The following is a 72,089-nucleotide window of genomic DNA, read 5'->3' as shown; positions in this document are numbered from 1 at the left end:
ACTGACAAAATTCAGTAGTAGATGCTGTTTTGGTTCAGAATTAAAAATCCATTCGATTTGGGCAGGCCGAGTGAGGCGCTCCAGGAGAGCCATACCACAGAGGCCTATAGTGTTTTAGTTGCAACTGAGTTCCAACCACGTTCGTGGTTCTGGGCTCTGCCTCTTCATTTTGGGAGGGAGCCCATCCAGGCCATCTTGTGTGCCACTAGATGGTCCCCACCAGGCAGGTCCCTCAAACCAAGAGCATGGGAGACTGAGTGCACAGGCCGAGGGCTGCAGCCGGAAAGAGGGCACCCACACAGCTCTGGGCATACTGTGCTGCTTCGTTTGCTCATGTTCCCAAGACTGGTCCCAGCAAGGTGGGTATGGGGAGGAGGAGAATGCCTGTGGCATCGGTGGCCCCTGGCGAAATCATTGTGCTCTAGTCTAGATGAGCTCTTGCCAGGAGAGAACTTTCTGCTTGACCTCTCTGTGCCCTGTCTGGGCATCACCCCATATCTGTTTACCTCAGAGCGACGGGGTTGTGAGCAATGGCTAATAAAAAGCGCTATTTGACAACTAGCAGTTTACATAATCACAACCATAACAAGAACAATAATAATAATATGTCCAGGAAAAACAACAGTGCACTGAAAATTTGAGAGTAGATTCCTGAGGCGGGAATAAGGTGCCCCCATAATCATCTTACTCAAGATGCCTTTTAATAGAAGGTAATAACCAGAAATGAAACCATCAACATAATGCATGCCGTGTCATAAAAAATAATTGTCGGGTCAGCCAGGCTCCCTGGAGCAAGCCTTCTTCTGCCCTGCTTCTTGGTTGCCAGCTCCCTTAGGAGTGACCGGCCCTCGGCGCGCAGGCGTTCAGATTCAGAGCAGAGGGAGCCCATTAAGCTGATACGTATTGTCCCAGCTTCCGAGCAGTCTGGTAGCTTTGAACTCCAGGAGTGGGCCGTTTCCTCTGTGGGAGAGGAACGAGGGGCAGAGCCAGGATGAACACATTTCCCTCCTGTTTGTTTACCATATGTGTGGCTTCCGAGAAATCTGGCCTGGAATGGATGCATCGCTAACACGGCCCGGGTGGGCCTCCGTGTGAGACCCCCAGCACTGCGAGATGGGAGAGTCTCCTTTGGGCTCTCAGGAAGTCGGTCACGTGGACATTTGCCAACCCCCAGGGCCCAGAAATGTGACATTTCTTCAGAAAATGACCTGAAAACAGCTACCTAAATGTCCCTCCCGTCCGAAAGTACCGGTGCCCCCGCTGGCACTGGGGGAGCCAAATGAGTCACGTCCTCCCTGCCAGGCCCGCACCGTGTGTCCGCTCCCCAGTTTATGGGCTCACATGTGACCTGGAGTCTCTCTGTCCCCATGGTCAAAGCTTTGTGACCCTGGAACTCTACTTTCATTTTAACAGGCACACTTCTAAAGCACTGCTCCACATTTGTGGCCTTTGACAGGGAAGTTCCACCCAAGCAGCAGAAGGCAAATCTTGTGGTTGCAGGGCACGGTGTGGCTCTCTTACCTGTGCGGAGGTCCCCGGGGTGAGCCCGTGAAATTTGGGAAGGATCCCTGTTCACTGAGGGAAACGGCGGCCCACGTGTGGGGGCCCTGCCCTGCGTTACTCAGAGTCTCAGAGCTGATTCACTCCGGTGACACAGAGAACGGGAGAATCAGGCAGCCACTCTCTGTTACACACCTCTTTGTCACATTTAATCACTTACAATCATCTGACATAATTTGGATTGTTTTACAATGCGTTATTTTCAAATATTATTTATGAAAGCCGCAGGGGAGACCAGACCTGACGCCACGGCCTCGACCTGACAGACAGGGCACTGGGAGCTTTGGCCACCGGTCAGCTGGCTTCGCCTGCTCCCCCGAGTCAGCCCTTTCCCTCGGGTTGTTCAGTGGCATTCTGGCATTCTTCTCAGCCCTCAGATGAGTGTCTCTCCGGTGCAGTTGGTGGCTTCTTCCTTCCTTGTCATGCTTTGTGAGCCCCAGGGGGCAGGCTCATCTCTAAGGACGCCCTGAAGTCAGTAATGCCTCCCTACCGCTTTCGGGCGGGCGTAGCAAATCCCCTGTCGCCTGCCTCATTTCCTCTTCCTCTCTTGGTTCTGCCTGGGCCTGTCATCCTCCTCCCTGACTGCCCAGAGTCCTAACAGCATGACTTAGATTTGCAAAATCTCAGGATCTCTGAACCCGTAAAGGGCGCTCACTCCTTTTCTGTCCTCTCTCTGCCCCAACACTTCGTCCATTGGTGACCCTTCTGTACCGGAAGAGCATTCATTCTGCTCATCTGGCACCAGCACGGACAAGCACTGGACCTTTTTTCCCTACTTTGCTTCCCAGTACTAAGCTCCTGTGGTTGGTGCCGGAAAGGGGCCTCCTCAAGTAGCTGGTCCGCGATGTTCCCGGCTGAGTGACACAGCAGCATCTTCCCGGAGGGGCTCGGACGGCACCGTCCACTCCAGCAGCTGTAGCCACACTTGCAAAGCGGCCGGTTCAAGGAGAAAGGTGCTATAAGTATAAAATATGTAGCAGATTTCCATGACTTAGAACCACCACAGCCGACGAATCCCAAATGTCTCATCGATCAATTTTATGTTGGTTATATGTTGAGATGATATTTTGGACATACCAGGTTAAATAAAATATTAGGATCACTTCACCTGTTTCTTTTTACTTATTTAAATGTGGCTACTAGAAAATTGACAATTACATGTGTGGTTTGTATTATATTTCTTTTGGACAGTACTGATCTAGGGTGAGACTTCGCAGGGCTCCTGGGACCACAATGCCACACCTTAGTCCTTTTGAAATAGTTCCAGAACAGGGCCTTAAGGTTAAGTCTCCAAGTGGTGATTTCCACCCACACAGTGAAGATTGGATTAAGGGGGAAAGTTTTTAAAAAAAAAATCCTTCTTAACTGCCTGATTAGCTTATGTTATGGGTCCCTGGGGACTATGTTTTCTTAAGCTTTAATTGCTATCAGTGTGGTGGCCCCCAAGAAACATGTTAATTACCGTGGATATTATTAGACCCAATATTAATAATAGTAATAATAATCATCTGTTGATCCAGAGTGAGTAAAATATTCCATGAGAGTGAGATGTGCACCCATTAACTCAGGGCACTCGAGTGTGTGTGTGGAACAGTAGGGCTTCTAGGAACCAAATGATACCTTGAAGTTGGAAAGAGTCCATGTGGAAGGAGTGTACCGTCAACAATGTTATCCTTAACTCCAGGTGGATGTGCATAGGCACACATGCGTGGATGGTTAAAATTGCTATAAATGTGTCTACACAACCCATTTATTTGTTGTATCAAAAGTAGCTCCAGTACGGGAACCTGGGTGGCTCAGTCGGTTGAGCATCCGACTTCGGCTTAGGTCATGATCTCGCGGTTCGTGAGTTCGAGCCCCGCGTCGGGCTCTGTGCTGACAGCTCAGAGCCTGGAGCCTGCTTCAGATTCTGTGTCTCCTTCTCTCTCTACCCCTCCGATTCTCATGCTCTGCCTCCCTCTGTCTCTCAATAATAAATAAACGTAGCTCTAGTAGTGGGGTGCCTGGGTGGCTCAGTCGGTTAAGCGTCCGACTTCAGCTCAGGTCATGATCTCATGGTTCGTGAGTTCGAGCCCCATGTGGGGCTCTACCCTGACAGCTCAGAGCCTGGAGCCTGCTTTGGATTCTGTCTCGCTCTCTCTCTGCCCTTCCTTGACTTGTACTATCTCTCTCTCTCTCAAAAAATAAACATTAAAAAAAATTTTTTTTTTCTTAAGTAGCTCCAGTAGTAACATCCCTTCTAATGCAGAAGTGGCTGAAAACCTGCCTCTGTGGCTCACAACTCTACCACAGGTCCTGGGGAGGTTGGGCAGGAGTTCCTCTTGAGGCTTTCCTCCTGGAGTAGCGCCCCCCCCCCCCCACACACACCCACTGTTGCAGTCTGCAGACCCTCCTTTCTTCCATCTCTCAGCCTCATTGCATGTTCACCTTCCTGAACAGCAGAAGGCCCCGCGTGGCTCCCTTGCTAAGAAACTTTCAATGAGTTTTTGCTGTCCAAAGGATAAATCCCAAACTCCATAGGACTCAAGGACCTCATGACTCTGATCCCCAGATCCTTCTCTCACTTTTTTTTTTTTTTCTCCAACCGCTCCACACACAGTCAAATCCAGGTGGAGGGGTCATTCATTCAATCCCACAGACATGGCTTGAAGGCTGAGGAGGTGTCTTGCACCTTACCAGACTTTGGAGACACAAACAGATCCCATTCTTTTCCACTGGAGTCTACTGTCTAGTGAGGACATAATTATACAAATAATTGTTTTCTAGGAAACTGCTGTGAGGAAGAAGAACAGGGGCTAGAGAAGCATAACTTTGCTCTCCTTCAACCCTTGTCCTCCACCTCGGGTGGACACTCCTTGATGAGAGTCACGTCTTTACCTCCCCAAGAGGACCTATCACGTTGCTCAGCATGTGGTAGGTGCTCAGTGAATTGTAGGCAGAGATTATTGGTGGTGACTAAACATCGGAAGCGGGTGGGCTCTTCCAGGTCACCTAGTCACTGGTTTTGCATGTCTATACTCAGTAGTTCAGGACCCAGAAGTGACCCGCAGAGCAGCAGCACAGAGTCAGGGTGCGGGATGTGGCACACCCAGGCAGGCTTTGTGCAAGGCACTCCGTGGCAGTAGCTTTCCTAAGAATTCCACCCAGTACTGGAGAGACGAGTATACTCAGTAGAGTTCTTTGAGGAGCAACATATTTAAAAACATGTTTTAATTTTTTGGGGGGTTTATTTATTATTTGAGAGAGAGAGAGAGAGAGAACACGTGGGGGGGGGGGAGGGGCAGAGAGAGACAGAGACATAGAATCCCAAGCAGGCTCCAGGCTCCCTTCTGTCAGTGCAGAGCCTGATGCGGGTCTCGAACTGGCAAACTGTGAGATCGTGACCTGAGCTGAAGTCGGATGCTTAGCCCACTGGGTCACCGAAGCGCCCCTACAAACCTGTGTTAGATCTTCTAGCAAGACCCTCCTTCCAGAGGGAGGGCCCTGAAAGGGAAATGATGGCTCCTCTCCTTTGAGGGACTCAGACACCACCCAGAAGGTGTCCTGACGGTGAGCATATCACCAGGGGAGTATGGCGGGTGATACCCGTCAAAGTCACGGTGTCCCGCCCTGGGTTGTCAACCCCGGAGCATGTGGAGCGGGAACCAACGTGACACCATCGCCCGTCGAGACACAGCATTACGTCATGCAAATCCACGAGGAGTTTCTGTGTAACCAGAAGAAGGGGTGAGTTTCCTGCTAGCTGCTGTGAGGCGTTTCATGGGTTAAAGTGAACACGAGCTTATGAAATCATAACTTGCGTTTTCTTCTTCCTACTGTACTCACCGGGCTGTGCAGCAGGTTTTAAAGAGAGGCCCTCAGGCTACTTTCAGGCCAGAATCATCTGGGGATTCCTGTGCCTCACCCCAAATCTTCCAAACTAGGTCTGGGGTGAAACCCAAAACCTGCACGCTGCCTATGCGCCCCAGGGCACTCACGCAAACTCAGCCAGGGTTCAGAGCCGCTGCTGAGCATGCGCAGCCCCGACTTGCCTGGGATTCCTCCCTCTCCTTCCGGTGCTGTCAGCCCTGCCTTCTGATCTGCCCTGGAGATGGGGTTTTGCTTTGCTTGTTAGCCAGAGCTTATGGTCGGCTAACAAAACTGCCCACCCTGTTGTCACCCGGAACTTTCAAGAGTCGTTAGAGTTGCTTGTTGGTGGGGAGTGCCCACTCTAGTGGGGGCTGGGCTCTGCTATGGCCTTGGAGAGGGAGGGTACAGGTGCCATGATGGGAGAAGTGGGTTCCACTGTAATAGAATGCTTCGGTTAAAAACACAAAAATCCTGTTGTCCTTGTATTTCCTGAATAGAAAACAATACATTTGTATTGTAGAAAAGGTGAATTTAAAAGGCCCAAAAAAGAATGAGGAAGAGAACAAAAACCTCCCACAAACTCACGCTATAGATGTAATAATTAACATATGGAGAAACACCCAGAATCTCTTTCTTCTTTTTCATGTATTTGTGACCGTTATGTTCTGTCTCACCAGTTCAAACTACAAAATAATCACAGCTCTTTTAACATTAAAATTAACCAGATTTGGGCCCCCATCCTGCCTACACGTCTGTTGCTTCCTATGATCATTTTAAGAACCAAGACGCTTACTCAGTGCTATTGTTCTGGTCTTTTTCCTTGATGCCGAGCTGTTGGGAGGTATTGTTGCTGCCTGCAGTCCCCTTGGTTTAAAAAAAATTTTTTTAATGTTTATTCATTTTTGAGAGAGAGACAGAGCATGAGCAGGGGAGGAGCAGAGAGAGAAGGAGACACAGAATCTGAAGCAGGCTCCAGGCTCTGAGCTGTCAGCACAGAGCCCGACGCGGGGCTCGAACTCGCAAACCATGAGATCATGACCTGAGCCGAAGCCAGACGCTCGACCGACTGAGCCACCCAGGCACCCCGTGTCCCCTCAGTTTTAAAAGGTGGCCTCTAGGGGCGCCTGGGTGGCGCAGTCGGTTAAGCGTCCGACTTCAGCCAGGTCACGATCTCCCGGTCCGTGAGTTCGAGCCCCGCGTCGGGCTCTGGGCTGATGGCTCAGAGCCTGGAGCCTGTTTCCGATTCTGTGTCTCCCTCTCTCTCTGCCCCTCTCCCGTTCATGCTCTGTCTCTCTCTGTCCCAAAAATAAATAAACGTTGAAAAACAAAAAAAATTAAAAGGTGGCCTCTATTTCCCTGCTGGAACTGGAGCTGAGACCTGCACTCTGAGGCTGGAGGATCCTGTAACACCCCTAGAAAGCCAGTCAGACCTACATCAGTCCATCAGAGATGTTCTTACAATATTGGACCTGAAAGAATAACATCCAATAACTGAATCTCTTTCCTCTTTGGCAGTTCTGATGATGCTTCCACTCCCTGCTACAGGAATGTCCTAAAACGTATGGAGAGGGGCCCCCTCCGTTCAAATGCCCTACTTATGGAACATAAGTGGAAAGGACCCTTGAAATGATTCTTCCTAAGGTGACCGACCCATTGACAGCTGGTCAAGATAGAGGGCTGGACACGTTTGAATGTCATCTTACCTTGGAATGTATTTAAAATGATGTGGATTTAAACATTTTTTTTTAGTGACAAAAGGACTTTCAACTTTATCCTTTTCACCATTCCCAAATACTGATTGTTGATAATAAAAAAGTTTGCATTACAATTTTTCTTTTTCCAAGGCAGCCTCTTCAAGGAAATACTACCAGGGCTAATCTGTAAATCGGGTTGTCTTACCTGACATTATTTTATTTCCCTTCTCTGTTTTAGGGCCTGTCTATCCCTAGACTATAGGGATGGTAGACTGTCTCTGCCAAGTCTTCTGTTCTAGAAAATACAATTTCATAAAAACCAGCTTACTCTAACAAAACCAACCACTAAAAGATTTTGGGACTTTCCCGGCAGAAGAGCATTTTTAAAGAGAATGAGAGGGAGAGACAGAGACAGAGACAGAGGGTTGGAGAGAGACAGAGAGACAGAGAGAGTATAATGGTTAGCATCAAGAATGAATCACTCATGATGGCATTCATCATCTGTGGGGTAAAGAGCCTTTGACATCCTTTCAATCACACTTTGTGGTTGTTTGGACGCCTGGTTGCTCTGCTTTGTTGGAGGCTAAGCCCCGGATATTTCTGCCTAGTGGAAAGTTGAAACAGAGGGAGTTGTATGTAGGCACGCTGATGCAGACTGTTCAAGACTGACAAAGTATTGATAACGGTCGAAGCTGGATGATGAGTACCTGGAGGTTCATTACACTGTTGTCTCTACTTTTGTGGGTGCTTGAAAATTTCCATAATAGAAAGTTTTAAAAATGTTCTTTAACCCAAAGCTAGCTTGGTGGTTCTGTTGGGCTTTTGACTGTGTGCAGACTGGAAGAGTGAACAGAAAGATTTGAAAAAAAAGTGAAATATATCATTTCATTTAGTTAGTTCATAACTGACAAACTCACTTTGAACCTGAGGAATTAAGTTAAATCATTGCACACAGCTATGCCACCAATCCAGTTCCTGTCTCTTTAGTAAAATAATATGTATACAGTCCAGGAAGTAAAGTACCATTATGCAAAGAGGGAGGGAGCTATACACGCAGTACAGGCCCTCCAAAAAGATTACCAGACTTTTCACGTATGAGAAATCACCACAGTTCCAGGCTGACTCCAACTCTTGTCACAGTCATTTATGAAACCTGGACTAGCAGAAATGCAGGATCTTCTGAAATAATCATTTATCCTTTAGAGACTCATGAAGTTAAGGCTAATTATTGTTTCATAATCTGAGAACTTGTCACTGGATGATATACAATTATGGTCATCAGAAACTAGTTTAATAGTGACAGTGCGGCTTATCTCTGGGAGAACTTGCATTATAGATATACAAAGTAAAACTTGATTATCCTGAAATCTTGGGGAATGAGTCATTTTTGCTATTTTGGTGAGGCTGATATCCTTCCGGTAAAGAGAAAAGTTTAACCATTATGTATAGGAATTCCTTGGGAAAGTTGTGAACCTCTTCATCATGTTATGGTTGATCATGGTCTGTACTTGTGCCGGTAACTTAGGGATGTGGTGATGAACACCGTTACTGCATTTCTCAATGTCAAGGAGGCTGTGGATGGGCTATCGTGCCCTACCTACACTAAATGATCTTACATTTATGCCTTTGTAGAGCTCTTCTGTCTGTTCAGGTATCAGCTCCCTCTTCTACCCATTCTAGGATCTTTCTCTCTGGGCTCTGCATTTTCATTTGTTGTTTCTGGCCTTCTATGGACCAGAAAGAAGATCCCCAGCCCTTTCAGAATTGTGGAAAAACTAGGAGTAAATAATATCTCAATGACCCTGAGCGAGGGGCTTGACTAATAAGCCAAGTACTCGGTTTTAGCAGTGAACTTCTATGAAACACTTTGTGGTGGATCAGAGGCTAGTTTACTGAATGAATAGGGTCCTACCATCAAAATCACTTATATGGTTTTAGTAAGCATAACATTTCTGTGTCAAATTTTAGGCTCTATGTTGCCTTTTCTCATTTATCAACAATGTAGTGTTATCCACACCAGACTTCACCACAGTAGACCATGCCCAGACTCAAAGATGTCAACTTACTGAAGGGAATTAATAACCATGGATCCAAATCACATCAAATAAATTATTTTTAAATTTAAGGGTGTATGTGTGTGTGTGTGTGTGTGTGTGTGTGTGTGTTTTAATTGCCCAAGAGGTGATGAGGCAGCACCTAGGTAGTTGGGTGCCATGTGAGTTGGTATTTGCAAAGCATTTGGTGAACATTAACTCTTCTTTTCAGGCAGGGAACAGAATGAGCCAAGACTGAAGACTGATTCTAGATCAGAACAAGAGTAAATTTGCCCCCTTCATCCTGCTACAGGGAAGGAGAAAAGAGAGAAAAGAGAAAAAAAGAGGATAGTGAAAATGGAGACGAAGGTAAGAAACCATGGAGGCACTTTGTGACTCTTCGTGTCTGTGAGGTGACCATTGCCTGAACAGAAATATAATGGAAATGCTGACTCACTGGTCCACCAATATCTGGCAAATAACCTGTAGAAATGACAACGGTAGAGTGAGAAGACCGTGAAAATAGTCAGAGGAACAGAAGCAAGGAGGCAAATGCCCCACAGGGCCCGTGTAGCAGTGAAAGCTCCCGACTTCTTCTGGGATCCTTTCCTAGTGTCTGGAGGGAAGTCAGAGAGAAATGGAGTCAGACATGAAAGTAATCAGGGTCAGGCCAGGGACAGGGGCTGGGGAGCCGTGAGCCTGGCAGACTTTTTCTTTAATTTTATGATCTCATGAAATGCAAACTCATCTGCAAGGAAGTGCAGTCTTGGGTTGTTAATTAAACACCGATTCAGTTTCCTTTAGAAAAGCACAAAGCCTAAAGATGTGGCATAATTAATTTAGTGGTGCACTTTTCCCCCCATCTGGTAGTTGAGTCATTTCCAAAGATAGACAGCAAAACCCTTGAGCTGTGGCTGGAAATGAAGAATGATTAGCTTAGGTACGGATGCTTTTTTATTCAGCAAAACCTGGGACACTAGACATAGGGTAGAACTTTCAAAGCTTTCAATGAAATAAAATAATAATAGTCAAGGAAAGTCAAGAAATAAGAAGACCACTGCCTTCTAGACACAAATGGAGGCCCTCTCCCTGCTTCTCAGTTTCCAGGCTGTCATAACATGCAAAAACAAGATGGTTGGTGTTTTTCATTGTAAACATTCAGTTCCAAACAAACACCTCAGTTCGTTAAGCAGTCAGATGAGGAGGATGATCCATTTTGACTCATGCTGCCTCGGTGGCAGAAGTCCCACTGCAAACAGCAGAGGAATTAGACGAGACTAAACTAACTCAGGTGTCTGTGGAAATGGGTGGGAAGAGGCAGTGACTCATGGCCAGGATGAAGATAAGCTGCTTCTTTTCCTTATAAACTCCAAGTCCAGAGTCCATTTTCTGAAGTCATTATAAAAGAGGGTATTTATTTTAGCCAATAGAAAGTAAAAGGCGTCAGAGCCCCATGGGTGAGACTGTCAGTAGGGTTTGAGGTGATGAGCCCCGGCGTGATATGCATTCACACCCCACCCAGTGAACTCTGATGCCCGGATTCCCGATCCCACAGATTATGGGCACAGGAATAGCAAACAGAGAAATGGTATCAAACTGAGGAGGGCATTTGGCCCTTATTACATTGTTTAAAGTTAGTTCAGTTATTGAGGTTTTATTTCTTTCTGTATTTTTCTGCAGAAAAAGGGAACACAAGTTGTCTGTTTTCCTTAGAGCTTTGGTCCTGAAGTATATGATTTCCAGGTCTGAGACTGTAGGAGATTTTATATAACCCATCACTGATAAAAATCAAAATAGTATCCATTTTGGGGTGGAGATTTTTGATGCTGGAAACTTCTAGGTTGGACTTGATTCACTGTGGGAGGATTTGGGTATCCCGAAGTGTACATGTCCTGGCTGTGTGCTGGGAGGTCTGTGTGATTACTCGCCTTCTCTCTGGCAAGAAGGGGGAACCTCCTGGTCTCCCCACTCCTACCCCCAAAAGTTGTCTCAGCAGCCTGGACTTAGGGAATCCCTGAGCCTGACTTATTGAGTTTGCCTTCAGTTTTTGATCAGTTTGGGCGGAATAGCTGTCATGGCCTTAGCATTGCCCCAGCTGAAAACCCAAGAGGACTGAGACCATATGAAGGCTCATAAAAAGAGCACTGGACTCAGAGTGAGAAGACCGAGGGTATCATTCCAGCTTTGCACCCGATGCCTGATGTGTGCATGGGTGGGTCACTCTTCTTCGTGGACTGACTGTAAGATGAGGGAGTTGGGGATAATTTTCACAGTCCTTCCCCTCTCTCAGGTTCTCCTAGTCTATGCGGTGCCATTATCGATGGTGGCAAGGGTCTGACAAGCTGCCGTACCCTCTGGGAATGTGCTAGGAAGAGCTTAGAACCAAAAAGAAATGACCCCCGCCCCCCACACAACAGGAGCTAGGGCTGCCAGTCCCTTTTGTGAGCACATGTGTCCAGGTGACTGAGGACACCCACGAGTGTGACAGAGCCAGCAGAAGTTTTCAGGGAAGGAACTGCTCACAGCACTTGCAGCTTGCTCTCCTGTGTTCCCCAAATCTCCTCCCTCCCACGTCTTTCTGAATAATCATGTTGAAACGATGACCTATAACTCCAAGTTTCATGTACTGTTAGGATGTACAAACCCTATTCTTCTGTTCTATTCCATGTGTCAGAAACAACAGATTGGAACTGATTTGAAAGGGATGGCGCTGTAGAACTTCCAGTAGAACTCTCAATACTCCTTGCAGAAAATTTACTTCATTTTCAGACCTCTATGAAAAAAGATCTCTATTTGTCCCTCATTTAATGTTTACCAGCCCTCACTGTAGAGATAAAGGCACATTTAAAAAAATTTTTTTTAATGTTTATTCCTTTTTGAGAGAGACATAGAGACAGAGTATGAGTGGGGGATGGGCAGAGAGAGAGGGAGACACAGAATCCGAAGCAGGCTCCAGGCTCTGAGCTGTCAGCACAAAGTCCGACACTGAGCTCAAACCCATGAACCCTGAGATCATGACCTGACCTGAAGTCGGATGCTTAACCGACATAGCCACCCTGGTGCCGCAATAAAGGCACATCTTAAATATTATTTTTTATTTAAAAATTTGGCAATATGTGTATCTGGTGCAAAATTCAAAAGAGACAAGAAGATATTCCACCAAGTCTTCCTCCTACCCCATTCCTTGGCTTTCCATATCTTCTCTAGAGGCAATTACTTTTTCCAGATTCTTATGTATATGCTCACAGGTATTCAACGCATGTGTTGGACTTTGCAGACATATTCCTGTGTTTTCTTTTCACTAAGGATACAGAACACATTCACACACTTTCTTTTTTCCCTTAAAGCTATAGTTTAGAGCTCTTCCATTTTAGTACATGTAGAGCCACTTCATTCTTTTTTAGTAGCTGCATAGTATTCCATTGTATGGATGATCATAATTTGTTTAACTAGTTTTCTATTCATGGACATTTAGACATTTTCCAAAATATTGTTATAACAAACAATGATGCGGTGAATATTCTTGTACACACACGGTCTCGTTGGGCATTATCACATATTGCCTTGTGCTGTTACTTTTCTTTTCACGTGTAGATGTGAGCACATTTCAATTAGATGGTAAGTTCCTACAGAAGAGGAGCGGGCATTGGGCTATCCTGCAACTCCAAAAACACCAAGTGCAGCATCATTGCACATAGTTTGGTTTCATAAATATTGGATGAATGAATTAAAGCTCCTCAGTTGTGCCAATGATACTTCAGGAAAGAAGTAAACAGTAATAATTCAGAGCTTAAGTGACTTGCCTAAAATCACAGAGACCATCAGAGGAAACACCAATAAAATAAAATAAAATAAAATAAAATAAAATAAAATAAAATAGATGGAAATAATATTTTAGATATTTAGAATACATTCCAAAAGTCAATATTGTTCTAAATTTAGATGCACACTTGGAAGAGATAACTCCATTGGCTACCTCTGCAAGATGAATAAATAACTCCTCTGGAAAACCTGGTCATCTTGAGAGGCAGGCATCTCCAACTAGTAGAATTCTGCTTGGTAAATGTTGACTCCAGTTCATCAAATGGTGTCCCAGTGACCTGGAAAAGTTCAGCATCACCCAAAGTGCCTGACTGGTCAGTAGGGAGACATTTCCTCACATGAGGAAATCTAGCTCAGCCCGGAGGAAGATTAAAAAAAAAAAAAAAAAAAAAAGGAGAAGGAAGAAAAGAAGGGGGAAAAAATCAGGGGGAGGAAAATTGTTCTCTGACCATATGACAGTTCTGGAAAAAAATCAGGAAAAAGGAGAGAATGAGTAGATGACTTTAATTGTGCAGCACCAGCTGTCATCAGTGATACATGAAGAGAATGCCCCTTTGTTAGCAAACAAGGAGGGCGTGTTTATCATGATGTTTAATGAACACTCATTATAAGCTGGTAGTACAAAATGTGTGGTCTGATTGGTTATCTCAAAACAATTATGTCGACATCTCATAACTTAAAGATTATACAGCTTTGTAGTTTCACAACTTATTACTCCCTAAAAACAAAAAGTTTTCCATGCAGGTGAGCGTTATATTACTCTTTATGAAACTTTCCCAGGATTTCTAAGACCCCCAACTACCTAGAGCAACTCTAGTGTTGACATCAGTGCTCGGAGGTAGGAAGTTTTCTTTGCCATCAAAATGGGAAGAGTGCTGGAGTGCTTATTTTCTTTGCCCTTTCTCTCTTTCTATCTTTAGTGACCTGAAAGAACAAACTCGTTGGGTCTAGGAAGAATATCCAAATTCGCCCTCATTCCCACCCCCAACCGATAAAAGCCTTGTCATCGGGTTTATGGGTTGGATGACAAGCAAACTACACAACACCAGGGGATAGGAAGGATGGATGTCACATGGCACTGAGATGCCAGAATCATTTGAGGAGCATCAATTATCCAAGGTGGCACTTTGGTGAAGGGATGGAAGTTGACACTCCTAAGCTTGAGTAAAGTGTCCTGGAATCTGAGTGGTTATGAATGGTCTACATTTCAAGTTCCTGCCTCACCCCAAAGTGCTGGCAGCTTGCTCATAACAAGGCCCACTTGGGCACCTGGAGCCCTGACCCACAGGCAGACAGCCACGTGCCGAGTCATCAATAAATATTTCCCAAAGCTCTGGGCCAAGAGCTGCAGGGCAACACCACCCTGTTTTCCTTGGCCACCCTGACCAAAACACTGTGCTGGGCAGAGTGGCTAGAAGGTTTCAAGAAAACCCTGAATGTTAATACAGCTTTATTAAAATAAGCAACACACTTTTATATTCATTGATTTGTAGAAATGGACTTACAGGGCGTCTGGCTTAACCACTGTGTTTTACAGATGTGGAAACAGACCTAGAGAGGTTGCACCTCTTGCTAAAGTCACCCAGCTGGCCAAACCAGGAATAAACCCAGGTCTCTCAATGACCTGTCCCCTGTCTACCTGCTCCTAGTAGAGTACTCTTGCCATTTCATGACACCAACAACCCTCCCCACCCCCATTATTGTTATTGTTCTAGGAGTAAATTCTTCTGAAATAATGTTCTGATATGATTTTGTGAATCCTTCTAAGATGCTTGGATGGTTGAAGAAAATACCCAGGGCATGTCAGCATAGAGTGCTTTATATAATTTCTTTTCTAACCCATGACTTAGAGTTCTTCTTGTTTATGATTTTATCCAGAAACTCACATTTCTGAAGACCTATATTGAAATGCTACTGTAGTCCTATTTCAAGGATCTGACCATCAACTAATAAATTTACCAATTTACAATAAAAATTTAGGGGCACCTGGCTGGCTCAGTTGGTTGAGCATCTGACTCTTGATTTCGGTTCAGGTCATGATCTCACAGTTTGTGAAATCGAGCCCCACATTGGACTCTGTGCTGACAGCTTGGAGACTGCTTAGAATTCTCTCTCTTTCTCTCTCTCTCTCTCTCTCTTTGCCCCTCCCTGCTTAAGCACGCTCTCCCCAAATAAACTTAAAAAAACCCATTATTATTATTATTTTTTAAATTTCCTTGCAGGCATAGCTAAACTTAGCAATGCGTTTTGTTGATATTGCATTTTATCATTGCCCCCTGGGGGCAATTCCATGGAATTGGCAATTCCAATTTTGGAATTTTCTATTGGACATCTAAACCCAAAGATAGTCAGAATTGTACACTGTTCTTACTTAAAATAATCTTTTTGAGCCAAAGGTGCATTAAATGCAGAAGATACCTAAAATACCTATAAAATTAAATGCTACAAAATGAAAACTAGGAATGATTGTTTCTAATTCAATTTGATCCCTCTTAGCAGATAATAATAGAAGTAATTTATTTAAAAGAGGTCAGTAACAGCAATCAAATTGTACATGGCTCTCACTCTCTCTCTGGAGGCAAGTAACTCTTTAACACAGCTTCTTGGTCTTATTTATACCTGAACATCACCCTCAGCTTGGCCCAATATTTGAGATATAGAAGGTAGGCAATACATGTTCTAAGAATGAATAAATGAGTGAATGCATGAGTAAAAACGCTAGATTTATCTCTTATTGTTAGAATAAAAACCCCACAATTTGAGACAAGCTCAGGATTTGTCTATGGGATCAGCTGATGAATGGATTTAAAAACAAGAGGAACAGTAGGGAGGATTTTCTAAGCATTGTTTCTTGGAGGAAAATGGGTCACAAATACACGAGACTGTATGAATTACATCTAGTGAGTCTTTGGCAAGCCCCCTAATTCTGTAGCTAGTAGATGACAAAGTGCAGTTTCCAGATCATGTTGAAAACTGTATCTCTTGTATCTTGTGGACTAAGGCTACTTATGCTGAGGTGCAGAGAGAAGTTATCAGCAGTGGTTTAAGAAGGGTCAGGTCATAGTTACTAGTTGAGTGACATTAAGCAAGTTAGTTACGAGTAGTAGCTATTTGGGAAGACTTGCTGTGTGCAGTGGGTGAAAGTATTTTCCTGCATCATCTAGTTTATTTGATCTCCCTGGGTCTCTTCTTCCTTGTATGTAAAACAGAGATAGTGGACCTACCTCAAAGGGTATTTGTGAGGACAAAATGAGTAAATGACCCCAGCAGAGCATCATAACCTATACAGTACAGATCAAATGCAAGGCATTATTTTCATAATTATGGTTGTGTTACAGAAGCACCTAAGTTAGTATTTAGGGTGTATTTTTACTTTCTGTTTCTTCTGCTGGAACAATGCCATTAAAATGAGTACTGTAGAAAAAAATAGACATGACTCATGAATCATATGTTCTTTGGAACCTTAATCTGTTGCTTTCTTCATTTATCTCATGAAGGAAATGAACCAAAGAAGGAAAAAGTCAAGGTAAGAGTGAGAGGAGACAAAAAGGTACTCTAAGAAGTGACCAGCTAATTTCTAGAAAGCTTCTTATCAGCAAATGGCGTGGTCAAATTGTTCAGTGCGTCTTAAAGCATCTGCGTATCAGGGTATGATTTGTAATCCTCCCCTGTATTGTCTTCCCCTGAATTTCTATGCTCTCAGGAGTCTCAGAGTAAGAAGTACATCATAAAAGCCTGGAAGCTTTGTTCCGGGCGGGAGAAAATGGTCTATTGAAGAACAAGCCAACCTCATTCTGGGCCTTGAAGCTTGACAGTGTCATTTATGGAGTGACACAGTCACGCTGTAAATGACCAGAGACATTCCAGAGTTCATGACTGTTGTGTAACACAACACTTCAAGGGTGGCTGCAGGCAAAGAGGCACAGCAAGCGGGGCCCTCCCAGTGCAGTGAATGCAGAGGAACCACTCCCCCTGGAATGTGGCCTTGCTCCCCATCCCCACCACCAGGCTCTGGGGGCAGGAACTGGACAGACTGGAGGGACAACTCTATTTTCAGGGAATGACAAATTGATTGTGCCGATTGGGTGAGAGTTCTTACTAGCCTCCTGCTCCAGCTCCAAGGACAGCTCATAGGGAGGATTTGTTTAGAAGTAACTTGTATGAGGAAGTGTCTCAGCAATGAGAACCCAAACAACCTGCTACCAAAGATGACTGCAACCCAGGCTCCATTAGAAGATGGGAGGTGAGAGGCCTTCTCCTCATGTTCCTACAGCCATCACGTTGCTAGAGAGGACATTCCATTCCACTGAGAGAGAGAGAGAAGGAGACAAGATGGCGGCTCTAAATTACATGTGCAATAGCCCAGGAGGCTTGTAAACATTTAAGGAGTTGATTGTTATTTTCATTCCCGACTGGTTTGGTGATGCAAATAACAACTCCATAAACTGCTGAAGCCCCGCAGGAGTGCTGAGGACATGCATTTGTGAATGTGATCCATGGCCAGTGATGAATATTCATGGCAGAGTGAATCTGAACTGCTCCCCAAACAAGTTGGCTGGTGTGTGAACTCAAGACAGGTCTTGGTATGGAAATCAAGTTTACAGATTTAACCAAAGAAAAACACTCGTGATTGTAACATGATCAAGAAATGTCACTACTCAGGGGCTGAGGGGGAGCACGGAAAGGGGAGTTGTTCAGCGGGTATCGTTTCAATTTTGTAGGATGAAAAATTTCTAGGTATTGGCTGTACAACAAAGTGCATATAGTTAATATTACTGAACTGTACACTTAAAAATGGCTAAGATGATAAATTTTATGTTATTTTTTTTTTTTACCACAATGAAAAAGGAAAAGAAATGTCACCACAGAGACTGCCCTAAAACAGCTCAAACCAAATATAGAGCCCACCTCTCACCTCACCTCTCCCCTTACCCTTCCAGTCCATCGGGACAAGTACTAAGGAGACAGGTACCAGCTAGTCTAAGAGGTCACTGTGGCCACTCTTCGGGCATCCCAAACCATGGAGCTCTTAAAGTGAATACTCTTTCCTGAGTCTAATGATCTCTTCCCTCATCACCCAAGATGATCAGTGGCATTAAAGACATGCTTTGCTGCTCTGAGGATTGGAGAGCCCAGCCAGGGTGGGTACTCTGTCTAGGCCAGAAAGGAAACCTTAATGATCTCTCCTCTTCTCCCCTCTCCCCACCACCCCACTGCCTGGCCCCCAACACCTTCTACCCCCACATGCACCAATGAAAGGGACTTTCCCTCTCTAACCACCAGGGTCTCCAGTGGTGAGCAAAGAAGATGACAAAAGACGTGATGTGGTTTCTACTCAGTTAGAAGCACAGGAAAAACTTTCAAACACCCCTCTGAAGGGAGAAAAACCCAAGTACGGAAGGAAGTCTGTGCACCTTCAACACAGGCTTTACCCTTCTTCCCCTCCTCCTCCTTCTTCTCCTCCTCCTTCTCCTTCTCCTTCTTTTTTCTTCTTCTTCTTCCTCTTCTTCTGTCGTTCAGAAATATATGCCTCTCTCTTGGAGCAGCCTACCACATGCCCAATGACCCTCAGCAGGACTCCCAGAGAGCTAGGGCTGGAGGTCTCTCCCGGAAAATGCCCATCTCCACTCTCTCCACTTCAAACCCTCATTTCTCTGATGTGAAAAAGATTTGGACCTGGACTCGAGAGATGCTTCTCTCATTTGTAAGTTATATAGCTAGTTTTAAAAGATTCCTTCCTTCCTTTTCTCTCTTATTTTTTTTTTCTCAGCCAATCCTCTTAAGAGCATATAATTCTTCAGGCTATAGATGAACCATAATATATTATGTTCTTACACTGAAGTTGGAGGGAGGGTTGAAACAGCTGTAATCTATCTAAAATGGGCTGAATGGTTTGCTTCAGATAATGCGGTTTTCAGTCTGGGATCCACGTGTAGGTCAAAACGAGAGAAGACCAAAAACTACCAATTTGGAGCAGTGTGACTATAAATCTTGTAGGGTTTCTGTTGGTTGCAAAAGCTGTCCAACAGGTGGGCATACTGTAACTCTGCAGAGAGTTCCTAGAGGAATCGGGCCTTTGGGGATTACATTGCCTGGGAACAGAGAGGTGGTGCAGGCTGCTCTCTCTCAACTTTCATCTCCGCCTTCAGGAACGTTGGTTAACAATGTACTGGTGATATTGAAAACAGAGAACATACTTCTGTAAACTCAGACACAACACACTTCTCATGTGCACTTGAAGCAGAAAATATGTTCATTCGTAGGTTTCCTTTCTTGTAGAAAACACATTCTCTGTATTTTGAAGTGGGATGAACTTAAAGCCACTTTATCCCAAACAACATCTGAATTTTTGCAACTGCCCAATGCCTTCTATCTGAGGATCACTGTGCCCTTCAGCTGCAGTTGCCGGGTCTCTCTGAGGCATGCTGTGATAGAGTGGGATCAGCTCTGTGCCTCAGTTTCCTCTTTGGAACACTGTTAGCCTGAGGCTGACACAGAACTGCTAAAGTCTGACACCCACCCTTTTGGTAACACACAAGGAAATGTCAACTCAATCTGGCCCTTTGCAGGGAAAATGGCCACCCCCAGAGTGATGGGAACCATTCAGTGAGGGGGCATCTAGAAGAAGCTTGCCTTCGGAGACTGAATGGTCTTGTGGAGTTTGAAGTGGGATGGGTGCAGAATAACATCGGGCCATTTGTAGGCATGGTTCTCCCAAACTCCCTATCCCCTCCTTTCTTTCCTGAAATGTCTGCAGAACTCGTTAAGAGTCAAGCTCCTGACAAGGCAGAAGACAGTAATTTAATGCTATAAAGCTCTGTTGTTTGGCAGGCCTGCCCTAAGTTTAAGCGACATCAGTGACTCCTGTGGGCCCTGCCCAACTCGGCAGTAGCAGCACTGACTAATCTGCTAACGTAGGAAGCAGAGTCAGGAAGCTGGGATTTGGTTTCCAGAGCCAGCAGGAACTTGTCAGGCAGCTTGGGTGTCGACCTCCCATGCTTTGATATTCTCATTTCTAGGATGGAGATACTCAAAGGCCAACCCTACCTACCTCCTTCATGAACACACTCAAAGAGGAGAGAAGGTTGCCTTAAATTTTCCACTGGCACAAGACCAGGTCCCTTTTGCAGTAACAGCAAGAGTGAATACCAAGATCTGTGTGGGGCTTTGAGGAAAACCTCAGTCCCATTGGCCAGATGTACAGAACTACAGTCTTACCCTGGTTCTTAAGAATGAAACAGATTCATTAAAATTGGACCTCATGCTTTGATTGTGCAGGCGGCTGTGTGCATGGGCTAACTGCTCCATGGGTCTCTTGGGTCAAATGTTCTTCTGGACCGCCTTACCTCAGCCCCCCGAACACTGCCAGGCGACCTGCCTCCCCGGAGTCTGCCAGAGATGAGGGTGTGCTCAGACAGGGTGAGTGTCACCCGATGTAGCACTTGCACACAAATTTTCTTGGAATTTGTGACCCCCCCCCCCATTTTCCACTTCCTTTCTGATGGAACAGATAATCAAAAGTTGGCTGCGTGCAGGTGGCTCTGATACAGAAACGTGTTCTACACTTGGAATGAGCAGGAGGGGCGGCCCTGCAGCTTTGGAAATGGCTCGTTCCATTTATACCAGCTGTTCCTCATGATGCCTGATCTACCTTCTGGTGGTGCCCCATCACCTCCCTTCTTCAGCCCTCTTCCTGGAGGATCTGAGGACACGGTCACACTGGGAGAACTGGTTTACTTCCTGAGGCTCCTGGTGCTTCCTCAAGGATCCAGGGGGAGGGGGCAGTCCTGCCATGCTTGGCATTTCATATGTTAGCCTTGAGCCCAGATGTGCTCCTGAGAAGGGTATTCTGTTGGCTCTTGCCCCAGAAGACATTTGTGGGAGGACCACCGTGTCCCTGTGGGAACATACCACCGGGAATGGCAAGGAGCACAGAGTAGGAAATCACGTTCTGATTGTCAGCAAAGGGCAGAGGCAGGCGGAAGCTGCAGGCCTCAGGAACATCCTGGCTTCTCCTTCCCTCAGAAGATTTGCTCACCTTCCACAGGCCCCCCGCCTCCACGGCTTGCCTGTGTCCTATATGTCCTCTGGAGGATATCACCTGCCTCGTAGCATCAGCAGGTTGGAGAGATGACCAAGTTGTGTTTTTCTGTGTTCAGGGCGGTAAAATGGCCCACATGTGTCTATGCGGGAGGGTAATCACAACGAAACTGACACTCAAGTAGAAAACGGTGTCCGCCCACAGGAACTGCCCTGCACCAACTGCTGTGTGCAGGCTAGCCTCCCAGTCACTGCTCAGGTCAGCCTCTGGCTTCCACGAGCTCGTGATTCAGTAATAACTGGAAGCACAATTGCTTTTTCACTCACTATTTTTTAACGGTTTATTCATAAAGCAATTTTTCACTTTTCACTTATTTTCAGCCCCTTTCACATCTATCTACTCACAGTTTCTGTCTTGGTTTAACCTTTCCCTCTCTCCTCCTCCTCCTTTCTGCTTCATTTTGCTTTATTCCCTTTTTTAAACCTTGAACCGTTAAAACAGTATTGAGGCCTCGATCGCCCTGCTAACCAAAATGTTTCCTTTTCAACGTCTTCCTGGGTTCTCTTTATTAGGTTCTCATCTTCTTTTTTAGCTACCAGTATTTTTGTCCTTCTTTCCTTCTAGCGGCAATGAACTTAAATCTTTCCCAGTCTTCTTACACGTATGCCTTTGGTTTAAAAAAAAAAAAAAAAAAAAAAGGATGAAAACAAACAAAAACCCACGAAACTAAACATCCTAGAATTCCTGGTACTTTAGCAGAGGTTTGATTTAAGCACAGACCATTATTTCCATTAAAAGAATCTTGATTCCTTTCAGATGAGCATATTAATTCCTGGGGAAAGTTCATGGTTCTCACAAATTAGCAGGACCTTTGCGAGCCCAATCTTTTTGCCAAAAGAAGCCACAACAGTTGTTTCCATACAAGCCTTCACCTCATTTCCATTTTCTCTGACATCTGCTCTCTAAATTACAAATATCTGCCTATAGCAACAATCAGAGTTCCAAGGAAAACAAACCAAAAGGAAATAGGAGAAAACGGAGTTTTAGCATACAAAGAGATACAATATTTCTGAAAGAGGGCAGAGACAACCCAGGACTGACCCCTTCATTGTGTGAGTCAGGCAACTGAGGCCCAGAGAAGCTCCAGGACTCTGTTGAGAGCACATGGCTAATTAGGGGTTGAACCTGGGCTAAAATACAGCGTCTCTGGGCCCTGGTTCCCTGCTCTGTCCGCCAGAGTAGGCACTCATAATCTCAGTTTGGGTATATTTTTAAATTCTGGCCTAGGGAAGCACGGAAGGAGGAGTCAAATCACCCCATTAATCATCCTTGGTTGGTCTCACAGCAAGTCACTACCAGGTTACTTGTACTAACTTGGGGGTCAAGAAAGAGTTAAATGGAAGGGTGTGCCCCACCTCCTTTGCCGCACCTGGGTGAAAAATGGTAATCAAGGGAAGCCAACTGACCAGAGGAGTGGGGAAGGAATAACTGCACTGCAGTTGCTTTGCAGAGTGCCAGGTGAGAGTGGCACTATGTTTTCGTCTTCCCTCCCCTTTCAGAATCCCTGAGAAGAACTCAAGGGTGGAATGTGTTTTCAAGTAGTTACAAAATACACAGAAGACTTCGTTTCGCGGTATCATGGATTCTTCCTCAGAATTGGGCAAGCTCTCCAGATCTGCCTTCCATTTATATATATAGAAACTTAAGTTCTCTACTACAGCCTTCTGTCTTGTCCCCAGCCCTTCGATCGTTCTGAAGGTCAATAGAAATCTTTGAATCATAGACGTAGGAAGGGTTTGCCAGAGTATCTCATACATCTTGCACTTTCAAACAAGTTGATGTCTAAGTCCTCCCAGGAAGGAGATCTTACTCCTTCTTCCCCCCATTGGAAAGGAACCTTTGTGATACCAGCCCTAAAGATAAGTGTTAGTCCCTGTGATTTAAACCCAAGTCCTCCTCTGCTATGGTTTAATTTTATCGCCGTTGCTCTGCTCCTCCCTTGCAGTGGAGAAGAGCTGATTGCTTTCATGTACAGGTGAGTTCTTCAGATCCCTAAAGATGGGGAGTTTGTTTCCACAATTCCATGGAAACAACCACCTTTTGTTAATACACTGAAGAATTTCTTATCAAAATTACCCATTGGCACTTACCTGTCGCTTCCTCTTTCTTAATGGAGGCAGAAGATGATCAGGTGACTATGTTTATACTAAATAAAAGCTTTTATCTTAAATCCAGAGAGAGGGAAATCTACATGTGGCCAACTGGTTCACTACTTGTCAAACCTGGAAAGAGGAGCAAACTAGGAGAGGGTTTGTTAGTTTACAGTATTTTGTGAAACTGGGCATGGAGAGTATTTGCATAAATCAGGTTAAAAATAACTTTTTGGAATCTTGCTGTGTTTTTTTTCTTTTTCTGCCTAAATGCCTAAATTACATAATTAAGGCTGTATTGAGATTAAAATCACTTCTCATTTAAGCAGCAGCTGTCAGCAGCGTTTTGAGCAAATGGACTGGGGGGTTCTGAGGACTTGAAGTTTGGAAAAGAAAGTGATGGGAGAATTATCTAGGAGGCCTGAAACATTTTCTTGCAGCTGCTGTACACCCAGAAGTGGACTCCAGAGAGGTAGCCAGTGCTCAGAACGATCTGATTTCTTCTGGCCAGAAGTTGACAATGAAATGGACATGTTATGGACAAAGTCCTCATGATCTCCTAAAGGAAATGAAGTGTCTTCCGGTTTGGTGCAAGGATCACATTCTATGTAACCTCTCTCCTATTCACTAATTTTTTAAGCTACTGCTCTCTGTGGGACACCCTTCCTTTCTAGACCAGATTATTGTTGAGGCCTGGTTTTACATTAGAAGTCTTCCACCATGTGCCTCTGATTACTTTCATTTCTCTACTCTGGTCTTTTCTCATTATCTCCTTTGAAAGAAGACTTCACACACACACACACACACACACACACACGAAGGAATGAGCTCACTTATACAAGTTTATGGGTCCTAAATAGATTGCCTGTCCCTCGAGGGAAAAAATAATCTAGAAATGTGCCCATAAACTCCCATGGAACCATACATTCTGTATATTCCCTCATGGTGGGGAATTGAATCTATTATTTCTGAACAGAGCTTTTATTTTAAGGAAAGACTCAGAAAGAGATGACTTCTTCACTCTTGTCTTGCCCTGAAAACAGCTGCATGAAGCCTTGATCCAACTGTGTGGATGTCAGCTGGGTGGACTTGAGCTCCTAGTGAATATTATCTTTTCATGTAATGTTTCATTAAACAGCTAAGTCCACAAGAGTTCCCAAGATATATAACTCTCAAGGAAAAAAAAAAAAAAAGGTATGCTTTGCCAAGTAAAGAACTATGATTTATGGCAGTAACTGTTACACTCTAAATCTTATTGGGCTTTGTTTTGAAAAATTATTAGCACAATGGTTCTGTAGAATTTAGTAGTGCAACCAGCACCATTTGGCACGTTTATGACAATAGGGTTCTGGTTTTCTTAACTCCACAGTTACATGTTGGCAGCATTTCAAATTCTTGGCACAGATGTTTAAGTGAATATAAAGAAGAAACATAAAAAAGAACATTGGGCAGTTTTGAGTATCCAAATGTAAGGAGCATTATTCCTAACATGCGGTTAGCATGGACATGGGACCATGAACTTGGTAATAGATGACATGGCAAGCATGAGCACTATTTGCAAAAGACTTTGTTTTTTTTCACTGAGGGCACTAACAGTTGTCTCAAAGCATCTCCTATTCATATCTGCCAAATAAGACTCAAATTTATTTGTGCCTGGAGACAAGTTAGTTTTTAGAACATCGATGGACAAGCAAATAGACCCATTCCCACCACATGACCACTGGGACTGCATGGCCAAACCACCATGTCCCTGGGTTTCATCCGAACAATGGCCAGATTCTGGTAAAACAGCTTTCTTGAAATTTGTTTTCAATGAACAAGTGGCAGATCTACTTTCTGGGCTAAATGTGAAGGGACAAAAAAATACCACGGGATGTAGGGCAGGAAGACTATGCAGAAGCACAAAAGAACTTATTCCCTGTGGCTTGCTCAGTGCTCGCTACTGAAGCAAAAACGTGACTGGGCAAAGTGTTATTCCTCAACCTGGTTTCCAGGGCTTCCCTAAGGGCCCCTTACCCGTGAGTGGGTTGGGTACACACACACACACACACACACACACACACACACTGGCATGAGGCTAGGAAGGCATTTCCGGAATTGATCTAAGCCTTCCTATCCTCCCCACCACCCCATCCCCATCAAGAAAGTAAAACAGACAAAACCCAACAAAAGCAAATAAATCTTCCCCCATTTACTGGCTAATGTTTGAAATGCTTTCCTTAGAGAACACTTTCATAGCTCATAATTGAAAAATCTTACACTTATGAGAGAAGACAGATCAACACTGCAATCACTCACAAGTGTGGTCTCACATGGAGATGGGAGATGAAGGAATCATTTGCTGGCAGGGAGGGTGGACAGGGCAGGAGAGAGGCAAACTGTGTCATGTTCAAATGTGTTCCCTTACAGTTTGGTCAAGATGTCGCTTCACTGGCCCTTCACTGAAGACACTACGCAAGTATCGGTAAAGCATGAACATTTATATTTAATTTACATTTTGACAATTTGCACATAAATAACAATGTAAACCAGTACGTAAACATAAGATAGTTGGTTGTTCTAGCAAAGTAAAAAGCCAATAACTTTGGTCAGTTTTAACTTTGATTAGAGGAAAAAAAATAAAACCACTGTTGATTGTGGGCTCAACATTCACATGTAAGAGGCCTACGAGGGGAAGTCAAATGGTAAAGAGAATCAAGAAGTCGCAAGCCACACAGGTCTTGGTAAAAATTCCCACAAATAAGAAAGCACAAAAGGGAAAAGAACAAAGGAGCAGAATAGGAAGTATTTGGTGTCAATGTCAGAGTGTGATGCTTTGGTTTACCTACAGTTAAGGACTGTGTTTGTCAAACCCTGATCCATAAAGAAATTGTCAGTTTTGCTACTTACAGGAACAGATCAGTAAGGCTCTTAGGTTTCCCTGGATTATCCTAAATTTGTTGTTCTTTTCTGCAGGTAGTCATTAGTTGCCATCAATAAAAGGCTGAATATATAAACCAGGTTGATTAGTGATGCATCAGTTATTTAGGAAGGAAGGAAATGAAGAGAGAAAAGTTAACAGTGGTAAAGGGAGTAATGGGACTATTTCTGTGACTTGGGTGTGACCAGACTCATAACGTGGCCAAACAAAAATAAAGCCATCTTAGATTGTCCTTATTGGTGAAAAATGACTCTCTCTCCTTGGTTGTTATGCAGTCCCCCGCCTTTGCACCAAGGTTTTCAGGTCTCTTCCAGTGGCGAGGGGGTGCCCAAGCTCACCAATGTGATTGTGAGGTCATGTGTGAAGCAAAATCTTAGAAAGGATTGTTTTGTGTGTGTGTGTGTGTGTGTGTGTGTTTTCTTTTTGGCCCTTAGGAAGCGTAGGTTCTTTTACATGGTTTGGCTCACAATTTAAGTGGTTATAAATATATTATATATACACATGGTATAGTGGTATAAATAGATTTATAAATATACATCATTCTTTGCTACACTTTGAATGCTGACATGTAATCTTTGGGCTTAGCAGAGTAAAAGACAGAATGGCACACATTCTATCTTTCTGGAGCACACTTCATTTCTCCTCTAGAGTAGCAAATCATTAGATAAGACATCATTTCCTGCACTACTGGACACACTCAATGAGGTAATTGTTGTGAACAACTTTGCAATGCCCTTTCATCTTAAATTAACCATAAAATGTAAAAAGACAAATACTGAGGAAAATCTGAGTTTTACAGAAAAAAAATACAATTGATGTGTTGGGACTAGGAACATGCATTGCCTGCTTTTACCCTAAGACAACAAGAATACCCGTTTTTCGGTTTTTGTTTTTTAAGTGTGGCCTGAGCCTATCTACCTCAAATCCTTCCTGGTAGAGCACCACGTTTGTGCAATTTTGACATAACAACAAAAAACCCAGTAACAACACCCAGACTCAAGCCCCCAAACCTCAAACACACGAAACCACCTGTGCTTTGGGAACATTTTGCAGTGGTTTGAAACATGGCATTTTGTCTTCTTCACATTTTCAGATAATACACTGGGATGCAGAAGTCATGTGACCACTCTGAACGATCACATGACTTTGGGGTGGGGTGTCCCTGCATTTTGGAGAGGGAGACGGGCCGGCAAAGCCTTGTCTCCTTTCTGGTAAATCCCTGGCTAGGGAAGAAAAAAAAAATCTGAACTACCTACGGAAGCACACAAGATTCCCTTTCTTCTAAGTTATTGTTGGGTAATTCTGCACACATTCCCCCCAAGGTATACAATGCTGTTCAAATGACAGATCTTATGAATTAACACATCAACTGTCTAACTTTGGCAATACCAAACCTCGTTTTCAAACTGTTATCACAGAGGGAGGTCAACTGAAGTAATGTATTTCTTTACCAAATCTTAAGTACTTAGACGGATGTGCAGAAATTATCTACAAAGAATGGCCACAAGACAAAACTCTAACATTTATAACTCAAATTACAAGGAATTTTTCCAGTCATTGTAAACTTTTTTAATTATTGCTTTTTGAACGATAAACTGTATAATAAATTATGAAGGATTATCATTGAAAAAATAATTATGGCTAGGCAATAGTCTTAGCAATGGGAAGGCTATGCAAACATATCCACACAAACAGTCAAAATACACAGGTTCAAATATATAGATGGGGTGTAAATAAGTATATATAATATGTATATATATATTGTCTTTGCCTCATTTATGCCCTGAGATTTCCGTAACTTTGGAGTTCCTTCTTTTATTCCAGAGAGGTGAGGGGAAACCATCTGCCGTCAGGAGAGCTTTGCAGCACTGGAATTATGTACAAGCATCTGCTACAGGCACCCTGACTTGCCAAGTCGTAAGTTACGAAACAAAACAAAACACTTGTTGTTTTCTGAAAATCTTAAGGATCCATTGGTTCTACTGTTTCCTGTTTGACCTTTACAGGCCCCAGAGGTAGTGGGTTGCTGTGAGCCAACTTCATGAGGGACGGGTCTGATGACTCATAAAGGCTACACCCTGAGAGGAGTCCATTCCCCATGTTTCTTTGCAAAGACACTTTCAGGCCAGTCTCTTCTTTCTCTTTCCTGACCATGGCCAGAATTTCTTTCTCCACCACAGAGGTCACATCGATGTTGTCCTCCACGTCCTCGAGCCGGTCGGCGTTGTCACTGATGTCAAACTTCTCGATTTCTTCGTTGATCCGGGTCAGGTCCTCCAAAGGAATCCCCGTGGCCGGGGCCACAGGACAGTTCCCCTTCAGGTGGACCTTGAGGCTGCAGAGATGGATGTAGCTCTTGTGGCAGTGGGCACACTTGTGGGGCCGCTCCCGGGTGTGTAGGCGCTTGTGGAGTTTCAGGTGCACAAACTGGGTGAACTTGGCAGGGCACACCTTGCACTGGTACGGCTTCTCTCCAGAGTGGAGTCGCAGGTGGGTCTTGAGATTGCTGGTGCTGCTAAATCGCTTGTGGCAAACCTACAGTGCGGGGAAGAGGGCAGAGACGGGAAGACCAGAAGATTAAGAGCTGCCAATGGGAAGGGCAAGCTCACATACCAACGCCCAGCAACCTGTGAGGCGAGAAGCCTCCCTGTGGCACCTACGGTGTGGCATTAAGCAAACAGGGAGATGTGGGCACACTGCACACCAGGAGGCGTTGACTCCCCTGCCATTTTCCACCCACTGGAAGCTGGCTGTGTCACCATCTCGGCTCATCAGCAGATGCAAGGCTATGGGCCGGTGGCAAGGCAGTATTCTCGTGTCGCTTTAAACTGCGGGCTATATGACAAAGGGTGGGGCATGCCTCAGACACCTCCTACAGAGCTTAATGCTTCTACCAAGAGACACTGCCCACCTGGCATTCGTGTGGCTTCTCTCCCGTGTGTACCAGGTAGTGTTTCTGCAGGTGGGCCAGCTGAGTAAAGCCCTTGTTGCAAGTCTGGCATTTGAAAGGCCGTTCTCCGCTGTGCACTCTGAGGTGGACCTGGAAAGAAGCCACGTGGGTTAGCCGTGCTCTGCGTTGGCCAGAAGACCTCACATGTCTGCTCAAGGACTCGGGCACTTATGATGCAAACATCTTAAGAAAACCATCAGGATAAAGCCCAACAAGCAGAGCCCCGAGGTTTTCGGAACGCTCTGTTTTGTTTGAACGAAAGGAACAAAAGTCACGGGCCAGCAGGACTCTATAAACTGATCTTCCAGCCCAAACCCCACGGTCTCATTATTCTGAGGAAAGTCAGCGGAGGAGATGTAACCAGGTCAAAGCCACACAGCCAGCGATGGCAAAAGCAAAGTAAACCACCCCCCACCCCCGCCCCATGGGCTATTCCCGGGCCGGGTCTCCAACTGTTGAAAACGCAAAGCGAGCAAAGCACAGGGGCGCGGGGGCGCAGGCGGGCGCACCGGGACGGCGCAGGCGCACTAGCGGGCAGCCCGACGCCGCAAGGCCTACCTTCAGGTTGGAGAGCTGGCCGAACGTCTTGGCGCAAACGTTGCATTCATATTTAATCTTGCCGTTCTGCTTTTTAAGGGGGTAGGGCAGTGTCTTGTAGCCCGTCATATTTCTTTTGTTTTTAATGAGATTCATGGCTTCGTCACTGCCGGGGGCCGCCAGCGCCGCTGAGGTAGCTTTGGGCTGCACCACGTGCTCCGCCGAGGCGGCCGTGCCCGCCGTGGGCGACCCGCTGGTGGGGCTGCTCGCCCTGTCCTTCATGCTGGCGGCCGCCCCGGGGAGGGAGAAGGCACTGTGCGGCGCCGGGACGAGCACCTCGCGCGCGTGGTCGGGCTGCAGCGGCCTGCGGGCTCCGTCCGAGGGCAGCGAGCTGGGCAGGGAGGCCGGGCTGAGCAGGGGGTGCGGCAGGCCGCCGCCGCCCAGGAGGCTGCTGTAGACGGGGTAGAGCCGGGGGAAGAGGCCCAGGTTGCCCACGCCGCCCATGTTGCCCATGGCGCCCAGGCCGTTGCAATTCACGCCGTAGGGGGGCAGAAGGTACTTGGAGTAGTGGGCGTTGTAGGAGGGGATGAAGGCCGGGGGCAGGTGCGGGGCCGGCGCGTACCCCGGGTAGGAGCCCAAGCCTTCCGGGCCGTAGGGGGCGTTCAAGTAGGCGTACGAGTCCCGGTGTTCCGGAGGGCAGGGCGCCAGGGGCGACACCGTGTTCCCCGGGCTGCTGTGCGGGCTGCAGCTTTTGAGGCTTTGGTCGGGGCTGCTTCTCGCCGAGGGGCTCGGGGTCGTGGAGGACGGGATGGGGGAGTGAGTGATGTAGGTCGGCCTCTCCATCCCATAGGCTTTCAAAAAGTTCTCCGGCAGAGGGGCCCGGAGCGGGTAAACGACCCGAGGGTAGAAGGGCATTTCGGGGCTCCCGTTTTTTCGGAAGTCGTCCGCGTCCTTTTCTGGGGCGAGGGGGGAAATGTTGGAGCGGTAGCAGTCCTTTCCTTTGGAGGGATTCGAGTCCAGTTTCAGGATCTCCTTCACGCTGTACTCTCTCTTTGGGACATTCTTGGGGCACAGTTCATTTTTCTCGGTGCTCGGCTGCTTTGGATGGCTCTGTGTTTGTGCTGAAATAAAGAACGGAAGGTTACTCAGAGGGTTAGAGAGAACTGAAGTGAATTTCCAAAGCTGCGCTCTCCTGGAGAAAACCTGAGTGCCAGCTGGCCACCAGCGAGAGACACCTGGCTTCTCAACGCCCTTTCATTCTAGAGGGCCCGGGGCCACTTGCTTACACACACCACTCGGTTTCCTTCTCAGCAGAGTGGGGACAGTGGCAGCATCTCAAATGAAGAGCACCGTCTGGATTTTTCTGTTTCTACTAGTAAAAACCGTATGATGGCAAAGTGCTGTTCAAGCTAGAATAGGAGAGCTTCCATTAAAATGGGGGTGGAAAAATCCTGGGGTGGGGGTGTCAGAGGCTAATAAAAGTCATTCTCTGATGTTCACAGTATACGGAAAGGAAATCAGCACACCCTGCGAACTAGATGTGAAAGATTAAGACTCATTTCAAGTAACAAGCAGTCATCAGTTTTCGCCTCGATTCTTGTTTAATACGAATTTGATAAAACCCTGTTCAAACTGCCTGTGCCAAATAGATTAGCAATGTGGATGCCACCCTTTCCCCTCCGATTTGCTGACCGCACAGGAACTGCACCAAGGTTCTGTCTGGTCTAACCAGGCTCCCAGCAGTGCTGTCCCCTGGAATCACAAGGCGTGACCTACTCTTCTCTGCCAAACCACAACAGGCACTTCCCGAGCCAGTTCAATTACTTAGAGCACCAAAGAAAACAGGCAGCTAAGATGAAACCATTTATTCTATATTATTACTCGGTAAATACACTACTTAGGAACAGCAGCACTGAGGACAGTTCCAGACTCTTCGGGCCATCGCCAGCCCTGCCCCTCCGAATACACCGAACAAACGATGCCTTTGGGAAAACACCAGCGAGAGCAGGGAATACCAAAAACAACCCGTTCGGCCTTCCCTGGAAATCAAAAGTAAAACTTAACGCTCCTTCGCTGGAGCTCTGGTTATCAGAGGGGCGATCATTCCAACCTCCAACCGAACAGCTGCCCCATGAGTAGGAGTAGGTTGAAGGCATGAACCCTCCCATGTGTGCGGATGCTCTGGGAGGCAGGAGAGCTCTTGGCCTCTGCATCGTAAGAGGACAGGTTTGGGGGACCATGCGGAAGCCTCTGTAAAAGTATCATTCGTGGTCGCCTTAAAAAAAAAAAAAAAGTTTCCGTTTGATTTCACTGAGAAAGCACTCCAGGCCTGATATCTGATAGGTCTAGAAATGAACTCTGTGGAAGTCCAGACTCTGAACTCTTCAAATCCATTCTCTGGGCTGACAGACTTGAGGGATTCGATTCCAGTGTGAGAGGCCCTCGGAGAATGTTATCTCCTGCTAGCTGTTATCAGTTACTCCAGGGTGAGCCAGCAGCCCCAGAATAAACACAGCCAGGACACTATCAGGGAAGATGCTGATGGGGGCAGTGATGGAGAGCTTGTTGAGGGAGAGGGATTTCTGAAGCCACTAAACCAAAATAAATAACCCCTTATCGGGCCAATATCAGTCTTTCAGTGAGGCCCAGCAGGCAGGAAGTTCAAATTGTCACTTTTGTTTTTTAAAGCTGAAATGGTAAAGGAAGAGAGACAACGAAGTTGGAAAACTGATAGGCGAGGCATCTCACAGCCACAGGAAGGAATTTTATGGAGGTGAAAAAGAACAATTTGAAGGCACCCACGTAGGACCACATTTCAAAAAAGATGTCACCCTCCTAAAATGAACATACAGAAACCTCACCATCCGGTTTCTGCCATTTTTATGTGGCAGATTACACCTGAGTCTCATAATGTTTCCGGTGGCTTCGATACTCTCTTGGTTCTAAAATTCAACAGATTAAAACCATAAGCAAGAAGCGGGAGTCCATCAGTAGCACTGTCCTCGTATATTTAGTCAGTTGTTCTCACTAGGCACCCCGATAATTCAGTTATTAAACTGAAAACAGAGGGGCGCCTGGGTGGCTCAGTCGGTTGAGCGTCCGACTTCAGCTTGGGTCATGATCTCACAGTCCGTGAGTTTGAGCCCCGCGTCGGGCTCTGTGCTGACATCTCAGAGCCTGGAGCCTGTTTCAGATTCTGTGTCTCCCTCTCTCTCTGACCCTCCGCCGTTCATGCTCTGTCTCAAAAATAAATAAACGTTAAAAAAAATTTTTTTTTAAATAAATAAAAAAATAAACTGAAAACAGAGCTAATGATTAGGGCGGATGATAGGAAAATCAGAATTTATCATTTTCTATGCAAAATACTTATTAGCACAGGGCCTGGCCTAGAGTAAGATCACAGTAGATGTCTGCCTTTATAGAAATCAATTTGTATCTTCTTCCAAAACAATATCCAGAGGGAAACGTTAGTCCCCTAAGATGTTCTAAGGTGGAAGTCATGGAGTCTATCTCTGTGAAGGTACATTTTAAAAAATCATCCTTCAGCAGCTGAGTAATCAGTAGAGCTGGTGTCATTTCTGACTCTCCCACTCAGCAGCAGCTTGAGTTAACATGAAGAAGAAAATCAAGATCTGTTTTTGTTCTTAAATCTTAAATGGCTGTAGGCGGACGGAGTCATTTCAAGAGTGAACTGCTTCTGAAGGCTCTGAATGGCTTAATTATGCCGACTCACATTTTCGATCTATAATAAGAACCCCCAAGACTACAAGAAAGAACCTAGAAGTTCTGCAGTAGGCAAAACAAAGTCTGTTTTCAACTGAAACTGAGAAAGCAGATTAACATTTAGAAGTCTATAATTTGGTCAACTGTTTTCTAGATGGGTTGGTTAGATACATAGGAAAAAAATACCAAAAAACTTGGGAGGGGTTAAGAGTTAAATTTAATAGTTTCTACTCTTTTAGTTTTAAAAAACGCCAATTTGTGATTTCTGGCTACTTATTATTATTATTATTTTTTACCTCCGTTTAATTAGAATCTCTTCTCAAAATTCTCCCATTGGAACCATCACTGCCATTTAAAGTCCTCACGGAGATTTTGGCACAGACCTCTTATTGTGCTTGAAGCATGGAAACCCAACACAACTCACTTGAAGACACAATCTACCTATTAGACCTGATGAAATAGTGGAAATTTTCCTGATCAGAGGCTCAATCATCAGCTACCACACCTAGGACAACTGGTTTCACAATCTGCAGCAGGAGTCTTGGCTTAATGTGACTGGTTATTGTTCACTCTCATTCTTGACTAGAATCCTGGACAAGGAAAGGGTATCTGAAAATGTTAAACCTCCATTTAGAAAAATTTCTGCACAGACGAAAAGGGACATTTGTGGGAACGAAAGTGTCATTTCGCGGTATACACACAAGTTGCTCTGTACACAAAGAGTTAAGCACTTGAATTTTAGATACTGTGAAAAGCCTTTCGTCAGGGAATAAAAATGCAGGGCCTTTGCAACCACACAGGGTGAAGGATGTATGTGAGAAAGCTTCTTCATGGTTGGGGCAAAGTCACTGGGGTGGGTCACTTCAAACAGAGTTACTGTTTAAGAAAAAGAAGAAGAAGAAAAAAAAAAAACCCACCAAGGTCTTTCTCTGAATCCATGAATGATTAAGATCAAGGAGTATAAGGAGACCGTCAAGAAGTGACTTGCCATGCTGAGAAAGTCAAGAGTAAGCAGCACACCTTCCTCACATCTTCTCTAGTGAGAGGAGCTGCTAGAATAGAAGTTGTCTTTTACCACCAGGCCATGGGGAGTGGCCCAAACAGCTGAATGGCTCCTGGGGTGCTCAGCACATGTGACAGACTCTTGGGAGCTCTGAAGAGACATGAGGGAAAAGAACGGACACCTTTCATCAGGACCAGATTCCCCCCTCATGCTCAGGTTGGAAGCCGTCTTGTTTCCAATGAGTCCAAGACCTTTTCCTGAAGCTCAAGGGTGCAATGATTGTGTGTGTGTGTGTGTATATTGGGGGGGGGGGCAGTTTGGGACCATGAATGCAAACCTAAAAGGTGATCCTGTGAGGGAGGTTGGTAAGTTTTTACAGCCCCACCTTTTCAGAAAGTGACAAACACAGTATTGAGATCCTAGGGAGATCAAATAAACTAGACAGTGTGGGATGAGCACCAAATAGCTATAGAATTGGCTTACACCTGAGTAGGATAGGTAATTGGTTTGTTAACAGGTCCCAAAATTAAAGTCAAAATTCAAAATTCTAATTTATGTTAACATTCATTCCAAATGTTTCAAAGGTGAAAACGTGAACTAAAGTAATTCAGCCTTCAGATGAAGCAACTGAGACCTCATTATCAATAGTTGGTATATCTGGGGAATGCTTTGTACTATTCTTGTAACTCTTCTGTAAGTTTGAAATAATATCAAAACAAATAGTTACAAAAATTTCAGAATTTAGATGCCAAAACTTTAAGCCAGAAGGATTTAATGTTAAAAACTTCCTTAAAACTTAGCAGTCTAAGAACATACAACCATAATTACAACAGATTGGAGTTTTATGGCAATTCTTAAATTGTTCCTAGAGATCACTTGAGAATGACTAAAATGAGGTAGCCCTTTCCAGAGAGGTTAGGACATTAACTATAGTCAAATAAAAAAGTAAAAGCTTATAAACCCAAGGAACTGAGAATTTGTTAAAATAAAGTGATAGGGGTGCCTGGGTGGCGTAGTCAGCTGAATGTCCGGCTCAGGTCATGATCTCATAATTTGTGGGTTTGAGCCCCAAGTCAGGCTCTGTACTGACAGTGTGGAGCCTGCTTGGGGTTCTCTTCCTGCCCCTCCCCCATTTGTGCCTTTTCTCTCTCTTTCAAAATAAATAAGTAAACTTTAAAATAAATTTAAAAGGTTTAAAAAAATTAAAAATAAAGTGATACGTGGCTTACTGTAATACGGATCAGGAGATTAGATAATTAGGATTAGGTTTCTGCCATAAGGAAGGAAGGTATGATATAAAATATTTAGAGTTATCCATTTAGAAGAATATTTTTAAAATTGTAGCTGTGAGTTTTTCCAGAGACAATCCTGGATGTTCTACATCAGACCGTGAGTTGATAACCAAATGTGCATCTCTATAATATTTCAACACACATTTTAAGCACCAACAAATCACCACAAACAAGGGCTATCCCTTAAAGACTAGGCATGTCAGGACCAATCCCTTTTATACTACTACCTGCCCCCTTTTGGAAGGATTACAATTGGACATATATTTCTTCCTCCAATTTTCTGAATTAAACACTCAAAATAGCTTTTAATAGTTTACGTGGTCGAGTTTCATAATGGAGAATAGGGACTCAAAAAAAATTGTTTTCCCTTTTCCTAGTCCCTTGTTTAAGCCACCTACTTGGCCCAACAAATGAAGCCATATAATTAAACAACATGTTATTAGCTCATAGGGGCAGAACTGACATTACTGGCATTTTTTATTTTATTTTTTTGTTCTATAATCCACTTACTGAGATTCATCATTGTCAGCTCTCCGGGATAAGGGTAGTGAAGCCTTTCTGCAAAGTCCCGACAATACCACACAAGAAGCTCCTGGTTGGCAGGGATGGGCTTAATGGTGTAGAAGTAGATGTTCATCCCGTTCTGACACGCAGCCAGATTTTGCTCCCGGGCAGAGTGCGCCGGATTCACATAGCGCATCCAGTTGCTTTTCTCCTCATTGAAGCCATCGATGAAGTGGTGAAGCTCCCCTCTGGAATAGATCTGTCCAAATGAAAAGACAGACGTGTGAAAGAAAGTCAGCCCCAAAGCAATGGAAAGCTTCCCCGGCACCCTGAAGAACAAACACAGCAAGTACGGAGGAGTGTGCTTTCTCGTTCCCTGTGGCCCAGTTAGAAAAAAAGAACGAAATCGGTTTAGCCAGAGTAGTCTTGAATCAGCGTAAGTAAGGGCAGAAACAGGTAAGGCACACTTTGTCAGTTACCTTTTCCATTTCAGTTTTATCGTCTTTTCATGTTTGGGGAAAAACAACAGAAGAATGAAACACAACATTTCATTTAAGGAGCCGCCTCAGGCGGACCAAACCACCAGAGAGTATTACTTTTGCTACAGCCGTGAATGGCAAATGGGCGATGCTACTAACTTTAGTTCCGATTATGCTGACTTTTAATGCTTTGAGTCACTGGGTAGAAGACCAAGTCAACTGAATACGTCAAACTGAGTCTCTCAGCTTTTTCTATGGCCTCTGTACTTGCCGTTTCCTACACCCCCGCCCAAGGCTTAAACTATGCAAACATCCTCCACCCCCAAGCCTCCAAGTCCAGAAGTAACACTTGTTCATAAGAATACTTGGAACCTTGCCTTTTTGTGGAAACACTGGGTGGGGCAAAGGTGAACTTCACCTGCCATAACAAAGTGAGCACTGGGACAGAAGCCAGAATTTGACAGTCTACTGAGAAGTCACTTTTCCTCTTGATAAACATGTTCGGCCTTGCGCTTGTCTTTCAAGCCAAAGGAGAGGAGAGGGAACCCTCTTATCTGAAGGGTGGTTGGCTAAAACACCACCCACAGGGCCATAGGCACACGTTTTTCAAAAAAGAACAGGAATAAGCTATGTTGTTCTTTTTTTTTTTTTTTCAACGTTTATTTATTTTTGGGACAGAGAGAGACAGAGCATGAACGGGGGAGGGGCAGAGAGAGAGGGAGACACAGAATCGGAAACAGGCTCCAGGCTCTGAGCCATCAGCCCAGAGCCCGACGCGGGGCTCGAACTCACGGACCGCGAGATCGTGACCTGGCTGAAGTCGTACGCTTAACCGACTGCGCCACCCAGGCGCCCCATGCTATGTTGTTCTTTAAAGGCAACGCATAACGAAGAATTCAAAGTTTGCCCCACAGTACCACTACTTTCTGGTTAACACACGCACTCAGGCTCCTCAGTGAAAAGGCAGAGGTAAGAAGAGGAAAAATTTAAAACCTACAGTCTTGCTGAAACTACTTTATAAACAAACTCCTTCCGCTTCCACAGAAAGCTTTTCTCTCCCTCTTTTCAAGATGGACCATTTTTTTCTTCAGTCTTAAGAAATTTCCTTATACATCTATAATCAATACCTGGTTATCTGCAACTTGTAGTCCTCGCGTAGTAGGGCACTGTTCATAGCAGAAATTTTGCTCTAACCGGACAGCAGGTTATTGCTTTGTTCCTAGTCACATACTGACTATGATAGTCTATAAATCCTTTCTGTATTTCACTCAAACGTTATCAGAAACAAAAAGGAACTCTGTCCCTTTAACACGGGCAGTAAACACCAGAATCACTTTCTTTTAAGAGTAACTTCCTGTAAATTGTGAAGGGGGAAATACATGTGGCTTCATCAAAGCAGCTTGTGAGAGCTTTTGCGGTGTGTTTTGTTAAGAGAAAATGGAACAAGGCTGGGTGAATTCTGCTATCAAGAGGGGTTTTCAAGTTTGTTTACTCTGATGTGCAAACTTCCAGGAACATGGGGTTCCATCGCTCTGCACTCTTCGCTGGGCGGAGACTGCTTTCTAAAGCTACGGGTATGAGATTCCAGTCAGCCATCCATGGACTACAATTTACTGTTATCCTCATTTAAAAGACAGAAATGTCAATGCCATGAAGTCATACACACACACACTCGAAAATAAAATAATGCATACGTCAAATGAACACTGCTCTCTCTTACCTCACTACATTGCCATATATTATCAGGAAGATTAAAAATGTGCTGACTCATAGTACAGTTACAAGAAATGTCACTCACTGGTTTCTCAACTTGAACATCCCTACTCTTCTTTGCCTGTGTAATCTGGATGGAAGTGATGGAAGTTTTTCTTTCCTTACAACAGATGTTCATATTCCTGCCAGCAAAATCAGGATGCTTTTAACAACATGTGGGGAGTTTTCTCCTACAATATCCTTTGTATGTGAAAGACTGATTCAAATAAATCCTCCCAAGGAAAGCATTTCAGTTACTTATAGAGAACCTTTAACGAACCAGAGAATTGGGACAGAGACAGGAGGTTCTCAGGTATTTCTTGCCTTTAAAAAAAAATGACCACACATCATTAAGTCTTATGCTGGCATGTGTTAATTCAGACCTTTGACTCCAAGAATTACACACTTCTGTGGCTCATTTCTGAGAAAATTTTATTGGCAAGAAAGGCAAAAATGCACTCACTGGCATTTTGCCCATTAGAAGTCATGAAGTAAATATATTTGAAGCATGTGTAATTATTTTTTTAAAGATTTTTTTAAAGTTTATTTGAGGGGCGCCTGGGTGGCGCAGTGGGTTAAGCGGCCGACTTCAGCCAGGTCACGATCTCGCGGTCCGTGAGTTCGAGCCCCGCGTCGGGCTCTGGGCTGATGGCTCAGAGCCTGGAGCCTGTTTCCGATTCTGTGTCTCCCTCTCTCTCTGCCCCTCCCCTGTTCATGCTCTGTCTCTCTCTGTCCCAAAAATAAATAAACGTTGAGAAAAAAAATTAAAAAAAAAATAAAGTTTATTTGAGAGACAGACAGACTGACACAATGAGAGCTCACGCTTGTGAATGAGTGGGGGAGGGGCAGAAAGAGAAGGAGAGCGAGAATCCCAAGCAGGCTCTGCACTGTCAGTGCAGAGCCGGATGGGGGGTTCAATCTCTCGAACTGTGAGATCATGACCTAAGCTGAAATCAAAAGTCAGGCCCTCAAATGACTAAGCCACCCAGGTGCCCCAAGCATGTGTAAATATTAAATAAAAATTGTGAGCACACAATTCTTAGCATTTTCTCACGTTTTGAAAATAGAAAAATAAATTTCTAAAAACACAAAACTTCCTGAATTAAAAAAAAAAAAAATCCTGTTTCTATGGAACAGCTTCTGACTGATCCCCAAATGGAAGCCTTTTATAAAGACACTTGTCCAAAAGATCTAGGCATCCTCGGTAAATACTGGCCAAAATAAGTATAATCCAGTTTTTGTTGTTATCATGCAGCTGTTTCATAAAAGAATTCAAACCATGGTTCCCCAGTAGTCAGGAACATTTTATGCAAGTATGTATAAAAAAATTACTTTTAAATTTAATAAGCATATTCTCATTTTCTAACTGAGAAAACTGAATATCCTAGAAATCTACAGGAAGATGGAAAGCAGTCCAATTTTTTTCTCTGTTCCCTTCTAATTCAGAGCCTTTTACTCAAAAATCCATGTAATTAGTTTATCTTTGAGGTCCTTTCTAATCTTGATATTCCAAAGGAAATTGTATGGGCCAGACCTTTATGCTCTCCCATGATTGTAAGCATTTCCCTTATGCTATGGGAGCAATGTGCATACAGTCACATCCAACAGTTTTACGTGTAGATGCATGACTAGTCCTAGTCATCTCCATTCCCCTAGTGGCATCTTCCACGCATCCTTCCTTAACTGCATGTATTTTCAAGCTAATTCATTTACGATTACTCTTCCATTCAATTAAAGTTAACTCAGCAAGAAATCAAGAAGGGGTGAAATCTAAGGCTTGGTGACTCATTACTACTTCCTTGCAGAGAAATGCAAATGAACCTACCCTTGAAACAAGCAGCAAACTGTTTCCTTTCATCACAAAGCTCTAATGAATTGCAAAAATTAAGATTCACATACAGTCCATATCTCCATCCCTAATCACCTACAGGCTGCTTTTCTAGAGCCACATATTTAACCAGTTTCAATCGCATTTGCTTACAATGCCCTGCGTCCACAGGGGCCCCAATGTTGTGGTGAGCCCTAGTATAGGTTGAAAAAGGAAGTGACCCAGCAATTCTAGCTCCATTTTTTTTTCCCTTAATTCTTAAAGAGTCTGAAACAATTTTCTCTACTTACCCGCCAAAAATATTTCCTGTTGGCGTTCTTAGGAACAGTATCATTGGTGTAGATTTCGCCTATTAGAGGTCCAAAACGTGTTCCCTTTGGTATGTATTCTTTACTCACTACTCCAATAACCTATAGGGGGTAAAATATGAGATAATTACTTCAACTGTAAAATATTAACTAACTTTTTCATTGAATTGCCAAGTGGTAGTACAATCAACAATGACAAAATTATGATATGGAGAGCAGATATTAATGGTGCCTACATAATTTTAATAACAAGCTTCATCTTAGGGGGAGGCCATCCTTCAAACTCCCGGATCATAAGCAAATACCCAACCAAGCGTGAAAATCATCTAAACGATTATTCTCTGGTGACTGAAGGTCCTTTATTTTTATTATTACTTTTCATGCTAGAAAAACAGAGAAGATAATCATTGTTTTACCTGATTTTAGAATCAGATATTGCAGAATTAGACTGTCAAGAGTAAACTACTTCAGCCTGCTCCTAGTTTCTTATTTCTCCTTCTCCCTCAAACTATAAACATAGCATGCTTGAGGGGAATAAAATAGTTTTAACCTCAGAAACCAAAATAATGCCCTTTGGTTGTTCCACAAAGACCTAAGGAACCAGAAGCAAAACACATTATATGTTTTTTCATTCCAGATGAGGTTTTTCTTTTTTTTTTTCATGGCTTGTAAGTTCTCCTTAATAGAGGAAAGATCTTCAAGTAACTTTGTTCTCCTCTAGCATCTTCTACTCAACAGTGGTCAAAAGTTATCCTTTGAAATGGAATTTATACCGAGGAGAGCTGTGGGTTCTAAGATCTGAGGAAATGACCTTCTCAGACTGGATGTATCACACCAGAGCCTTGCTAAAGAAACATGTTAACTACGCCAGTTCCTCCTTGATCGTAAATTTCTTTAAGGGAGTGAAAAAAATCACCAACCACGAATCAGGAAGCAATTCATCACTATTCAAAAGAATTCTGTAAGTGGTCCTCTGCAACGTTTTGCAGTTACAGTTTTGTTTTGGTTTTTATTCAGTCACTTTCCCATTTTTATTTTTTTCTTGTCCAAAACTGAATACTTTTTACTTACTGAATACCTTACTGACATGGACCAAGAGCGGAGGTAAAAGAGAATATTTATTTCCAGGTTTTATGAAGCCCGGTGGCTCCTGTGTAATTGTGTACCCGCAATGGTAGGTCCCAATATATGTATCAGTGAATGTTCACAGGGGATTCTCAGATTTTGGTTGTGATGTACGTGGGTACCTCAATAAATCTCCATCAAGAATTTAAATCTGTTTAAATGGTTATGGAATAAGCACATCTACATGGTTGTAAAGTCCAATCTTTCTCGTGTACATTTCTCATCAGTCAATGATTTTTTTTTTTTTTTAACAATTTGGTATTCAATATACAAGCCTCAATGGAGCATACCCAGACTGAAAAGACAGGAAAAAGAAAGAAAGAAAGAAAATTTCCTACACCTAACACAAGTTGAAACAAGGTTGTGAGCTAAAGTGTTATTTTTGGTACTTTATGAATTTCTGGCAGAGAGCTGAAAAAAGCAGATGTTCATTTCATCCTCCTCCTCTGCCTTCATTTACATCTACGTGCCCTTTCAATACAGTTCATCGTTATTGGTATTTGTTGGCAGTAAAATGACTGGGGACAGGAGTGCCTCAGAACAGTCTTGAGATAAAAATTTGTACTAAAGCTGAAGTAGACTTACTTATTCAGAGGCTCGTTATTTACGTTATTGCACCTAATTAATTTGAAAAATTCATGGAATTGACTTCTATGACACGCAAATCATTTGGCATTCACATTTGAGTGATTATTCCATAATATTAAAATGACAAACAGGAAAAACAAATAATGTCATTTGTTGGTGAGCCAATAATTAGTAGTTGATATTTTCAACATATCCACTTTAAAGCAGTAATTTAAAGAAAGGTACTCAACTGGTTCATCAACTTTGTTTTAAATTATAGTCTCTTGAAGACAGTGTCTTGGGAGTCAGAGCTTGATTACCAACAAGTAGCATTATATTGAGGTCAGGTTTTTTCTTCTGAATTGCTCTTTTTTTAACCAATGAGGTCTCTTGCTTCTCATCTATCAATCTTATACTAAGAAAACACACACAGTTTTCTTATGGCCAAAAAACTCGACAGAATCATGTTTCCACAAAAGAATTTTCAGAAGACATAGCCACCCAGCACCTACTTGAGTACAAGTATAAGAAAGTCACGAGGACGCTATAAGACAGTATTTGCCATTTATAACTTTACAAATGCAATTAAGCAGGAGAGGAGACAGGAGAACAATTAAAAAGAGGAGGGTCTGTGGAAGAAGAGAGGTCTATGAAAGTTTTCTGATTTAAAAAAGAGCCAAAGAGCCTTCAATATTGGATTATCTTTACAAGTGAGACAGAACCCTATTATTTTAAGTTCCTATTATACAAGAGCTATAGGAAACATATAAACACAAAAGTGGATAAACAGAGACACAAAATCATAGAATTTCAAAGGTTGGAAAGAATTGTATGGCTTATATGCCATCTATATCCATTCCCAGTCCAGCATTTTCATACGGGATAAATGCCTTCATCTGATATCTGTGTCTGAGACATTATTCAAAGAGGACATACAAGCTGCAATTTTAAGATTACAGTACTCGGCTAGGTAACTGTGGAGGGGCAACAGAAACCAAGGTCATTTTTAATGGGAAGTGGAAGACCTAGTCATATTCTCCCTCTGGCCCTAGAAAGATCCAGCTGTGAACCTGAGCCAACAACATTCTATCCTTGGAGCAAGCACATGATACAGAGGAACCTGGTGTATGCCTTGGATTTCACAGTGCTAAAAAGACTAATTAAGAATGTGTTCACCTATCTCAAGAAGGAAACTTCACAGGAACTGACCAGGGTCCTAAAGAATTACTACTAGGGGCAGGCTGCTGTGTGCCTCCCATTAACCTATCAGGGACAAGACCCTGGCCTCTACACATCCTTGCCCCTCTCTTGCCTCCGGCCAAGCTCTTCCATACCATGCATTATGTTGGGGTCCAATCCTTCCACCATTTGGGCAGATCTGTCTCTGTCAGTGGCCTCGGTTACAGGACACACCCTGATGTCTGAGGCTTCCAGACAAAAAAAAAAAAAAAAAAAAAGGGCTTGTTTTTCATCATACAAAATGAAGATTTCACAACTTAGGATGGGGGTTGCTAAATCAAAGTCCGATATCAAGGAGAATATAAACTTGGTTTTTTTTTTTGTTTGTTTTTTTAAGCAATTCCTCCTTTAAGGAATATACAGATACACACTCATAGCAGCGTGCTTTAAGCAGAAACCTTATTCAAGTTTAAATGTGGTATGAGCATCATCACCCCAAATTACATTAAGATGATTTAAATTACTAGCTATCTCTCCCCCTCCCCAGATTTGCCCCTATAAAAATGATTTCTTCGATTAAAATTCTATTTTGAAGACAAGGATATTCGCATTGAGATAACTAGAACTGTGTAGTGGACTAGGACTTCAGCTTGCAATTCACTTCATTTTTTTAAAAAAGGGGGTGGAATGGATGAGAGATGTTTTTGGAAGGTTTCCTCCACAATTATCTTTGTATTAAAGGAAACATGGTACATTGTCTCACAAATAAAAGGCACTATGAAGAAGAGGGAATTGCATGTTATGGAGAGATACTTTTTACAGATGGCTTGAGTTAATAATGGACTTCAATCAAAACAAGACATTCAGCGAGTCCCCATCATTGGCCTGATGTTTATCACCACAAGACTCTGGGAGGTCAGACTCAGAGCCACTGTGCCTCTTGAATACAAGCAAACTCAACACAGGCTACCGCTTCTAAAATATAAATGCTTACATTGATCTTGCTGTATTCAAGTATTCACAAAAGATTATTTCAGGAGGACAAGGGGAAAATCCCCCTAAAAGAATAACCCATCAGTTAAAAAAAGTTCTAAAAGTTTTGAATAGTAGGTCTATATTTGGCTTCAGTTCTGGAAATAGGAAGTAAGAACAGCCTCATTAAAGGTGCAGAATGATTCTAAACCAAATCTAAAAATGAGGGTCAAGATCAGAAATATGGTTTGTATGTTTTGTTTTTAAACCCAAAGAAAAAAAAAAGGTGCTGACACATAGCACAAATTCATAATGAAAAATGGTCTTGTTAAAAAAAAATCCCCCAGTATGTCAGCACAACAGTACATAATGTAACATCTTCTGCTATTTAAATGAAAACATGTAAAGAAGGGCAAGATAAATCAGTGAGATAAAAACCCCACGTAGAAAGCTTTTTTTTTCCTCCTCTTTCCATGGCTGGTGGGACTGAAAGAACTAACTGAATAATGATAATGTAAACATTTCATCAATCCTGAAGGTTTCTGTTCTAGAACTGTCTGCAGGTATCACACCCTCAATGGCTCAATTCCCCAGGCTTCTTTCACCACCTTAAGGAAACTGTCCTCTCCCAAAAGGGCAAAAAGGAAGAAAGAAAGAGAAAAACAGGTACAAATTCCAGAGTGAGTGTAAGACAGTATTACATTTAAGTTGGCTTCCTGGTTGCTTTTATGATTAGGAACGGATGTGGGAAAATAGAATAGAAGGCCCTGATCTCTCATTAGGTTAGCTTTGAAAAGACCCTCTTTAGGGATACAGATACTGCATGAACATACTGAAATAGGAAGTTATATGTTCAGACCAAAAAAAAAAAAAAAAAAAACACCAAAGAAGCTTAATAAAGGATTGGGCTGAAAGATGTAAAGACGATAAATAAAACCACAGTGACACCAAGAGGGGCCAGTGTAGCATAATCAAGAAGCAGTGGCTGGGGAAGTCAAGAGAACTTTGCTCCTAGTCCTGGCTCACGCTTCTCACAATACATCTTAGGTAAGGGACTATCGTTCTGAACCTTGGACTAATAATCTGAGGGCATTCCTTTATTGAGCTATGATTTTAAGCAGAATGATGGAAATTGAAAAACAAGCTAAGAGCTGAACTGACGATAAGAACATTATAGAATTAAAAGCCAAAGATGAACCACAGAATAGAGGTCTTTAAAACAATGGGCAGGACAGGGCAACACAGCACAAAAATGAACCCTGAGAACGGACCAATATTTGGTCAAATGTGATATGGGAAAAAACACACTACACCTTTTAAAACCACAGTCAAACTTTAAATAGCCAAACATATCCTACATTGATTCCACGGGCCACATCTTATGAGACTTTCAATGAGAAGACGGTTACTTTCAGAAAGAGGTATAATTAAGGCTGACCTCTGGGGGTTAAATTTTTGGTAACATTCATGTACAACTACAATTTAAATTTTGCTTTAAAAAAAAATCTGCCTCCATTCTTCCAGCAGGGGGAAAAAAAAAAAAAGGTTAAGCTTTAATGAAACTCAAAGCAGAGTTGCTCTATTTAATTTTAGACAGCTGTGTCTCCCCCTCACCGAAAACACTGAACTCAGACACAAACAGGAAAGAGACAAAGTATTTCCCAAACAGGCTCCCCGACTCCTTCAAATACTGTTCCTTGGGGAAGGAGGAAAGTGATCTGACATGGCTCTAATGAATTGTCCCAGTATCAAATTATGGATTCCTACAGCAAGGAATCACTTCTTTCTGAAGACAGTGACGGAAGCGACAGTAACCTATGGGAGTAGTGGTGGTGGGAAGTCTGTTGGGGGGCTGATTCCCTCAAGTCAGCTCAGCTTATGGACTAGTAAGAACAACTAACCGCAGTAGCTGAATTCTCAAAACCAGAGGTGGTTCTGCAAGTTATTTCACAGCTAAACATCACGCCTCACTATAATCGTTATATAAAAGGGTAAACACAAATCCTTTGCTCATTCCAAGTTTGGGTTTCCAGCCCCTTTGAAACAACAAAGGGTGTACCCACTTCAGAGGCCAATAAGGAATCGGCCTGCCAGCCCAGCCAGAGCAAAGGAGTTGCCGCAGATAAACACAGTGGTTAGCTCTGAAGTCATCCGGACAGAGGACACTTTTACACGAACCTCTTCTTGGTCTACACCATCACTTCAGTTCATAAACACGTCAAGGTTTTGAGAATAATTTTAGAAACCCAGCTAATAAAGCTGGCTCATTAAAAAGAATAAAGCCATCTCATGACCAAAAGGAGACAAAGGAAACATGAAAAACTTTTTTTTTTTTCCCCCTAAGAAAAAGTTTTCTCCCTCAGAAGCTACCGTACAATTGGAGGACCAGGGGTCAGGGAGTCCGGGGGTGGACAGTGGCTTTCTCCAAGGTCACTGTCAATTTCGCCCACCTCCTTCTGCAATGCAGCTTTCCCAAGATGTGTCAACTCACCAAAAGACTGAACTGTTTACTAATTAGTAGGGAGCAGCTGAGAGCTGCAGGAAATGAGGAGGACAGACCTGGGGAAAGAGAAAGCAATGAAAGAAGGGAATTAAGGGATCGATTAAGTATTGATACTTACAGATTCTCACGGATATACGAGGCCGCAAGGGCAAGTAGGGAGATTTGGCGTCAGGTGCCAATCTTCTCCAGCAACAAACCAGAGGCTTACCTCTTTGCTGTTCGTGGCATATTTGAAAAGCAGATTCCTTGGTAGAGACGCCTCTGCCTGAACTGAGGTCCCTCCGTCGGCCCCACAGTCCCAGGGGTGGTCGTTCACAATGTATGTACACTTCTCTTCAAAGTCAGCCTCTGTCCACAGAGTCATGTCTGCGTCCTCCATGTCCATTTTCATGGTCCCGGTCACCCCTCGAAACCTCACAGCACTGGAGCTACACTTCGGGGCAGCCTGGAAGAGAAGGGAAAGGCCTTTAATCCCCATTGTCCTGTGGCTCCCTGTGAGAGGCTATGACTAATACAGTAGTCTGAAGACTTTAAAAGCAGATGCAAGAGTGCTTGGTACAGTTGAGTAAGAGCCAAAAAGCCGTATAAAGAAGACTGCCTTGAAGAAGCGAGGTTTTAAAATGCCACTCTTACTTAGTTTTTTAAAAAAAGAAAGACGGACTGTGGCAACCTCATGGGGGGGGGGGTGGCAAAAAGAAAAGAAACACCTCCAAACAATCCCTGCTTTACCTCTCACAGCAGAAAAATGCTGTGGGCCCTGGGTCCTATGTCCCAGAACGCCTGGGGTCATGGCCGCCAGACCCTCCGCGCTGTGGAAAAGCTGCCTCAGAAAAGTGTCACAAACAAGGAGAGGAAGAGGAAGGAGCTCTGTCTGCCTCTGAATGAAGCTAAAAATGGAAAGCGCGTGTGGGGCAGGAGCGGAACCCAGCCGGCCTTTTCCAAATGGGGAAGACTGAACTTTCCCACCAGCTCCCAACGCAAAACAACTTTCAAAACAACTCTCCGCCCCCCCCTCCTCTGCTGCAGGGCTCCCTTTCATCCTCTCACACGGGAGACTGGAAGGGTTGCATCCTGCCAGCATCCCTGAGCTGCAGCTTTTCAGAAATGATTTGGAGCACAGGAAAAAGAGGAGGAGAAATGGGCGAAAGGGGAAAACTCCTGGCAGTTTCCTCTGACTGGTGGGCATCTCACGCCAAATTTTGAAAAAGCAAAACAACAAAGCATAAAAACTCTTCAATAGCATTCCCTGGAGAGAATTCCTTCAGGAGCCCTCAGCTACAAATAGCACTTTCCATTTAAATCTGAAAGTGTACGAATTCCCAGAAGCCACTGATGTGCTTCAGTTTACTGTAACTAAAGTTATAACAAATATAGAAGCTCCGAGGACAGACACTGCTTCCATTTGTAAACTGATAAGGATATTCCCGCAAATCCCCCCCTTGCACTCAGGAAAAGTGCTTTCCAGAGAGAGAGAGAGAGAGGAAAAAAGGTAAACAACTTCTGGAATGTTTTCCCATATAGACAAGGCTTGATAAAAAAAAAAAAAAAAAAAAAAAGTAGGAACGCGGGTATCATTTCCATGTAAGAACGTGTCCTCCTTAGAATGTAAACACAGCACTCGGCGGAAGTCCTTCAAGGTGGCTCTCTTTTACATTCTTCTATTTCTTCCCTAAACATGATGCTCTTTTAAAAAGAAGTCAGATGCAAAGTTCTCTTTCCCCTGTTACGACTTAAGCAAACTTGCTTGTGTTCATTTAGTTCCCACATGGACAGTCATGATGGTAAATAAATGTTAAAATCTAGCGAAGTTTAAAAACAAAGCCAACCCGGAGGAGTTATTTTGACGGGGGTGGGCAGGAGCCACTACCGAAGTTTCAATGAATTGACATTTATGCCTAGAACTGAAGGGGTTAATGATTCATAAGGAAAAAGTCTTATAAATGTTTGACAGTTCTAAGCGCCCTAAAGCAGAAGCAGTTCTGGTTTCTACTGCGACTACGCCAACAGCAGCAGCAGCAACAACAACAACAACAACAACAATTTCTGATCAATTCCAGGATGAAAAACAACATCAAGTTCCTTACCAAGGTCGTACCCACACGTTTTTCCAAGCAAATATCCAACATCGGAGATAAGTGTCGCTCATCTCTACACAGTCCACATTTCCTCCGCGTCCCCTGGCGGGCTGAGGACTGACGCGCACCTCGGCGATCCCTCCTTTTGTACGGCCGCCCCGGCGCCCGCGTCCCGGCTCTCTCGGCCGCGGACAGGTGCCGCGCGCTGCTCTGCCTCTCCGCAGCACTGGAGGGCTGAGTGTCACTGCAGCACTTTCAGTCTGTGTTAACCAGACCGGAGGCTCCTTTCCCCTCCCTGCAGCAGATTTCCCATTCGTCTGATTCACTCCCACCAGCTGCTGAAGGGGGGCGTGGCCATACCTGAACTCGCCGGGGCCGCGCAGAGCTCGGCCCAGGGCTTTCCCCCCGGATCGCCAGCCGCCCCGAGCTTCCTCTCTTCGCATGTGAATTTCAACATTTACTTGGAATCTTCTCACTTCCCTTTGAAAGCACTTAACCTCAACGTTCGCTCGGGCTGTATTGTATTCTAAATACTCAGCCCGCCCTCCTTCCTGCCGAGACTTTCTAAGGGGGCGCACATTCCTTAAATTAGGGGAACCTAAAAATTACCTAAAAATTTTGTAGTTCCTCGGCTCGAATCCACACTTTAACGAACGTACACCATTTACCTGAAAAGAGCATGCGAAATTATTTTTCCACGTGATGTAATAAAATGAAGCTGACTAGTCCTCCGGCTCTGGCCCGTGAAATGCACATTTCCCCTCCAAAACTCGTCAGCTTCCATTTCTCCTGCTAACTGAAATACATCCACATTCGGCAGAACTAACTTCCCTCTCTCAACTCTTTAGTAAATAGGGAAATAGGGAAGACTTATAATCCTACAGATGAAAATTTTTTGGCCTTTGCTCTCCTCCCCAAACCCACAACCAAACTCTGAGGGGCGCGTGTAAGCAAAGTGTAGGGCATTAATCTTTTCACGGTTCAAGAGAATGTTGAACTGATCACTCCAAGTGGAGGGCAGACGGAGGCAGTAATTAGTGGGGCTCGTTCTACTCCCTGTCCGGCTTTTCCTCCAGCCCCAGTCAGTCCTCTGTTGAAGGAAGGACATCCTGTGATGATGGCATACAATGTCCTGTTTGTTTATTATTAAGAGCGTGGACCTTGCATTCCTGCTTCTCATTACAAAACAAACCAGATGCTTTACTTCCTTCAATGGTCTTGTGCCTTCAGCAAGGAATCCTCTAATTCAGAGAAACAATGATGCAAAGGGTCCATTTATAGCAAGCACCCCATTACAATTACTGTTTAGATCACTGAAACACCAGTCTCCCACTTTTCCTGCTTGCCTCATATAGGTGGTTGTTTCTGAAATCATCTCTCCTTCAACCTTAGGCTGCAATGTCTTTTCTAGCATTTTAAATACACGTGTGCATACACACCCACGTCCCAACACACACACACACACCCACATATACACACCCAGTCCTAACTTAATGATACCAACTTAGTCACACAATGAAGTGGACATTTGAGTATTTGTTTACGGGAAGAAACAAAGCAAAACAAAAGCCCAACTCAATCATCAAAATATGTCTGTTTATCTTTAACATTTCTATCTTTCAGGAAACTTTTCTAGAATTTCTTTTGGGGGGGGGGGTGGTGGGTAGGCGGGAGGCAAAGATTATTTGCCAGGAAATGCTTTTTGTGTCTAAAGTCCTTGTACAATCTCTGTAGTACAGAACAATTACATTCCCACTAGGGGACATAAGTAACACACACTCCCTGCTTGACTGCCCGGGGGCTGTTATTGCATGTTACGCCAGAGGGGACGCTAGCACCAAGAGGAAACAGGGCTTTTAATCAGCAGATGTGCTAAGGGTATAAAACTGAATGAACAATTCCTAAGAGTTCTCAGAAAGCTCTAAGATGATAATTAAACAAGAGAAATCCAGCCTTCTCGAGAGGGTTTATTAACTGATGCTGAGTCAGCGCCACAATGGACAGAAAAACAATGTAGTCATACTGAAGGCTGGCCTGCTGTTCAAGCAGTCTCGCCTGCAGATGTTAAAGAGTATTTCACTTCCCTTTTAGAGTCCAACTCTGTTCTTGGGCCACATACACCATGAAAGTGCTGGTGAGTCAACCACGGTGGAGTAAGGGAACAGGCAAAAAGTTGGATGTCTGAGGTGGGAAGAGGCGATTTGAAGCCAAATATTTACTTTAATGACTGGAAGATGCCAGTGAATCAACTCACTGTTAATTAATATCAGCCTGCACTCACCTTCAGAGGTGGTGAAATGGGCTTGAGTCTAGGGGAGGACTCAAACTTCAAATACCAGTGTGCTGCTTAGCCAGGCAACCCTAAAATTGGTTCCAGGTGCTCCAGCCGGACTGGAGAAGACCACGAGTGGAACTTGAAGGAAAGTACATTTTGAAACACAGTGTTGGGTGGGCTAGAAAATCCTTCAACTGTTTGTGTCTGGTCTCAAATAGTACCCCACCCTCCACCCCCATCAAACCATTTTTATTGCGATGACAGCCGTCAGGGAGAGGCAAAAATATAATTTAAAATCAAAGATGCAAAAAAGAAAGAAGGAATAAAGGAAGCATGCCCCATAAGAACAAACATTTCATATAGTCATATTTAGGTATGGTCCAGCCCAAAGATGTTACAGTGGGGGGTGGGGAGGAAGAGGGGTGAACTTCTGAGCTCTACTCACCCCTTGTAGAAGGCCCAAGTATCACATTTGGAATACTGACTGAAACAGGGAGATGGTAGAGAGCTGAGCACAGACAGCTATATCTAAGGCTGCCACTGTCTAGAATTTTAAGTCTCGAATGTTTGTTCCTAAATAGCAACTTGATGCATTTTTTTTTTTAGTCACTGTATTATTTCTCTCTCTGTTAGAACGCCCAAAACAAAACAAAAACAAACAAACAAACCTCAGTTACCTTTATTCGTCAGCATTTGCCAGGCAGAATTCCCTCGTTAAGAGTGCTCACAATGGCGGCCAATTATAAATGATCCAGATAGCTCTGCTCTCGGAAACCCCCCTCTATTCCCTTTGATGGTCTCATCACAACCGCTCAACAAGCCCGCGTCTTTCAGTCTGAGCTACTGGGCCAGGCCTAGTCCCTGAGGAGTTAGGAATTGCAGTGTAGGTGGCCAGATGACTGTCTGGGGAGGAAGGTGTGATAGAATGAAGGGAAACTGAGTACCAAATCTGGAGCCCTGACTCCACTTGGGGGAAAAAAAAAGATTTTTTTCCTAAAGAAAGTAAAAAACGGGATGAAATGTGCCCAAGATGAAACATGTTTTCATTTTCTAATTCAACTCCTGCTATACCCAAACAAGGTCAATGACAGACTAACCACATCAAGAGAACACCCTCTTCTCCTCACTCCCTACCCACCCACCCACCCTCACCCCCCCACACCCATTTCCCGCTTCCTGTAAGTTAGGCATCTTCATGCTGGTAAACATTTGGGGACCAACTGCACGCCTGAGCTCTAAAAGAGGGGCGCCACGGCTTTGAAGCCCTCCCACATGTCTCGAAGCCAGGCTAAGAACTAGAGGGACACTTGGCTTTTAAACTTTAACAGCCTTTTCAAACTCAACTCACTGGGCTCAGCTTTCTGGCTGCCTTCCTTTTTTAAAGCCGGACAAGAAGAGCAAGTATGTGTATGAGTGAGAGAGAATGTATGTATGACACATGCTATGTTACAATGCGGCCTGTGTGTCATTGGTATGATATGTGTATGATATGTTTCAATGATGTGTTGCATCAGTTTAAAAATAGCACAAGCCTTCCTTCTTATGACACGGCTCACCGCCCCAGCACTTTGGACAAACATACTCAGGGCCTAAATCTTGGGATGGTGATCCTAGGAGGCCATGGATGTTTTGAAATGAGGTCAGTGTTTTGACTTCCTAAATAAAGGAAACAAAAATTAAGTAAACTGAAAAACCAGAGTCGAGCTCCCTGCCCTCACTAGGAATAAAAATCTGGTAAGCGCTACCCAGAGGACCTTATAAAACCCGCATGGTGTCTGAGGTCTCAGTATTCACAAAACCACCTGTGGATCATTCCACCTAAGCGTCTCTTCAGCACTCCTTTCAGGCAGACAGTTGTGTTCTTATCGAAACATTCATCTATTTTTAAGTTACCCATTGAGTTTGACATCCACCAACTTAATAAATAAGCAGTTATCTTTTCCATATGATGCATGGAATCCAATGTAGCTTTCCAATATTAGTTTTTATTCCTAATTATGTTTTTATTTTAGTGAATATTCAGACAAGAAAGGGACTTAAATTTCTGAAAAGGCTAGGAGGAAGGAAACTGAAAAGGAAGATCCTCTCTGAACCCAGAAAACGTTTCGGAATCTTGCATTTCAGTGGGGAAAAGGAATAGAATGAAACTAACAGAAAGCAAAATATAACTGTAAAATTAGGGGGAGAGCAACAGGGAAGGTGTACAGTCTGAAACTCAGGTTTCTCTGACCCTTCTCTTCGCTTAGGCTAAAGGAAGAGTAGTTTTCACACAAGAGAAGGAAGACCACGGGCAAAAGTTTGCTTCTCTGCCCTCATAGTGGCTGGAAAAGGGAGGGCCCCTGGTGAAAATAAAAGGAAAGGTTGTAGATAGGAATGGTTTTCTAGAGGAAGAGGGAGGAGGAGGGAGTGAGGTGAAGGAACCACAGTGGCAGCCAGGCAGGGCAGTCCCCACGGAACAGGAAAAGTGCCCCCATGGCTGGGCCTGCCACTGTGTGCTTCTCCAAAGCCACGCAAAGTTAAGCAAAGGGTCGAGGAAGAAGGACTTCTTATTAAAAATGGGACTCACAATTTCTTCTCATCCTTTCTAAGGAAAGATTCAAGACTGGAGAGGCTTGATTTTTATGTTCCAGGGTGAGTTATAAGAGAAGAGAGAAACTTATAAAGGTTAGTAGTGAAATCATTTGAACTCCCAACCGAAGAGAAAAAAGAAAAAAGAAAAAGAAAGGTAGGACCTTTGTAATTTGTTTAAAGATAGAAAGATGCCCCCCACGCTCTAGTTCAGCTCCAAAGGGAATTTAGTAGGTGGCTGGACTTGAGGACCACAGATCCAGCCAACACCTCATTTCCTGCTGAGGAAACTGAGGGCCAGAGGTCAGGAAGCAGAAAGGTCACCTCTCCTAGCCCTCCTTTTGCTACTTGGATCTTAACGTTCAACTGGGAACCTGGTAGATGCCAGCCCATAGACACGCTCTGCTCAGGCAGAGGGCAAAACCAGACTTGGCTCTCGGGGTTTCCAGCCAGGAGGCCAGAGGTCTATCGTGACTCCTCAAATATTAGTAAGGACCTACTGGGCGTAAAGGTACAGTCGGCCAAGAAAGTGGGGGTGGGCGTGGGAGGAAGGGATGCACCTGCTGTAGAATCTTTTAAATGCTAAACTGGTGGGGCGTTAATAAAATTAAACCAACCTAACTCGGTGCATGGGTTCGGAGGATGGTGACTCGGTCTCATAAATGCTCTTTTTCTCCATCTGAGGAGCTGAGAGGCAATGGAAGAAAGAGAAGGCACCGGTAATACAATGACAGACCTCATTTAATAGGCACTTTATCTTTTCAAAACCTCTCTAATGTTGACTTGGAAGAAGCCGGGAAGCGTCTTATAACCAGAAGATAGTCTGGAGATTCTGAAGCCACCAGTCCTGGCTTATCTGGGCTCCATCTACGGCCTATTGTTTCCTGCAGGCCCACAGGAAGCTGGAGCAGAAAGGTTTAATGTTCAATAGGTATCTTCCCCCTGAAGGTGTGCCCCTGGGGACAGGAGGGCAACACTGCATTACCCTAGAATAGGACCAATCACAGAGAAAGCACCAGCTCAGGGGTTGTTCGGGCTGGCTTTCCTACAGTTCCTTTTAAAAGAACAGGCACTGTCTTTAGGAGAGATAATCCTACAATGGAGGTCCATTAAAAGTATTAGGATGTAGACTGCCACCATGATCCTCCGGGGAGAGCTCTGTCCTGACAATAGACAATTAAAGCTGATAAATGCAAGCTACTTGTTGCTGTTCTAATTCCTCCTAATTGTATGCTACTTGTCCCTGGCTCCTGCATTCAGGGATGAAGCACGCTACTCTAATCTCCAAAATACCTGACCTACTTCCTAAAGGATCTTTTCAGCACTCTTTTCTTCCCATCTGGACCCCCTTTCCTCTTCTACTTTTCCCTTCTTCCTTACAGCATGAGGGGAGGAGCAGGAAGGGTGTTGGTGTGGAGGGGGAGGTGGGTTTGGAACAGAAGGCTGCATCTGAGGTATTAACTCTGGGGCCTCAGACAGTTTACTAATTGGGAACAGCTAATCGTGCTCACGGGCACGCCCGTGACTCACTTGCACCTTGCATTAGGCTCCACAAGTGGCAAGGGGCACACGTGGATCCAACTGTCATATCAGTGCTAGCTGCCAAATCTGCATGTGCTTATGCGCGCGCGGAGTATATGCCTCAGTGATTCTATTTGAAGCTGTCTCACTAATTATGCTGCCACCACCAGCTACTCAGAGCAAAGCATTCATTCTCCCAAAGCATATAATTCTATCTAAACAACAGAGCTCTAAATGACAGTTTGGTGCCTGCCTGCATGTGTGTGCTCTCCTTGCAGAATCTCTTTCCAGAATCTACAAAAGGAGCAAAATTATCTTTGCAAGTCAATTTTGGCTTCTAGAGAATACTTAAAAAAAAAAAAAATTTTTTTAGTGTTTATTTATTTTTGAGAGAGAGAGAGCGCGCGAACAGGGTAGGGGCAGAGAGAGGGAGACACAGAATCCGAAGCAGGCTCCAGGGTCTGAGTTGTCAGAACAGAGCCCAACGCGGGGCTCGAACTCAAGAACCATGAGATCATGACCTCAGCTGAAGTCTGAAGCTTAACAGACTGAGCCACCCAGGCACACCTAGGGTATACTTTTTCATGTTGAAAAATCTTTATAAAGCCACCACTCCAAACCCTTCCCCACTCAGTAGCCTAAAGGGTATATAGTAAACTATCCTTAAAAGCAGTACAGCTTTGGAATTAACAGTAATTTCAACAATCAACAATAATGTGTTGTTGGTAGCTTTTAAAAGAAATCCCTACATTTCAAATATACATACTGAAATATTTACGGGTGAAATTATACGCTTTCTGGGATTTACTTCAAAATCATGAGGAGGGAAGTTGGGGTAGAGATGAAAACCCAGTTCTCTAGTTGATAATTGTTGAAGTGGGTCATAAAGGTGCATTATACCATTGTCCTTAGTATTAAAAACATTTTCTAATAAAAAGGTTAAAAAATAAAACATGAAGTTCTGCCTGACCCACTCAAGCTTCTCATGCTGCGAAACTCAAACTTATCACTTTTCATTAGTGTGAATAAATGTTAAATTGAGAAGCATTAGTATATAATGAAGATGACACCTGCCTCCGGTCCTGCCTCATCAAAAGAAGCAATCTCTGGGATCACACTCATTTTAGGGGACATGTTTTTTTCAGTGCTGGGCAGTGCCCCTTAGCATAAGTGGCATGACAATGGGCACCAAATAGGTTTCATTTTGCCAGTTTCATAAAATTGAAAATTGTGTCTCATTTGATAAAATTTTACAGTGACTATACCAGGAGATGACTTAGGAGTCCGTCTTGGGTGGAAAACATATGTGTTGCAGGAGGTAAAACTCCTTACAGACATCTGAACTGGTCCCTGAGCAAAACATCCTCCTCTAGACGGAGGGAGTATGATCAAAATATTGCAGATAACTCCCTTTTCCTCTGCAGTAGTCCGAGCAAGCAGCTGGCGGCACGCAGCAGGGCTGCTTAACTGATAAACTGTGTCAAACTCCAACCATTTGTCAGCTCCAAAGAGAGGAGAACAAGCTGAAAGCTGGACTCAGGAAGGAGATTGATCTGGTGCAACACATTAACCGGTATAAATACCAGTGGAAAAAAGTAAACACATTTACCCAGCAAGAAAGGACTAATCACAGGTACCTCACTGCTTAACTCGATATTCAAAACCCAATGCTCTTCACTCATCAGACAAGTGACATCAATTCATCTTGATGCTCTACCCAGAATATATTTAAACAAATCAAAGTTTTATTTCTCTACAGACTTCTATTTCATTAACAACTAGTTTACACTAACATGAAGAGATTCTGTGCGATTGAAGGAAAGTTTTTCTCAAAAGATACTGTTCTTGTATTTCTTAGGAGAGAACGTTTTCCAAAATCCTACTGGGAATGAAACCACAGTGTGAGAAATTATGCCTCAGAGGGTCATGCATATTAAGTGTACACATTCATTCACACGATTTGGAGCCTGCTTTGAGACATTCTTAATTTCAGAAGTCCGACCAGCAAAGACCAGCATGATGGTCAATATACAACGTCAGGTTATTGAAGTACATGCTTTGCTAGATGCTGGAAGACGGTCACTGTGGTAGGCATGGCCACGGACACCTGGCTTGCAGTCCAGGATGGATCTCTGGGCTCTGTTTGCTGGTGTGTATCCCTTTTTCCTCAAGCTCTGCTAATGAACCCATGCACCAATGAGGACCTGTCTCTGTGGTCTGCTAGTGGCCTGTGAACAACTCCAGGCAACTTTGAAAACCCAGCACTCAGTGCAGTGCCTGGCTTGTATTGGATGGTTGATTAATGTGCGGTGAATGAACAGATTAGCAATGGTTCTTAGGTCCCACCTGTGAATGAGGCATCACATAGGCTCTGGAGATAACTTTCTTTTTTTCTAGAGAAAGTGTATACTGCTGCTCAACACTTGCTCAAGGAATTAAAAAAACAAAAAAAAAAAAAACAAAAAAAAAAAAAAACAAAAAACTGTTCCCAGGTAGAAGTCACAGTCATAAAAATGTACATATTTTTGTGGGAAAGGAGGAACCTACCTCTGACAATAGCACTTGAAAAGAAGTTCGCCCACTGAAAAGAAACATAACAGTTTTCCAAGCATAAGTGATTGACATTGTTCTTGTGGGGTCTGCCTGTGCCCACTCTCATACATATGCACGTCCCAGTACTGGACGTCTTCCTAAAATTTTCCCTGCCAATCTTTGGGCCAATCTTTGGGTCTTCCTCCCCTACACAGACACTCCACCCCATAGTAATTAAATTTAACAAGAGCAATTAACAAAACAAACGCCATGCTGCTTCGTGGGCTGATAATTCTGATTGCAAAATTGTTTTAGGATGTGCAAAGCAGTTGAAAACAAAGATAAATACATTATGCAACCATTTGCATATAATCCATTTGTGTCTGGGAAACACAGTTTCATGTCTTAAATAATGCAGTCTAAAATTACCATTACATTTCAGCTACATTTTGCTAAGCATAATGCCTTCTTCATATACTATTTTTTTAAAAAAGTTATTTATTTTGAGAGTGAGAGAAAGAGCAGGGGTGGGGCAGAGAGAGAGAGAGAGAGAGAGAGAGAGAGAGAGAGAGAATCCCAAGCAGGCTCTGCACTGTCAGTGTGGAGGCGGACACAAGGCTCGATCTCATGAACCATGAGATCATGACCTGAGCTGAAATCAAGAGTCAGATGCTTAACTGACTGGGCCACCCAGCACCCTTCATATACTATTAATTCAGATCTAATGAATCAAATTTGGATTTTTTTTCCAGTGTTAAGACTTTTAAATGATTCAGAGAGAAGTGCTTCATTTTTCTACTAATAAGTAAATATCTCTTCAGTGTTTTTTAAATGGAAGATTGATGTAAAACATAATACCACCTGATTTCCTGAATGCCTTCTAGAAAAATATTGTGATTTCAAGTCTAATTTGTACATAGTCTCTATCACTGTAAATTATATTTTCTGTACACCCCAAAAATGTAGCACAATTCCGATGTTTTGCTAATTATTTAAAACTACTGCCACATAAAATTTCCAGCATATATTTGGTTTTTTTATATACTTTGGTTTACCTGTAGTGATTTTTATGATGGTCTTATACCAACTCCCTTGACTTGTGGAATAAGAACATGGTAATGAAGGAAAAACAAGTTTCCTCCAACTATACCTGAAAAGGGAACGCCTACATTCAATCTAAAATGTACGATCTCCTTTCCACTTCTATAAATTCTAATCCGCATCTGACAGTAATAAGATTTTCATTGTTCTTAAAACTGGGATAATCCACAGGAAAACAAACACAATAGTTCCTGAGGGTCAGAGAAAAGGCTCATCAGATCCAGGAACAGGTAATGGTTAATAGAATAAGGCTGTATTAAGCTTGTCACTGTTGCTTAGTATTATGTCTTAATTCTCAATGACAGAGATCACTGGAAATAAAAATCCCATTGTCTCAAAATATAGAAAGCTGGTGAAAAACCAGAGTGAAAACCATGGCTAGAGTATTACTTTAATTTCTAGAAATCTAATCTAGTATAGGAAATGAGTGGTATTGAAAATTGTTTGCTTTAAAAATGAAGCCACTGAAGGATTCCTTTAAATAACAAACTGTCTTTGCTTTAAAAATTTTTTTTAAATAGCACAATTTATAAAAATTTGGTTTTGGAGAAAATTTCTATGTTGATACATTAAGAAATTTTAATGATACAAACCAAGTTCTGTTATGATCAAAATTAGCCTGGGCTCTGGGCTGATGGCTCAGAGCCTGGAGCCTGTTTCCGATTCTGTGTCTCCCTCTCTCTCTGCCCCTCCCCCGTTCATGCTCTGTCTCTCTCTGTCCCAAAAATAAATAAACGTTGAAAAAAAAAAAAATTAAAAAAAAAAAATTAGCTTGTTAAGGTCAAAAATACCCCCCCCCCCCATTTGGTCAATAATCAGTACAATTGATGCTTTCTTATTCAATGCAATTGAGACCAAATTTTTAAAATTATACAAACAGAGGGCACCTGGGTGGCTCAGTCAGTTGAGCATCCCAACTCTTGATTTCAGTTCAGGTCATGATCCCAGGATCAAGCCCCTGGTTGGGCTCTACATTGGAGCATGGAGACTGCTTGAGAGTCTCTTTCTCTCTCTCTCCTTCTGCCCCTTTCCTCTGCTTGCTCACTCTCTAAAATAAAAATAAATAAATAAAAAATAAAAATTATATGGTTAAATAAGACTCATGAAAATGGTAAATACTGATCTTAAACATTGTATTTGAAATTAACAATATATCAGTGCATCTCCATTTCCTTGTCTTTAATGTAGGGCCAGGGGCTCTGAGAATGAACCTCTTCCTTCTTCAATCTCCAGTGTCTTTTCTGCATAATCCTTCCCATAATGTATTGCCTTTCAGTCCAAGTAACCTGGGTGCAAAATTCTCCTAGATTTATATCCCACCCCTCTGAAATTTTATCATTGTTTCACCCACATTTATTTCAATTATAGAATTCTTCAACTAGTATTTTTAATGGAGTCCACTCTTAATACTTATATTTCATTGGTTTATACAATATCTAATTAGATTACATAATTACAACTAAGCATCATCAAGTTTGGGAACAAATACAAACAACTCTTGCTAAGTATACAAGTCAGAAAATACAAAGCATAAATATTCAGAAATATTAGAGACATGCCAGCTAGAGAGACATGGGGTTAAAAAGTCCGTGGTTATACAGAGGGTAGGGAGAATGTAAAAACATACGGCAAGTTGGCTTAGTGAGGTTAGCTAAGAGCATTTCTAGGTGATCAGCCAATAACTGAATTCTTCTTAATCACCCCACTTGGGTTAGTAAATTGCTTTGAAGAAGTTGATAATGTAAGAACCAAAAAGGAGCTGTGATTTTAAAATATTACTCAGTTTTCCTTTTTATCCACAGTTCTTCTGAACTATGAAAAATGATTTTTAATAACTAGTAAACTTGAAAGATAGAATCCATAAAATAAACATTCTGATCTAAAAGGTGAAAGGATATAAAATAAAACTATAAAATCTATATTTAATTAAGAGGGCATCATACAAAAATATGTACTTTTTCATATGTAGAGTTATCTGAGATGTGTTTCTTAAATTTAACAACAAATAGTTACTAGAAGAGCTCAAATCAGAAGCAAGATGTCTCTTAAGGTTCTACCTGGAAATGAATCAATAGTGATGCCAATAAAGGAAATATTCAGCTAGCAGTTAGCTCTAAAAAACCCACATTTAAAAATAAATTAGTGTTTTATTTTAATTCACGAGCAATCGGTGTTCATGGTAAAATTTCCATAAATAAAGAAGAAATGAATATTTCTTTTTTAAAGTTTATTTATTTATTTGGAGAGATCTGGGGAGGGGCAGAGAGAGAGAGAGTGGGGGAGAGAGAGAGAGAGAGAGAGAGAGAGAGAATCCCAAGCAGTCTCCACACTATCAGTGCAGAGCCCAATGTGGGGCTCAAACTCACAAACTGTTGAGATCATGACCTGAGCCGAAGCTAAGAGTCGGGCACTTAACCAAGGAGCCACCCAGGTGCCCCAAGAAATGAATATTTTGTAAAATACCACAGCAACTTTATTGCATTTGCTTTTAGATCCCCATGGGATTATCTGATATGCCTTGTTCATAAATATTCAACAGAAGGCTTTCTACCTGAGATGGTTTAAGTTACTCCTTCCTACCAAGTGAACCCCAAGAAAACAATCATTGTTAACCTTTTAGGGTAGATTCCTAAGTATCATTTTCTAGATGGAATCATATTATAAAGTATCTTATAACCCACTGTTTTTACTTACTACTGCAAACATCTTCCTATGTCAGCATCGTTTTTAATTGCTATAGAGTATTCCAAAGTGCATACATCATAACCATGTTTTATTTAATCAATGATCAAATACACCATATTACTGTATTTTAAAACTATTATACAGAATGTTGTGAGTAACCGGCAATTCAAGTCTGAAATTCAGGGGCATCAGTCTGTGGAAGGTAACAATCCCTAGAAATCTTATCCAACTTTTATATATAAATATAAATATAAATATAAATATAAATATAAATATAAATATATATTTAAGTCTATTTTTGACAGAGAGAGAGAGACAGAGCATGAGTGGGGGAGGGGCAGAGAGAGAGGGAGACACAGAAACAGAAGCAGGCTCCAGGCTCTGAGCTGTCAGCACAGAGCCCAACATGGGGCTCGAACTCACAGATCGTGAGATCATGACCTGAGCCGAAGTCGGATGCTCAACTGACTGAGCCACCCAGGTGCCCCTTTATCGAACTTCTTAATCTCATAAGGGAAGAAACTGACTCCCAGACAGAAAAAAGTATATTTCTTTTGGTCACCTAGTTACTAGTACAGGCCCATGATATCTTATTTGTAGTCTCCAAATCCAAAAAGCTCTGGAAAGTAAAAGTTGCTTCACTTTTTATTCCCAGTACGATGCATTCACTCTCATCACTAAGATACTATAATGGTGTTCTAATTACTTTCTCCAATTCCAGTTTCACTCCTTTGCAATTTTCATCAACACCCCTGCCACTAGAATTATAACTCTAGGTCACTCCTGAGGGTTGATGGGGGGTGGGAGGGAGGGGAGGGTGGGGGATGGGTAGTGAGGAGGGCACCTTTTGGGATGAGCACTGGGTGTTGTATGGAAACCAATTTGACAATAAATTTCATGTATTGAAAAAAATAAAGAAATAACTCTAGGTCACGGCCTTCCCACAGTCCTTCCTTCCCCGAAAACCTTGCATGGCTCTCATCGCTGCCCACCAGAGACTGTCTGTCGTCCTTGCCTCAATTAGTTTGACTCTGTGTTGTTTTCTGGGGCAGAAGCATTAGTGTTTCACTAAGAACACCTCGCTGAGTGTATTTGCATCAATATTACTTCTTTAAAATCTGAAAATTTCTGAATTCCTAATCACATCGGGCCCCGAAGGATGTAGACAAGCAAGTGGGATGTGCATCGGGGACGATTCTAGAGCAAGGTCCCCTTCGTCAGATGGTTACTGGGCCCGCAATGCCATGTGCATGACTGATTGTGGCCCAAACAAACATATCCATTGAAGTCAGTTACTAAGTTTTAACATTTTCTCTTCTTACATAAATTTGAAAATAACAAGTTTTAAACAATAATAAGATACTAAGCCACCTGTTATCTCGGCAAAACAACAAGTGAAAATCATAGTTCCTTAACACTGTTCAGCTGACCAAAAGACAAGGACAGTAAAACAGCTCAATCAATCACTGTTTAAATCGAAGAAATAACATGATATGCTATTATATCATATGGCCCTTAACGTACGCAGTCAAAAGAAAATGCAGAGACACAGTGGGTTGAGAACGATACACATACACACAGGCACACACATTCATTTGTCACTGAGAGTCTAGATGTCTGCTCCTCCTGGTTGCTGCTCAGTGAGGAGGAGAGCCCGCAGACAGTTCTCATCCCCTCTACCACGCCCTTTAGCATTGCACTTCCCCCTTCCCCGGCCCACCAGTCAAATCTACACACGAAAAAAACAGGCCACGTCTTCCCGGGAAGCTCAAAGGCCTGCTGGCATAAGGTTCCCTTCAAAGCATCCCCTGGAAGTCTGTGTGGGTTGAGTATTGAAACCATCCCTTTTCCAGGGAAGAGCTAAACCCACCCCACCGTGTTTCTGTTCTCATTTACCCAGGGCTCACGACATAAATGGTTAGAAGGTTGTCCTGCAGCTCCCCCACACAGACAGCACCACAGACACAGGAGAAGCCACACACACACATCTGGACAAAGGCTCCCAAATGGAACACACTGAAATCTCGTTATCTGGTCTTGACTTTTAGGAGAGCGGGGTTACAGAGAAAAGAGTAGCCGCGTGACTAGTTAAGGGAAAGAAGAGGACATTGATTTCTCTCTTCCTCTCCTCTCTCTTTCTCTCTTTTTCTTTTCCTCTTCCCTTCCTCCCTGCACTGAACCAATACTCAAATTCTATACAAAGGAGAGAAGAGTTGTATTTGGGGAATGTGAAATACCTTAATTGCAGGTTAGACACACCCAATTGTGTGTTGTGCTTTAGTGCAGAGAGGACCAAGAAGTTCTATCTCATTTATAATCTGAAATCCCATATATTACTCCCCAAATATTCCTGCAGAATAATTTCCAGGTTAAATTAGGTGTAGCTACCTTTTAGGATGTGAATTTACTCCTTCCTTGTCTCCTCTCTTCCTGCCCCCAAAGAAATAGCTAGAAATAGGAAGGAGAGCCTCCCCTCACAGGAGGTAAAGATCGGGGCACCTGGGTGGCACAGTCGGTTAAGCGTCCGACTTCAGCCAGGTCACGATCTCACGGTCTGTGAGTTCGAGCCCCGCATCGGGCTCTGGGCTGATGGCTCAGAGCCTGGAGCCTGTTTCCGATTCTGTGTCTCCCTCTCTCTCTGCCCCTCCCCCATTCATGCTCTGTCTCTCTCTGTCCCAAAAATAAATAAACGTTGAAAAAAAAAATTAAAAAAAAAAAATCAATGTCTAGGCCTTGGTGGGCACATAAATGTAAAAGCCCAGGCAAGGGCAGTGGCAAATGGAACACACTGATAGTACATCATTAAGACAATATGCTCCACAAAAGCCTTCAGTGGTCCCCAAACATTTCTGTATACTAGAACGGCTGGGGGAACTTTAAAATATTTTGATGCCCAAGGGTGCTTGGGTGGGTCAGTCGGTTAAGCGTGTGACTCTTGGTTTTGCCTCAGGATCTTCTCAGGTCATGATCTCATGATTCACGAGATCAGACCCTTGCCAGGCTCTGTGCTGGCAGCATGGAGCTACTTGGGATTCTCTCTCTGTTGCTGCCACTCATCCACTTGCGTTGTCTCTGTCTCTTTCAAAATAAATAAATAAACATTTTACAATAAAGTGGAATAAAATAAAATAAAATATTTTGATGCCCAGGTAGGACCTAACACCAATTAAAGCAGAATGCTGGTGTGGGAGCTGGAAGTGTTAATTTAAAAAAAAAATTTTTTTTTTAATGTTTATTTATTACTGAGAGACAGAGCATGAACATGGGAGGTGCAGAGAGAGGAGGAGACACAGAATCCAAAGCAGGCTCCAGGCTCTGAGTTGTCAGCACAGAGCCCGATGTGGGGCTCAAAATCACAAACACCAACATCATGACCTGAGCTCAAGTCAGATGCTCAGCTGACTGAGCCACCCAGGCGCCCATGGCAGTGCTAATTTTTAAAGATCCTTGGGTGATTCCAATTGTGCTGCCAAGTTTGGAACCAATTGCTTTACCTAATCAGATGCCCGTCTTTTAGATTATATATACACTTATAATACCACCTTCCCCAATCCTTCCCTGGCAAAGAAAATGTACTGTGGTCATGGAACATTCACAGGAACATCACCTGAATGTATAACTTCGGTTGATCACTGGGTAACAGACAATCTTCTTCTGAAATTAGCAAAGAACTGGGACAATGAGGCCAAGGACAGGAGTTCTGTACTCACAGGGGTAACTTAGGCTAGCTTGGGTCTATGGCTACAGATTATGTCCCTAATTCCAGTTATGGATGAATATTGTGGCCAGGAAAAGAAACTACCACCGAGAGTGTAGATGGGTAAACAACAAAGCAATACTCGACACTAGAGAATCAATGCACAATTCTACATTCTACTGAAAGTAGGTCAGTACGGTCATCTACGTGTATTAGTTTTTTGTCAGCCTTTATATTATTGCTCTTTTCAGACTGGATTCTGATCATTCTCTGAATTACAACATGCATGGATGGTCATATCAAGATGCAGATCAAATGTAGATAGATCTTAATGTAGACAGATCAAACCTACCAGTATAAATCGTGATTCTTTAACGAAATGGTCTGCAAGATTGTTTGAAGAATAAATATTTGAAAATAGCAAAAGCTACTCTTCGGGGTATCGCATGGTGCTTAGCACATAAGCCAGGGCCCAAATATATTTATGAAATGAACAAATGATAGAAGCACTATGCCTTGAGGCAATTTTTCAAATATTAGTGATGCCACCAATATTTACATAGAGAAAAATATTAAAATATGTAAGGTCTGAAATTGTAAGTTAAATCAAAATGGCCAGTATTTAAAAACTATACTGCATTGGCATAACTTTTCTGCAAAGAAATTTAGCAATATATACCAAGAGACTTAAAGATTCATAACCTTTGATCAGATTATTATACTTATGGGACTATACTGACAAGAAAATAATTTGAGCAATGTTACATACACATATGAATTGCAGTATTATGTACAATCATGACAAAATAAAAACAGTCTGAATATTCATATTGACAGAAGCTGCTAAACAGATTATTATACGGCCACATGATATATGATATGAGTATTACGGGGCCATTATAAGTTTTTAAATAAGTGTGATATGAGAGAATGCCTGTGATAAACCACTGGATGAAAACGGCAGGATGCAAAACAGTACTATGACATGATTCCATTCGTGTTCTTTTTACAACTACTAAAAATGTCCTGTCTTTTATGTGAGAGAGAAAACTCCAAACAACTAGAAGGGAATATCTGAATGTTGATTCCCAATTCTATTCCTCTAATTAGTCTTAATGAAGTCAACAGTGTTGTCATAAATTACAATTAACCATAATCCTCATCTGACACACACCCGCTGGTCCATATGTTGGGCCTCTTTAGTCAACCAAATGTGACAGCCTTTGAAAACTGATTTAGCTAAAAAACCTGCAACAGACACAAAATGACAGCCACCTAGGAAATCTGAAAAGATAATCATTAAAAACAAATTGAGGGGGGAGGAGGGGGGAGAGGAGACGGAAGAATTGCATTAAATCTGTTTTCCCATTTTTCTCCTTCCTTCAAGCAGAAGTTAATCCAATCACAGCTCATAAATAGCTTAGAGAAAAGTTTAAGGTGAAAAAACACACACAGGACTCTGGCAGTCAATTCCTGATTCCCCATTCTCCTCACTGAGGCAAGCCCTTCCAGTGAAGTCAGGCAACCAGTTAAGAGGGCAGCGCACAAGAGTGCATTTTTTTTTATCCAGCAGAAATATTTAGCTTGGCTGTCTGCCAGGGAATGCTGGAAGAACGGACTGAATTAGGGGATTTACCTTCCTCGTGTTTGGCACGCGTCATTTGGAGTATCTGAGAAGCTCGTCTCTCTTTCTCCAGGGTACCCGAGCAGTGGAGAGGGCTGCCCGACTGAGGGAGAGTAATGTCACTGTGTCCGTGGTTAAGATACACAAGAACTGCATTTACAAATTGGGCATTTTACTCAGGTTCCAGTTTGCTTTCTTTTCACGACCGATACAGTTATAAAAGGACATTCTAGCTATCTATCACTATCAGAAGAAAAACCCTATGAAATCTTCCCTACATGCTAAAGATGCTTCCAGTTTTCCCCCTCTCCACACCACTCTGGAGTTGCTTAAGTCTATAAACAATCTTGGATAACCTTGACTGAAAAACAAAGCTCTGCGTCATAAGTCAGTGTCAGCCTCTTCATTTATGCCCTACGAGGAGCCGTTATTTTATTTTAAACAAACACTATTGAAACTTCTATTTATAACCAAGTGCCTGAATTTGTTTATGTTTTAAGTGTTTTCATGGGTTGGACCTAGCTAAGCCACTAAACTCGTAGTAGACTCCAGGTGCTGGAGGAGACCCCACAGATCATCTTCTCCTTCATTTTCTGAGAGAGACTAAGTAACACACCAAAAGTGGCAGCTGGTAGAGGCAGAACTGGTGCCAGATTTGAAGTCTTTACCCCCGTGTGCCCGTGTGATCTCTGCAGCCCCAGCTGCCAACCCATCAGGCACAAAGAACAGCGAGTGACCGGAAGTCACTTGCTGTTGAGGAAGACCCCGTCTATGCCGACATAACAATGGCCGAAGGTGGGGACATACCACAGCCTCCAAATAGAGAAAGTTCACCAAGAACAAATTCCTAAAGAAACTGCCTATTTTCATTAGAAAACAAACTAGAGAGGACAATGCGAATTTCTTCATGCAGGAAAAGAAAATGCCTGTCTGTCTTCTCTTCGCAGGAGGTGACATGAGGCTATCGTCCTATCTAGAGTTGGAAAGGTTACCCCAAGACTGCACTGTGTTTCCAGGCCAGGATATCCATCTCATGGCCCAAACCCCCCAGCTCAGTACAGCCTGTTAGATAACAGCATTCAGTTCTATGACCATGAATGGGAGAGAAAACACTCAGTCGTGCTTTAAAGAAGCACATGATGGGGTGCCTGGGTGGCTCAGTCGGTTGAGCGTCCGTCCGACTTCGGCTCAGGTCATGATCTTGCGGTTGTGAGTTCGAGCGCCGCGTCGGGCTCTGTGCTGACAGCTTGGAGCCTGGAGCCTGCTTCAGATTCTGTCTCCCTCTCTCTCTGCCCCTCCCCCGCTCATGCTCTGTGTCTTTCTCTCTCTGTCAAAAATAAATAAACATTAAAAAGAAAGAAAGAAAGAAGTGCATGAGTTGAAGTGGGAGAGGTTTATATAAATTTAAATGAACTTGTGTTTAAACTTAAATGAATTGCAAGACTTATGTGAAAAGGAAGGTGAATATACACATCGCACACATATGTACATATGGAAAGCCATCCAGCTACAGCTGAAAACAGGTGTCACCTCAGAAAAAGAACTGGGTCCTGGGGGTGGTGTGTTGGGTTTTCATGGTACACCTTTTGGCAACTTTCAGATTTTGAGTAATGTGAATATATTTACCTGTGCAAAAGCAATTAATTACAACTTAGATAAACTATACATAAATTCCTTTAAATTAAAAAAAAATAATGTTGCTAAAGATGTGCTAAATCATTTATTTATCTATCTATCTATCTATCTATTTATTTATTTATTTATTTATATTTTAGAGAGAGAACATGGGAGTTGGGGAAAGGGGCAGAGGGAGAGAGAGAATCTTCAGCAAGGCTCTGCAGCACAGAGCCCCACGAGGGTTTCGATCCAACAACCCTGGGATCATGACCCTAGCTGAAATCAAGAGTCAGACACTCAACCAACGAGCCATCCACGTGCCCCAAGATATGCTAAATGTTGATTCGGCGCAACCTGACAAACTTATCACGCTTTTGTGTTGTGCTAAAATATATAGAACATAAAATTTACCATTTTATTTTTACCTTTTCAAGCTTTTATTTAAATTACAGTTAGTTACAATACAGTGTAATATTAGTTTCAGGTGTAGAAGTGACTCAACACTTCCATACAACACCTGGTGCTTGTCACAAGTATACTCCTTAATCCTCATCACCTATTCGACCCATCCCCTGCCAACCTCCCCTCTGAGAACCATCAGTTTTCTGTCTGTAGCTAAAAGAAATCTGCCATTTTAATCATTTTTAAATATACAGTTCAGTGGCATTGATTGCATTCACACAGTTGTAAAGCCATCACCAGTATCTATTTCCAAAACATTTTCATCACTTGAAACAAATTCTGTACCTTTTAAACAATAACTTCCCATTCCCCTTCACCTCTCTACCCCAGCTTCTAATAGCCTCTATTCTACTTTCTGCCTTCCCATTCTAGGTTCCTAAAAGAATGGATAATACAGAATTTGTCCTTCTGTGTCTGGCTTATTTCACTTACTGTAATGTTTTCAGGGCTCATCCACATGTAGCATGTGTCAGAACTTCATTCTTTCCATGGCTAATATTCCATTGTACAGACAGACCACATTTGGTTTATCTGTCTGCCATATCCATCTATCCATATACCATTTGTATATACCAACTTGTTTGTTCATCTGTTGATGGACACTTGAGTTGTTCCTACCTTTTGGCTGTTGTGAATAATGCTTTGAACACTGGCATACAAGGATCCTTTTGAGTCCCTGTTTGCAATTCTTGTGGGTGTCTATCCAGGAGTAGAATTGCTGGGTTACATGGTAATTCTCTGTCAGGCTTTTTGAGGAAGAAAACTCACATACACTATAACAGAAATTACACTTGTAGGAATTTAGTCTAGGGAAGTAATTGTGGATGCCCCCAGGGAACTATTTACTAGGTTATTGATCATAAGCACTGTTTCTAATATTGAAAAATTAGAAACAAACCAAATGATTAATGATATAGAATAGATTAAATTTATTATTTATACAAACAAATTGGACGAGGTTGTTTGAGTTAGTGGTTAAGAGAATTGGCTCCAAGGTCATCCTGTCTCTACTATTTATGTGGTGTCTGACTTTAGGCAAGTTAATTACCTTCTCTACTTCTCAAAGTCCTCACCAGCAAAATGGAGATAATAATTGCAGTAAATTCATTGGGAGATTATCAGACTAAATCAGTTAATACATCCAAAAAAAAAAAAAAGGGCCTGGCACATAGAATGCACTTTAAAAATGTCTGCACATAGAGTTAGAATACTTTACAGTAAGTATGTCCTCATTTTATACTAAGGAACAGTGTTGCAGAAGATATGTGAAAACAGAGAAAATACTTGTATTTACAGCTGACATTATTATAATGATTTTTGGTAAAAATGTATGTATGTGTATATGTATGTATATATGTGTGTTTATATACATATATGTATATCCAGAAAAACATTAGAAATATATGTACAAAATATTAATAATCAATTATAACTAGGCTGTAGAAATACTATTCATTTTTTCCTTTTCTGCATTTTTTCAAATATTTAAGAATGAGCATTACTTTTATAATCAGAAAAGAAGTTAAAAATTAGGAGAGGAAGGGTGCCTGGGTGGCTCAGTCAGTTAAGCATCCGACTTCAGCTCAGGTCATGATTTCGTAGTTTGTGAGTTTGAGCCCTGCGTCGGGCTCTGTGCTGACAGCTCAGAGCCTAGAGCCTGCTTCGGATTCTGTGTCTCCCTTCTCTCTACTCCTCCCCGACTCATGCTCTGTCTCTCTCTTTTTCAAAAATAAATAAATATTAAATTTTTTAAAAAATTAGGAGAGGAGCAGAAGAATGCTATTTTTTTAAACACCTATCACATTTTAATTTGGATTCCTAAAATTAGAGAGGTTTTGTTGTTCTATCATCAGAAATGCTAGATTCTAAAATGTAACATGCTTTGAGGGAGAATCATGTAGCAGGAAATTCTCCTTTACAAAACTATCTACTTGGTTAAAATTTTATTTAAAAATCTTTATTAGTTGCACCTAGGTAGCTCAGTCGGTTAAGCATCTGACTCTTGATTTCAGCTCAGATCATGATCTCACAGTTTGTGGGAAGGAACCCCAAGTTGAGCTCTGTGCTGACAGCATGGAGCCTGATTGGGATTCTCCTTCTCCCTCTCTCTCTATCCCTCCCCCGCTCACTCTCTCTCTCTCAAAACAAAGATAAACATTTTAAAAAAAGATTTTCTTCTTAAAAAAATCTTTATTAAAATCTGGTAATCATCTCTGATGGTAAAGTTCTAAGACTGACTTAACTAAGCCCTCCTCCTGGCTCCCTCCCGCCTTTGACTTGATCAGCTAGCTCCTGTCCAGCAGTGTGATGAATTAAATGTATGACAGATATGACAGGTGAGGAGTGCATGGAGGGGCTTAACCAGCAGGGATAAGATAAAGCCCCCATTTAAGAACAAAGCCCCCTCCAAAGCTTGCCCATTAATGACCATGAACAGAATCTCTTCACTTGTCCCATTTGGAAGGAGCAAGTGGAAACTATAGACAATGTGCGGTTACGTGGGACGGCTGTTTCTCCAAGGGCCTCTCAACTAACTAATTGAAAATCCTTGATTTTCTGCTAAACACATCTGAAAGACAGGCTCAGCTTTCCACGGCCGTGAGTGAGGCTGCTTTTCAATGTTATAGTAATACAATAGACTTAAATTTACCGCGGGACTAAGTGGAATTACTGTATATAAACCATAATATCTATCTGCAGGGATCCAGCTAAGCCCTACAGAGACAAGTCCAGCAGGGCAAATCCAAGGAATTTTGGAAGTCAATCCATTAGGATTACCAAGCAGCCCCTGATTTTGGAAGTCATAGGCTCGATCTATGGAAGCAATGAAGTCTCAATCTTCTTTTATCCTAACCTCTTATCTGCAGGCCTGTTGACCCAGTTTTTATTGAAAATAAACTGATAAACTGCAGATGACACTGTAATTATATTCTGCAATGTTGACATGTCATTACTGGGAAGGCAACCTAGGCACATATGAACTTTTGTGCAGTCATCAAAAACATACTTTGGATAGCGATTTGCATACAAAAGTGTAGCCCTCTTAATACACGTTCACAGTAACCTGAACACTGCTGATGATACATGATGCTAACAATGCACAGAAGGAAAACTGAATTGCTGGTTATGATCTCCTCCCTC

At 43.0% G+C, this 72,089-nt stretch overlaps 1 protein-coding gene across 2 annotated transcripts; it reads right to left on the bottom strand.

Annotated features, from left to right (window-relative positions):
* Positions 1 to 25,610: 25,610 nt before the first annotated feature.
* On the bottom strand, positions 25,611 to 49,129 carry PRDM1 (PR/SET domain 1). Of its 2 annotated transcripts, none has more exons than XM_040474283.1 (7): positions 48,876 to 49,129; positions 47,000 to 47,236; positions 40,428 to 40,547; positions 36,085 to 36,337; positions 29,578 to 30,677; positions 28,981 to 29,109; positions 25,611 to 28,604 (listed from the first exon to the last, which is right to left on the bottom strand). In XM_040474283.1, the coding sequence occupies exons 1-7, from the start codon at positions 48,915 to 48,917 to the stop codon at positions 28,032 to 28,034; spliced, it is 2,454 nt and encodes an 817-aa protein (XP_040330217.1). In that variant the 5' UTR covers positions 48,918 to 49,129; the 3' UTR covers positions 25,611 to 28,031. The 2 variants fall into 2 exon arrangements, with proteins under 2 accessions (XP_040330217.1, XP_040330218.1); XM_040474284.1 differs by lacking the exon at positions 48,876 to 49,129 and adding an exon at positions 47,521 to 47,781.
* Positions 49,130 to 72,089: the final 22,960 nt, after the last annotated feature.

Source organism: Herpailurus yagouaroundi, unplaced genomic scaffold, assembly GCF_014898765.1.
Source record: "Herpailurus yagouaroundi ecotype Mexico unplaced genomic scaffold, PumYag 139, whole genome shotgun sequence".
NCBI classification, from domain to species: Eukaryota; Metazoa; Chordata; class Mammalia; order Carnivora; family Felidae; genus Herpailurus; species Herpailurus yagouaroundi.
This window is presented reverse-complemented; position numbering and strand designations above follow the sequence as displayed.

Bases quoted from the DNA above. Each gene is read 5' to 3' on its own strand.
- PRDM1 (XM_040474283.1), bottom strand. From the start codon at position 48,917: ATGTTGGATATTTGCTTGGAAAAACGTGTGGGTACGACCTTG. The intron at 36,338-40,427 runs GTAAGTAGAGAA...TCATTTGGACAG, and splicing joins ACAGGAAATATTTTTGGCGG to ATCTATTCCAGAGGGGAGCT. The intron at 30,678-36,084 runs GTAAGTGGATTA...TCTTTATTTCAG, and splicing joins GCTGACAATGATGAATCTCA to CACAAACACAGAGCCATCCA.